Source organism: Trachypithecus francoisi, unplaced genomic scaffold (genome assembly GCF_009764315.1).
Source record: "Trachypithecus francoisi isolate TF-2019V2 unplaced genomic scaffold, Tfra_2.0 Lachesis_group15, whole genome shotgun sequence".
NCBI classification, from domain to species: Eukaryota; Metazoa; Chordata; class Mammalia; order Primates; family Cercopithecidae; genus Trachypithecus; species Trachypithecus francoisi.
The window spans coordinates 22,449,772-22,521,860 of NW_022681460.1; the positions used below are offsets into that span (position 1 = coordinate 22,449,772).

The window sequence follows — 72,089 nt, forward strand, 5'->3', positions numbered from 1 at the left end:
ATAAAGAAAATGTGGCATATATACACAATGAAATATTATTCAGCCACAAAAAAAGGAGCAAAGTTGTCATTTGCCACAACATGGATGGAGCTGGAGGATATTAAGCGAACTCAGCCATGCAGAGAAAGAGAAATATCACATGTTTTAACTTATATGTGGGAGCTAAAAAAATTAATCTCATGAAGGTAGTGAATAGAACGGTGGTTACAAGAGGCTGGGAAGTGTGGTCAGGAACATGGGATGAAGAGGGAATGGTTAATGGGTACAAAAACACCGTTAAGTGGAATTAATAAGTTCCAGCCTTTGATACCACAACAGGTTTACTATAGTTAACAATAGTTTATAGCATTTTTCAAAAGAGCTAGAAAAGAATATTTAGAATGTTCCCAACAAAAAGAAATGATGAATGAGGTGATAAATATCATAATTACCCAGATTCAATCATTACTCATGTATGCTTGCATCCAAATATCATATGTACCTCATAAATATGCACAACTATTATGTATCCATAAATGATTAATTAAAAAATAATCAATTGGCTTTTTCTAAAATTTCTATTACAGATATCTGTATGGCAACATGTATTCTTTTCTGCCTATTACAAGATTAATATGCAACCGAAAAAAACCTGCCTCAAAATTGTGGGGCTTTCATGTTTTTGATAAAGTTTAAAGGAATCAGAATTGCAGGAATATATGCTCTACGAATAAATATGTCACCATCTCATATTCTTTATCTAGAGAGTGGAAGAAATAAATGGGTATGCACAAATATTTCAGCACTCACTTGTGATCTGTAAAGGGCTAAGATAAAGATGTATAATACATGGTTCCTGCTCTCAACAATTTTATGTTCTTAGAATACAAAAAGGAAATGATACATTATATTTTAGAACAATACTTACACATTCTACCACTTTAAACGTGTTTTATTAGATGAAACATATAGCAATAATTTGTAACAAAACAACTCAGTTTGAGAATCTTTACTAGAGAAATAGTTTGCATAGATGAAACAGTCATCTGAATTTTAGCTGTAAACTGAAAATAAAATCTTAAGCACTCCCACATACGGAGCAGACACCCTTTTGGCCAATGGACCTCCTCCCCCCCCAAAAAACCTTAAAACCTGAATTCCTGGCCATAAAAGGAAGGGAAGTCAGATATACTTCTGACTTTTGGAATATAGACACAACTGACAGGGATTCATGTTAAAATAGAGATTATGAAACTGACAAAACAGACTCTTTGTGGCAATAAGACACCAAACTATAAACAAGATCTAAGATAATGCAAAGCAAGAATTAGGCCATTAATCTTGCTACATCGAATCCTTATGTTAATTTAAAACATTTCTTTATGTCCAGCCTGGGCAACATGGCAAGACCTTGACTCTACTAAAAATACAAAAAAATAGCCAGGCATGGTGGTACATATCTGTTGTCACAACTACTCAAGAGGGCTGAATGTGGGAGGATTGCTTGAGGCATGGAGGATGCAGTGAGCTGAGATCACGCCATTGTACTCCAGCCTGGGTGACAGAGCAAGACCCTGTCTCAATAAATAAATAAATAAATAAATAAATAAATAAATAAATAAAATAAACTTCTTTATGTGTACTCCAAGTTTTAGACAGAGCCTTACTCCTTTAACCAAGCGCAAATTAAAGAATCTCTGAACTCATCCATAACCTATAAGCCCCCAGCTTCAAGATATCCCAGCTTTTTGAGCTGAACCAATGTATGCCTTCCATGTATTGATTTATATTTTTGACTGCACTTCCTGGCTCCCTAAAATGTATAAAACCAAACTGTAATCTGACTGCCTTGGGACCACTTTCTCAAGGCTTCTCGAGTTTGTGTTTTCCCTGGGCCTCAGTTGCTCATATTGCTTCAGAGTAAACCTCTGTAAAATGTTTTACAGAGTTTGGTTTTTCTAGTAACAAAGCAAAAGAGATAGGCCTTGACATCAAGTTTGATTTTAGTGGTAAAGTATTAGAAATGATTCAGAGGTCTCTGGCTTGTACAGTTGGGTGCATGGTGGTATCAGTCACAAATAAAGTGAAAATTGGAAGAAAAGCAGTTGTGAAGGAAGACTACAGTTTTTATTAAACAAGCACCCTTGAGGCAACAAAGAAGACGCATGTAGGCGCCAGTTAGGGTAGGAGGCCTTCCGAGCCTTATCTGTTGGATCTAGTGTGGATTGGGTAGAAATGTGCTGAGCTGCAGTTTAATTGGCAGGGGAGAGAGAAGGGCAGGGAATACCAAGTCGGATTCTCCTGCTCTGTCCCCAGGAGAGGCAGGTAAACTGCTTTCATTGCTGGTCCGCACTAATAAGGCAGGAAGGAATCTCTTTGGGTGAAGGGGAGTTTCAGAGACTTCCTTTAAATACTCTGCTTAGAACCCTCAAGGCATTTGCCATTCTTGGGGAACCCTGAGTCAGGGCAAATTGAAACAAAGTTCTTCTGATTCCTACTGCTCCTCCAGTTCCTGCCCTTCCCCATCACTAACTGCCAACAACTGTACAATGTACACAGATTGTATTTATGTAGATGTGGCCTCAGGAAATCAAAAGGTCCTAGAATGCAGGTAATTTAAAGTCTTACCAAATAATCTTCTGTCCAGTTTTTCCACATGGATTCTATAATCTATTCAAGGAGGTGGGGGAAGAGCATTCTTTTCTTTATTTTTGTACCTCATTAGTAAGTCCTAACCATACTCTTCTTTGGATCCCTTTTCCAACTCAGTCTTGTTCTCACATTTTTAGAAAGGACAACGGGATCTTTAAATTCTCTCGGTTTGTGTTGGGAAAGGACCCAAATTAGTGTGCTTCCTCATTGACAGTCAGAGTAGCCTTCAAGCAGTATATCTAGGGAAGGCATTTACACCTCCTCCCCTTCCTCTTTTTCAGTTTGGCATACTCTAGCCTGCATTTTGCTCTCCCTGTAACGATGAGAGAAAATAACACGCACTATTCACTCTCCTTTGTCTGCAAAGTCTGGCATTTCAGTGGTTTTCTTTAAGGGGGTCCTCATTTGTGACCAGCTTTGCCATTAACGGAAATCAATCTGAATGCCCCATTGTGCATCTTCTTTCTTTCCTTGCAGTCTGAGATTGCCTTTGCCAAGTTTTTTCTCACTGAACTTGAAAGACCTTCTCTCATTTTCCCGTTCCCTGCCTCCAGCCCCATTGAATCCCTGCAGAGCTTTCTCAGGCATAAGGGCTGTAGTGTGACGATTGGGAGGAACTCGACCTACTCTGCTAACCCAGTGGCCTGAGCCAATCACAAAGAGGATTGGAGCTTCACTCGAGCGCTCCTTCCCTTCTCCTCCCTCTGTGACAGCCTCTTGGAAAGAGGGACACTGGAGGGGTGTGTTTGCAATTTAAATCATTGGATTTTTGCCCACTTTCTTTGCAAATAAGAAGGCAGGAGCTGCTTGCTGATGTGTAAAGGGTCTTCTGAGCGGCAGTGGCAATTAGACCAGAAGATCCTCGCTCCTGTCTTTAAAGAGGGGAACGGGCAAGGATGGTGGAGGCTTTCTGTGCTACCTGGAAGCTGACCGACAGTCAGAACTTTGATGAGTACATGAAGGCTCTAGGTAGGTAACAATAAGAATGGCTGTTCTCTTCTTATCATGCTGCTTTAGATACTTGCAGATTCCATTTTTCACTCATCAGGTCAGCAAGAGGCAAAGACAGATCACATTGTCCTGATCAGATGCTAGGCTATGCATTTTCCACTGAATGGATTTTTAATGTGGCACTTGTTTGCCTTCTTACCCAGGGCCAAAAACACAGAGCATCTGCTATTCTGTGGAGAAAGTGAAGCTTCTCTGACTTTTTTGGTTTTCTTCTGCATCCACTTATGATCACAGTACTGTTTTACATGATTAATGGCTAATCATGTTCTAATGAAACTCACACTTTAGAACCTGGATTCCAAAATCAGAAAGCAGATTCTTGCTTTGTGAGTTATTTTGGAAGTTGCTGCAGACTGTACTGTTCCCTTTGCTATTTTAGGTGTGGGCTTTGCCACTAGGCAGGTGGGAAATGTGACCAAACCAACAGTAATTATCAGTCAGGAAGGAGATAAAGTGGTCATCAGGACTCTCAGCACATTCAAGAACACGGAGATTAGTTTCTACCTGGGAGAAGAGTTTGATGAAACCACTGCAGATGATAGAAACTGTAAGGTGAGAAACTGCTTCTTCTCCAGAGTGGGGATGGGGAGGGGGGAATAAAGATAAAGATTCCCAATGCATTTTTTTTTTTTTTAAGATGTTGGAAAGTGTAGAATATTTTCAATATTTCAATCCAAGGAGAAATACACCAAAGTTAGTTTAGTGTGCATATGTTATATTTTGAACAATGGGTACTTGCTATAGCATAAATCTCAATTGTATTTGTCTCTTACCATATACCGTCCACATTTTATATCAAGCTTGTATTTCAGAAAACATTTGATACAGTTTGTTTGAAAGAGAGAGTGCATTTTGTTTAATTCCCCAGGTTGCCTCAGATTGACTAGATTGACTAAATGGGCAGTTTGCCTCATTCTAAGGCTTTCTTTAGAAGAACGACTAGCCGCAAAGCACTAGTTTAGGATTTTTGTTTTTAAAATATTAAATTTTTGTATTTAGATGTATATTTTTAATCAAATTATGAATTATTCAAATTTACATAATAATCTAGAAGTAATAGAGATAACAATAGGATAATTAATTGATCATTTATTCAATTATACAATTTTTTCAAAAATCACATCATTTGTCTTCCGTATCAGAAATCTGAATTGTATTTATTGCTATGTTTTGCATTACATTGTTGGTCTCAGTCTGTTGTTAGCCTGGATGGAGACAAACTTGTTCATGTACAGAAATGGGATGGCAAAGAAACAAATTTTGTAAGAGAAATTAAGGATGGCAAAATGGTTATGGTAAGTAATGACAGTTCTCCATTCTTCCTTGTTTTTTACTCCTCTCCCCACACCTCTCACCTCCTTTCCTCTTCCTTCCTCCCTCTTCCATTCTTCCTCCTTCCTTCCCTCTTTAATAATACATCACTGGCAAGGTTCTTTAACTATATATAAAACAGGTGAAACAAAAAGAGCCTAGTTAATTGTCTTCTTCAGCTCAACAATTTTGATTGCAGAAAAAGAGAACATTTCATGTGTAGTTAAAAAAATAAAAGTTGCCATTGATTTGCCTAAAACTGTGTCAAAAGATTTTTTTGTAGGATAACTATGGATGTCTCTCAAATAAAATTGAAATATAAAGCCCATAATCACTGAAATATATAAAGATAATTGCTATTATAAGAGAATCTCAGACAGATGACTTTATAGCTCCTGTAATAAGAGATCTTTAGTTTATATTTTAATTTATAAAGTTACAAAAGTTCAGTGTAGATAATTTAGAATATAACAGAAAAGTATAACATAAAAAAGTTAAAATCTCCTCTAATTTCTCATCAGAGATAACCTTTTTTTTTTTTTTTTTTTTTGAGATGAAGTCTTGCTCTGTCACCCAGACTGCAGTGTAGGGGTGCAATCTCGGCTCACTGCAACCTCCACTTCATGGGTTCAAGCGATTCAACAACCTCAGTCTCCCGAGTAGCTGGGACTACAGGTGCAAGCCACCAATGCCAGGCTATTTTTTTATATTTTTGTAGAGACGGGGTTTTGCCATGTTGCCCAAGCTGGTCTACAACTCTTGAGCTCAAAGTGATGCTCCTGCCTCCTGTCTCGGCCTCCCAAAGTGCTGGAATTACAGGCCTGCGCCAAGGCTCCTGACTCCCGTAGAGAACCATTTTGTTGTTACTTCTTTCCAGTTTTTTCTTGAATGCATAATATGCCTTTTAAACATATATATTTAATACTAGGTAGCCATTAAAAATATTTTTTTCAATCACCCTCTTCTTACTTACTAGGAATTATCTGGAAAAGAGGATGTATTAGTGTCCTAAGGCTGCCACAACAAAGTACCACAAACTTGGTGGCTTAAAACAACAAAAGTGAATTTTCTCAGTTCTGAAGTCTAGATCCCTGAAATCAAGGTGACCCTAGTGCCACTGTCCTTCTGTGGGCCCCCTCCCTTGCTTCTTCCTACTTCCTGGGTGGCTCCTGGCAATCCTTGAGGTTGTTGGGCTTACAGTTGTATCACTCTGATCCATTTCTGACTCCATCTTTGCAAGACTTTTTCCCTGTCTGTTTTTGTCCTAAATTGATCAAACATAAAATAATTAACAAATAATTTCTGTAACGATGGAGTAGTATCACAAACGAGAAGAAATATTATGCCTTGACCAAGCCCTCCTCAGACACTTTTTGTGTGACCTGCAATGGTATATTGATGATACTGACATAGGTGGGTAGGCTCATTCAATTTTGGAGGAGGGTATGAGAATGCTTTACACAGTCCTTGTAAGATGACAGCAGAGAAAGTTTTGTTGTTTAAGAATGGGGACTCATGTTTCCTTCTCCATTTGACTACTGCAATGAGCACTGTTCTACACTGAGATATTCACGTTTCTGTGGAGATGGAGGTGGGGAGCAGAGGGACAGTTTTCCTTTCATGTTAAAGGATATTTGCTCACATTTTTTGGCAACAATCGACAAAAGAAAGGACTCACTTCTAAAAGATTCGCTCTGAAGTTCTCCTTTATGCTTTTACCTCCATTTTTTTTTTTTTTTCTTTTCTTGAACACAGAAAAGTAGATAGCTCAACCGTGGCATGCATGACTATGATCAGGCAAGATTGAGTTCAAAAAGGAAGATTAAAGCAATAATTACAAGGATACACTATACTCCTGAACATCCCATCAATACATGAAAACAATGAGCACTAAAACCCCCTAAGTTCTGTAGAGTGGTTTTATAGCAACTCTTCAAGTTAGATTTGACATTAGAGTAATGGAGCTGATGTTCCACATCCTATCCAGCTACCTACCTGAGTTCACATAGGCTAAGCCATGACAACCAAAGCAAGAAGAACATTTGTACCTTTACATTTTCCTCTTGATTTTGGAACAAGTCATTCCAAATACCATCAGCTCAAATGATTGGATTTTCTAATGACTGTTCAAAATTTATCTAGGTTATGAATTGAAAACTGTTATGTAAACCTATTATACAACTCATTCACTTTTAAAGCAGATAACTGAGAAAAGAATACAGACACTCCATTTCTCACACTTAATCTGCTCAATTACCCTGATAATTTAAGGCTAAAGAAATTCTTTTGACCTGAATCTAAATTGCTAATCTCAGTTTTTGCTTCATTCTCATTTCAGAGACATAAACTATATATCAACAGAGTCTCTTTCAAAGATGTAAAATGCTTATGCAGCTTTTAATGTTTGTAAATGTCATTCTTTCGCATAATACTTAGATTACATATATGATGATCTTTAATATTCAGTGACTGATGTTCCTGTATAAAAAGATTTCATTATCTTTTGAACCTTGCAGACCCTTACTTTTGGTGATGTGGTTGCTGTTCGCCACTATGAGAAGGCATAAAAAAGTTCCTGGTCTGGGCTTGGAAGAGCTCTTCAGTTTTTCTCTTTCCTCAAGTCTCAGTGCTATCCTATTACAGCACGGCTAATCATTAATTAGAAGGTTATCCTTGGTGTGGAAGTGGAAAATCGTGATTTAAAAGCTTGTTACTCCAAGCAACTAGCCCAATTTTAATCTGAATTTTTATCATGTTTTATAATTTGAATTAAAGTTTTGTCCCTCCCCCTTTTTTATAAACAACTGAATATATTTTATAATTTCTTTTGGAATGTAAATCAAATTTGAATAAAAATCTTACACGTGAAATTTTGTTGTTGTTTTTAATATCATTAATCTGGCTAAGAACTCTATATTAAGACAATTTTAAGTAAAATAGTCACTCTTACAGCATAAAGTAAGGCTGAAAAAGGTAGCACTTTGTTTAAAATATTAATTTAAAAAATAAACAAAAGCCTTAGAAAATACAGAAATGCCACAGTTTTGGTTGAGCCTTCCATGAAGAATCTGTGATAGTTAAATTCATTTGGCCAGGACCCAGAGATGCCTTGTACAGTGGGTTGGGCTATGGAAGTGGTGTCTTTTTTCTTTTTTTTTGAGATGAAGTTTCACTCTTGTCGCCCAGGCTGGAGTGCAGTGGCATCATCTCGGCTCACTGCAACCTTTGCCTCCTGGGTTCAAGCAATTCTCCTGCCTCAGCCTCCTGAGTAGCTGGGATTACAGGTGCCCACCAGCACATACGACCAATTTTTGTACATTTAGTAGAGACGGGGTTTCACCATGTTGACCGGGCTGCTCTTGAACTTCTGACCTCAGGTGACCCACCCGCCTTGGCCTCCCCAAGTGCTGGGATTACAGGCATGAGCCACTGCACCCGGTGGACGTGGTGTCTTTAGAAGAAACAGTTTGAAGAAACAAAATGATGTATATCAAAATGTCTTATTAAAAGGTAAATATAATAAAAATATTATCTAATCAAAATTTCTTATTGAAAGGCAATAGAGAAAGGGAGTGAATTTTATCCTGGATTATAAAAAATGTTTCTCCAGACAACTAAACTGAGTTGGATAAAGTCAGTGAGAGTGCAAATGGAGTGTTGTGCATAAAGACACTGAAAATTTCAGGGTCGGGGGAGCAGGGCAGGATGAAGAAAGGGAAGGTGATTGAGTTGACCAAACCAAATTAAATACCTGTTTGTATCTGGCTAGGGTCTGAATTTGTGAAATACAAACAAACAAATATCATTACATATTTCATCACTTACGAAATACCTTTTATACATTTTCTCAACTGTACAATGTTTAGCAAGAAGGCAGGTATTATTTATTTTTACTTTACCAATAAGGAAATTGAAGGTTAGATTTGCATGTCCAAGTTCTCATGACTAGTAAATAATATTGAGAGCTGCAAATCTTGCAATATTTCCCTCTTTTTCCTCTCCAAAATTAATATTTCAGCTAACTTTTCTTCTGAAACAAAAACACAAGATTTTATTCTCCCTGATCATTCCTTTTCTTTGTTAGCCTCTTGGGAGGCTAAAGAGGTAAATTTATTTCAGCATTTATATGTAATACTGTATTTATTTTTAACCAGCCCAGTGTTTTCAGCAAGTTTTTATAAATTAATTCAAAGTTCAATTAACTGGCCCGGCATGGTGGCTCACACCTGTAATCCTAGCACCAGCACTTTGGAAGGCCGAGGCAGGTGGACCACGTGAGGCCAGGAGTTGAAGACCAGCCTGGCCAACATGGCGAAACCCTGTCTCTACTAAAAATACAAAAATTAGCCAGGTGTGATGGTGCATTTCTGTAATCTCAGCTACTCACGAGGCTGAGTTACAAGAATTGTTTGAGCTGGGTGGTGGAGGTTGCAGTGAGCCAAGACTGTGTCACTGCACTATGGCCTGGGTGACAGAGAAAGACTCTGTCTCAAAAGAAAAAAAAAAAAAGTTCAATTAGCTTATAGCTATAAATTTTAAAAATTTTTCATTTTTTTTTCCTAAGAGATGGGGTCTTGCTTAGTTGCCCAATCTAGTCTCAAACTCCTGGGCTCAAGCAATCCTCCTACTTCAGCCTCCTGAATAGCTAGGACTACTGGCACACACCACTGCACTCAGTTTACCTGTCTTTAAAAGCATGAAACAGAACATGAACAGGGTCTTGGCTTCAACTGTTCCGACAGCCACCAACTCTGCTTCTAGTGGAGGGCTGCTTAACTTGGGATTTCAGCCTACGCTCTACCAGAAGCTCAGATTCTGGCCTCTCTCTTATTAAAGATACAAAGCCAAAGACAGAGATTTATCTTTAGTTCATTATAATGAAGCCAAAAAACACTGGCACCAGTTTCCATAACAGCTGTCTCACAGAGTGAGGAATGAAAAGGTTTTTGGGTGGCCTAAATGCGAAACAAAGATGCAATGGTCTGAAAGATCAAGGGTTGCAGTGGTAGAACAAATGCATTTTAAGGGGGAAGATAATTAACATGTTTGCTTCCTAAATTTTTCTGGGTAGTCGCAAATCATTTTTCTTCAAACCAAATTCTATTTCACGCTGTCTATCTGTCAATGCACTAACTTTTCTGATTTGCTGTCTTTGTTTTGTTCCTTAACATAGTTAAGAAACATAATCAAAGGAAAGGAAAAACGACCAAGACCAAAGACAATTTGACCAACAGGCCCTGGAAGAACATTTCTGAAATGATAAAAAGGTCTCAAGGATACAAACTAAACTAAGCTAAGGTTGTTTTGTGAAGCTTCTGCCCTTCTTTCATGTGATTTCCCTTACCCAGATACACACACTCAATATGATATATATGTACACCTGGAACACGGAGACCTACAAATATATGCCCATGGTTGAGATATACCTGTAGAGATGTTGGGGCACTGTAGTTTTTTGCTTCTTAGTGAGTATTAAGAAAAAAAAAAAAAAGAAAGTGGAGTGAGTAGAAAGAAGGATGGTGTTTCTACCCACTAATTTTAATATACTGTACTTTTTAGGATTGTAAATATTTTTTAAGTTTCAAAATGTGTATGCCTTGTTTTATGCTTACTGAAAAACTATTTTGCAACCAGTTACTTCCAGTAAAGAATATTGAAATTGGAAAAAAAAAAAAAAAAAAGGAGTGAAAAGAGCTATTTTTATAATTTATCCTTTTCCTAGCTTTCAAATGTTTGGACTAAAAACTCCTCTAAGTCGTTTTGTTAATCCTTACAGTTGTTTTCTCTCACCAGCTCACCATTTTTTTCTGGCTCCATTTTCTCCCATACTCTAGAGGTTGTGAACTGAGAAACTCCAAGGACTCTATTGTCCACCACTGGAATGCACTCCGGTTCCTGCAAACTTTGGAATCATCCAAAAGCTGAAGCAGGACTTGGGCTGCCCTGGCAGGACTTGAAACAGTAAACCGAAAGTACCTGAGACAGGTCTCAATCAATTTAGAAAGTTTACTTTGCCAAGGTTAAGGATGGGCCAGTGACACAGACTCAGGAGGTCCTGATATGTGCCCAAGGTGGTCAGGGTACAGCTTGCTTTCATACATTTTAGGGAGACATAATACAGCAATCAGTATGTGTACGATTTTACATTGGTTAGATCTAGAAGGGCAGGACAACTTGAAGCTGGGTGGGGGGTGGGTGTTTCCAGATCATAGGTAGATTTAAACATGTCCTGATTGTCAATTGGTTGATTGAAAAAGTTATTATCAATAGAAAGGCTGTCTGGGTTATAAGACGTTGTGAGACCTAGATTTTATCACACAGATGAAGCCGTCAGGTAACAGGCTTCAGAGAAACAGACCTTAAATGTGCCTTGTCAGACTTAAGGTTTGTGTTGATGTTAATTAGGCATGTCCAACCCCCCCACCAGCCCCCTTTTTATGGCCTGAACCAGTCTTTCACGTTAAACTTTAGGGTGCCCTGGCTGGGGAGAGAGTCCATTCAGATGGTCGCCCCTTCAGATGGTTGTGAGGGGCCTTCAAATTTTATTTTTGGTTTGCAAAACAGAAAATGGAAGCACCTTGCTTCCCACTTCAAAACCCCTTTCATGAGACACGCTCCCATTAAATTACATGGGATACAAAACAAAGCGTTCTATGATGAGAAAGAAATACCTTCTACAACATCTTTTTTGAGGTTAGTAATTATGGAAAGCATTTTCTTCTGCAAAGGAATTCCACGCCCGATAAATTTAAATTATTAGCTTGTCATCTCCAAGCGATCAGCGTCCTCATAAATGGTGAGAAGGAACATAGTACACAGAATCCAGCAGTTTCAGGATTATTCATCATCTTTGCTTACTCCGTTGTACACATCTTTGCCAGAAGTATATTCAAAAACGTTCCTTGGAAGCATCAGATCAGCCACCTCTACTTATGATTTCCATTCATCTCTGGAATGCATAAAGTATGATTTTCAGACATGTTCTAATTCTAAGACCCTTCTCTTCCCGGCAGTTTTTTTAAAAAAAACAAAAACAAAAAACAAAACGTGGTATCTTTGAGCATTGGTTTTCAAACATCACAATCACTTTAACATGACTTGAACTGCTTGTGAAAACACAAACTGCTGGGCTCCAGCAGGTTTCTGACTCAACAGGTCTAGGGTGGTGCTTGGGAATCTGCATTTCTAACTAGAGTTCCCAGGTGGTGCTGATGTTCCCAGTCCAGAGATAACAATTCGAGATCCACTGCGGTATCCAGAACTTTTGCTGATTCCCTGCAAATCATGATACTTCAGGGCTCTCTCTGCATCACCTCTACTGAGGAGCCCTCCCCATTAAAGCTGGGGTAGGTTGGCCCAAGAAGGGAATCAGGATCGTTGAGATTCCAGCACCCCAGCATTTTTTTTAGTGACTGAAATAATGAAAATTCTGATCAGGCTCCTGCTTGTTTGCACATTTTAACCAGTAGCTTTTTGCCCAATATTCTCCCTGTTTCCATAATATAATTATAAACTGCTGATATACTGCTTCCTCGTCAAGAACAAAGAGGTAACTTCAGGATCACAAAAATGTTTGTAGAAGGGATGAATACCTCGAAGGGCTTTGCAATCAGCTGCGGATGCCTGGACGTCTAATTGCTCAAGGTATTATCTGAGACTGAAGAAACAGACTTCCCCTGGATTATTTGAAACTCTCCCTCTCTTATTCTCTAGCAGTATAAAAACTCTCCGCTTTTTCCTTTTTACAGACGGATTTGAGAGATCTTGCTCTCCCTCCTTCTGGCTTTCACCAAATTGAATGTCTTTCTCTATCCCCAAGCACCAGTATGTCAGTGTTTGACATCAACTGCACCACTGATACACGAGCCTGAATTTGAGCTTCTACAAGAACATTCCTTCCTAGGCCAAACACCGACGCTAAGAAATACGAGAACAGATCATCGCTAAACAGCAGCTGAAGGCCAGGCGAACTGACTCGCTGCGGAATCTGTCTTTGCACGTGATCAGCCGGGCGTCTATACCCGCAGCCGTCTTCTGACTCCTCCTCACCCTCAGGCCTGACGGTCAGAGTGGAGCTGCGAGACAGCCCGAGCCTCCGGGTCAGCCCCGCGGTCCTCCATGGCGCTGCTGCACGCGCTTGTCTGCTGCCTGCTGACTGCTTGGCACTGCCGCTCCGGCCTCGGGCTGCCCGTGGCGCCCGCAGGCGGCAGGAATCCTCCTCCAGCTGTAGGTGAGTTGTCCGCTACCCTTCTCTTCCCAGCCAGGGCCGAGAGCGGGGAGCGACGGCGCCTGCGCGAAGCCGGAGAACGTGCGGGAGGGCAGCTGCCCCCGGCGGAGGATCGGGCTAGCAGGGGCCCCGACGCATCCGGCGTTCACTACGGCTCCTGGGCGCGGGGAGGGCGACCAAGGGACTAGAGCGTTAGGGCGTCCAGCCGGAAGACTGGGGCTGGGCGGGGGGAAATGCCAGCGCCGGTGGGGGCGCTCCAAGGGCGCGTCGGCCGGATTTCAACAGCCTGGCTTTTGTTTACATCCTGCATCTCAGTTGGTTTGCTCCTTGGGGAAGGAAGGAAAAGCTGCGGGACTCAAGGGAAGAGGAAGCTGAGAGTCCGATGTCCAGCACTACAAGCGGCCCCGAATCAGGCCTGAATGGAGGGGGACTGTAGTTTCCCCCTCAGCTCAGGGATGTAAATTTCAGCGTGACTCGGACTATCTTCTGTCTGGCTCGACCGAGATCGGTGGCTTTTTCTGCCACTCACCCAGCTAGAGCGCGAAAGCACCCTCGATGTAGACTCGCCCCTTAGTCAACCGTGGAACTCACGGGGACTTCATTTCACCTGGGTGTCCACTAGGCTCCCTGCGGGCAGGACCCATTTTATTCACTCCCAACACTTAACACAGTGCCTGTTACAGTAGTGATTCTCTAAGTGTGGCCCTGGACCGGTGGCAGCCCCCGCGGCACCTGAGCTTGTTAGCATTGCAAATTTCTAGCCCATCCCAGACCTACTGAATCTGAACCGCCAACAATGGGGTTCCACAGTATGCTGTTTAACCCACCCTCCGCATGATTCCTTCCGTTCGGCTAAGTTTGAGACTCACTGGTCCAGAATAGATACATTTTAATGGGAGATTGTACAATGCCATCTGAGCCTCCAGTTTCAAAAATCAAGGTGCTCACACCTCCTCAACTCCCTTTAAAACTGATTGCACTGTTAGAGGAAAAACAAAATTAGAGAAGTGGAATTCTCTTTTCTTTGGGGGAAGAGTTGTCCCTGAGACTCGGTAGCAGCACCTAGTGCTGAAACCTCTGTCTTTGCTCCTTCTGTGCTTTCTCAGGACTTGGGAGCGCTGTACGGCAAATATCTTCTCTTTGAAGGCCAAGTCCTCATGACTCAGCTGTCAGGAGGTCTGAAGCAAAAATTGTAAATCTGGTTTCCCAACTGTGGCAAATGTCAGTCATTACAAGAAATTTCCCCAAAATGTTTATGTATACTGGTTTCTGCTTTTATTACAGCTTAGCTTATGTTACTTTAATTATGTGACCGGTTAGGGTTTTGAAATAAAATGTCTCCAGTTGCTTGAGGCCACACAATGGCAAATTGACTGTGTTTTAAGGAGACTTCAATGAGTGCTTTCTGGGGACTATGTGAGTCTTCACACCTCCGTTTTGGATGGGAAGCTGCAAGGTTGAATGCCCTCATACTGAAGGGGAAGGAAGAGGGATTACTGGAGTTCAGAGGTCTGAAGTGTTACTGGAATCACTGGAGTTCAAAGGTCTGAAGTATTCACTCAGCAGTTTCACAATTCTCCTTGTTTGTAGTATTTTGCATATTTTCCACTTGATGTGACAACTCCTCTGCCTCCTCCTCTCAGCCCCAAATGCTTGGACTTCCTTTCAACACCCTGTCTGGCTACGGCTTGCTTGTTATGTTTTTGCTTTTAAATTTCCAGTCTTAGCTTTCTGCCCTGTCAAGTCCTGGTGGTCGGAGGACAAAAGTCCTAGGAAGCTTCACATGTGTGTTTTTAGCTACAGCTCTTTAGATTTAGTAGGCTAGGACTGGCTTGATTAGTACTGTTAAATCAAACTAAATACGGCCTGAGAAGGACTCCTTACTTCTATATTTGAATCCTTGTGAATGAACTGTAACCTAGCTTAATAGTCAGATGAGACTGAAAACCTAACTTAAGAGTATTCACTGGTAACAATAGCTAAGTTTGGCCAATCCCAGCAGCCATACTTCAACCATTCATATACTGCTGAGTGTTCAAACTGTTCAAATAAGGAATAAGGCGAGCTGAATTGTGTCTGAACTATGGTTCATTGGGTTCTTGAGGAGAAGTTATAACATTTTCTTTAGATTAAAAGATTTTCTGGTATAATTTTGAGAGTTTTTCTAGATATGTTGAACACACATATTTTTGGAAATCTTTTTAAAGATGGTCTGCAGAACAGGAAAACGTGGTGTAGTAAAAAGAACTTTGGACTTTGAACTAGGAAACATGGTTTGGAGTGTGAGCTCTACCACAGGCCAGACGTTGGAAACACACATGCACACCCATTTTTTTATACAGTTTCGTTAGGGGAGGGAGATGAGACTTCCAGATGTTCATTATTCATGAGTCCCAGGTTAAGAACCTGTCAGATCTCTGTTCGTGGCTTCTATTTAAAGACATCTTTCAGTGAATTTAAATGACTATCCCCTAATTTATCTGTCTGGCAATGCCATGCAGCAGAAAATCACTAGACCGGAAGTCTGGAGAGACTGGTTCCAGTTAAGCTTTCATTACTGAGTCATCATATGATCTTGAGATATCATGAAATTTGCCTTTGCCTAAATGTCATCATATATAAATTAAAGAATGTTTGTTGAAGGGCTACTGTAAGTCATTGCATATTCTAGGTGCTGGAAATATAAATCTAGGTACTAAATTATATCAGAGGGGTGTCCTCTTAATGCATTTCAGGTTTGGGTTTACTGAAACAGATACTGAATATTTTTATAGTCTTTTTTCCCCTAATCGTCACAGTATCTGGTGTGTAGATATTGTCATTATTGGTTTTCTTTCTTCTTCTTCTTCTTCCTTTTTTCTCTTTTTTTAGAGACAGGGTCTCTGTCACCCAGGTTGGAGTGCTGTGGCCCAATCTTGGCTCACTGCAGCCTCAATCTCCCTGGTTCAAGAGATCCTTCCTACTTTTTGTACTTTTTGTAGGCATGGGGTTTCACCATGTTGTCCAGGCTGGTCTCAAAATCCTGAACTCAAGCGATCCTCCTGCCTCAGCCTTCCAAAGTGCTGAGATTACAGGCATGAGTGCCCAGCATCATTATCTGTTTTCATGTGAGGCAGGTGAGACTGGAGATATTTGAATATGAAAACACAGAGAGGAATCGTATGTGGATAAGGGCAATGTGGACTCTGGAGTCAGATTTTCTGAATTCATAGTTTAGCTCTTTTGAAGATGATGCATGTAATTTAATCTCTATGTGCTTCAGTTTCTTATCTGTAAAATGAAGTATACATAATAATGAGTTCATACATGTGAAGCATAAAAAATAGTACTAAACATGTAATAAGTACTTGAATTTTAAGTATTACTTGGAAATGGGGTTTGAAGTTAAAAACAAAAAACAAAACAGTAAAACTAACATTGAGCTTACTTGGTGCCATACACCTTCTAAGGGCTTTACTTCTGCTAAGTCACTTAACCCTCACAGTAGGCACTATTATCATTCCCATTTCATCAATGAAATAGGCCAAGATCACACAGCTAGATTAGTGGGTGGTGGAGCTTGGGTTGGAAGTCAAATAGTCTGACTCTGGTCTCCACTCTTAACCACAACACTGTATTGTTTCATGTTCATTTACTATACCCTTACATTCTCGAAATAATACAAATACATGTTCACATTAAAACGATTCTCTGGGAACACTCTGAGCTATTTTCTATCTTTACTTTTTGTGCTAGATAAAGTATATATAAGATGGAAATAAAGATTGGAGTATTTTATGCATTATGGAATAAAATAAAATTGCTTTTGGAAGATATTTTCAAATAGTGACTAAGTACCAAGTAATTGACCATACTACTACTTTCTTCTGGATCTTTTGTCTACCATTTCTTAGTTGTGAACATAAATGTGTTATAAAATTATAATGACAATTATGTTGAGAAGAAACAACAACCAAAAGATAACTCACCCCTTTCACCTTAACATATCAACTGTTTCACCTTATTATCCCAGCTTTGGATTTTATTCAGTTGTATCATATTGTTATAGTTTAAAGTTTGCATCCTACCTGTTTGCTCTGTGCTTCTGGTGCAGTATATGCTACTTTGTCACTTCTGATATGTTTCTAGTTATAATCAGAGTAAACTTGAAAACTCAAAAGTGTGGAAAAAATCTCTTTATTAAAACAATTTAAACATGGTCTATAAGGATCGTTGAGTATATATGTAAACGATGTATAAACAAACTTGGAGGCCCTTCAGTATGGGAGTTCAGATTTATTTGCTGTGTATACTTTAACAAATTTTCCACTTGACCCAGCATGATTTTTCAATTCTAAAATAAGAACCATAATTCCCAGTTCAGAGAGTAGTTTTGAGAATCAAATGGCATAGTATATTTAAATTGCTTATCACAGTGCCTGGCACATAGCAAATACTTAATAAAGAGAGATACCACTGTGATTGTTTGTTCTAGTATTACCTTCGATAAAGGAAACTTTCTTGGCCGGAAGCGGTGACTCACACCTGTAATCCCAGCACTTTGGGAATCCAAGGCAGGCAGATCACGAGGTCAGGAAATCGAGACCATCCTGGCTAACACGGTGAAACCCCATGTCTACTAAAAATACAAAAAATTAGCCGGGTGTGGTGGCACACACCTGTAATCCCAGCTACTCAGAAGGCTGAGGCGGAAGAATCGCTTGAACCCGGGAGGTGGAGGTGGCAGTGAACCAAGACTGTGCCATTGCACTCCAGCCCAGGAGACAGTAGGAGACTCCATCTCAAAAAAAAAAAAAAAAAAAAAAAAACTTTCTTAAGATGATTTCCAAGTAAGGATGCTATTAAATGGGTGTGGCTGCTTCCTAAAAAACCCAATGGAACCATCCTTTTTAACAGTTGCTTCCTTTAATATTATTAACATTTTATACGAGTGTATAATAGAAGATGTACCTCTATTAAATAGCTTTTAAGAACCTTTGGGAATTGCTATTTTTGGAGATTTATGTTCTTTGAATTAATGTTCAGAGGCAAGGTTTCCAAGAAAGTAAGAGTGATAGATAGTTCCTGGTTCTGCAGTCTGCTTACTCACTGTGTAACCCTAACAAACAACAATATATTTATATGTCAATTTTTCTATAAGAAGAATGTAAATAATTTGTGAAATCTTAAATTCTTAAAGGAGACACACTATTAAGACACAAGATGATGTCATCATTGGCCTCTCCAAAGGATACTTTCATACATTTTATTATGGAAACATAGCTTTGCTAAATACTCTTTGTTCGGTTATCATGCTGATACTAATACTGAGCTCATCCATTCTTTTTTTTTTGAAACGGAGTCTTGCTCTGTCACCCAGGCTGGAGTGCAGTGGCACGATCTCAGCCCACCGCAACTTCTGCCTCCCGGGTTTAAGCGATTCTCCTGCCTCAGCCTCCTGAGTCGCTGGGATTACAGGTGTGTATCACCACACTCGGCTAATTTTTTTATATTTTTGGTAGAGATAGGGTTTCCCCATGTTGGCCAGGCTGGTCTCGAACTCCTGACCTCAAGTGATCTGCCTACTTCAGCCTCCCAAAGTGCTGGGATTACAGGCATGAGAAACCTCGCCTGGCCTGAGCTCATCAGTTCTGACACACTTAAGTAGTAAATTATTCCTATAGTTCCTTGAAGCTCACCTTCTCACAGAGAAGGATTGTATTTAACTTCAAGGCGTATGATCATTTAAATTATCAAGACTTTCCTCCATCACAGTGAAGAACAACCGTCTCTAGTCTTAGTATCAATATTTATATGAGAATTCCAAAAGAGAACAAGTAGATTTATCTGCATTTTTTGTCTAATCAACAGGTCAGTTTTGGCATGTGACTGACTTACACTTAGACCCTACTTACCACATCACAGATGACCACACAAAAGTGTGTGCTTCATCTAAAGGTGCAAATGCTTCCAATCCTGGCCCTTTTGGAGATGTTCTGTGTGATTCTCCATATCAACTTATTTTGTCAGCATTTGATTTTATTAAAAATTCTGGACAAGAAGCATCTTTCATGATATGGACAGGGTAAGTGATTATATAAGTACCATTAATTACTCAATATTTATTTACAGTGTCCTAAGCTTCATAAGAGTGCTGAATTCCATAAGATGATTAGTTATATTTTAAGAATTATTTGAGTTAAAAAAACTCTAGGTCAAACGAATCAACATTATTAGAGGTAAGAACAATTTTAGAAGTTTTTTTTTTTTTTTGGAATGCAGATTTCAGAAATATGTCAGTGTTAACTAAGAGATGAATCCATAAACAGCACACTTGCATCAATATCTTGAGATGCTGATACTAGGTCTTCATGAAATTATCAAAGACGAAAGACAATAATAGAAGTTTACCTGTCATGACAATTTTGTAAAGCATCATCTTCTGGCAGTATAACTAACTGCTTCCCTTCATCATTATAGAGTGAAGAGGCCCATATTTCTTTACCTGGAATAATGACCACGGCTAATATTTGTAGAGTATTTACTTCGGGCTTGGCGCTGTTTTAATTAACTTATACGTTGTAACTTATTTAATTTTTACAATGGGTATTATTATTCCCATTTTACAGATGAGGAAATGAAGGCACTGAACATCTAAGTAACCTACCCGAGTATACGCAGCTGGTAATTGGCAAAACTGGGATTTGAAATAGGCATTTGGGCTCTGGTTCAATTGGCATCTGCTTTCAATTATTGCAGTTTTTAGCCTCTTGTAAACTTCAGTCAGGTAGTGAAATAGACTGGGATTCCCAGCTTATTTTTTGTATTGTATTTTGTTAATTTTCTTTTATAGGATTCTCTGTAGGGAAGAGGTAGGTGAAGAGTAGTCTATCAACTCTTTAGCTGTAATCTGCTGTTTTAAAATGGAAGTGTGCAATAATAGGTATAGCAAGGCATCATGCATAAGTCTAATAACTCTTTATGAAATTAATTTTGTTCTTTACAATATGTCTCTTTTTCAGGGATAGCCCACCTCATGTTCCTGTACCTGAACTCTCAACAGACACTGTTATAAATGTGATCGCTAATATGACAACCACCATCCAGAGTCTCTTTCCAAATCTCCAGGTTTTCCCTGCACTGGGTAATCATGACTATTGGCCACAGGTAAATTTAATAAACTTTCAGAAGTGCTTAAATAATTGTTCCTATTAGTAGTGTCAAAATTGTGACAATAACTAGCTAGTGATAGGGCATGGGAATGGGTCTTATAGAGGAAGAATATGGTCTTAATCCTAACCATCAAGAAAGGCAAAGACAGGTACTTTGTGGACTGTAAAAGGATTCTTTTAATATTTCATGAGAAGTTATATCAATACTGAGTTTTCAGAAGCAAATTATCCAGTTCATGGATTATTAATTTATGTTTTCCTGCATAATCTTCTTCAATTTCTCTTTTCTTTTGAATAATGTTCATTTGCATGTCCATGGCAAGGTTAGCAAATAGGTTAATATTGATAAATATTTACTTTTTCCAGAATTCTTATTAGGCCTACGAAGATGTGCATACCCTGATCTAAGCTAGACTATAAATAAAAACAAAAACATTACAAATTTCCATAACAAGCAAAGAGGAAGGAGGTCTATGTTCAAATCTAGTTTATCTAATTAAGACATGATTCAAGGCAGAGACTGTGTTCAGAGCATTTAATGCCTAGATACCCCTGGCTCCAACAGGTTTTTATTTGAGAACCAACCTGTGCATAACAGCCAGATAGCAGTCCTGTTTACAGCATCCTGTTGTAGTAGTGTTAAATTTTAGATTTGTACCCAGCGATTTTTGTTTAGTCCAGGGCTTGGAAATTGTCCCCTGTGGTACATATTCAGCCCATTGCTTGTTTTTGTAAATAAAGTTTTATTGGAACACAGCTATGTTTCCATTCATTCTACATTGCCTTTGATTGTTTCATGTTTCAGAATAGAGCAGTTGAAATGGATAGAAAAAGTTTGCTGACCCCTGATCTAGACCTACCCTTCATTTTGTAGGTGAGAAAATGAAGGCTCAGAAATGTGAATTACTTGTTCAAGTGCTCAAAATCCATTGCGAGCAGAGCCCAAACTCTAGATCTTTTTACCTCAGATCTGTGTTCACTTAAACCAACATCCTTTTGCACATCTCTTGCTCTTGCCTGACTAACATACTCAATGTTTCCAAATATATCTACTTTCACGCCTCTCTGTGTCCACATTTTTCTCTTTGCTTAGAATATCTTCCATCTCATGTCAAATGAATGCTGAATGGGGGTTTTCATTATTTTTAGTTAATCGGACCTGAATACAGTAATTTTGACGAGTTGTATTCTAGAACAAGCTGAAGTTTCAAGTGACTTCTTGGCCCTGGCCTACTATCTTGAGATGAGTAATATGTGAGTCTTTTTGAGTCAGCCTGTCAACGAGCTTTTGTTCCTGTTGAGATATTAGACCACACAGTGCAGAGGCTTGGGAACAAATGAGTTCCAGCAGCCCAAGGTCACACACATTGTGTTTATATGTCTTAGGTGGCAGGAAGACTGGAATATTGGAAAACACAGGGGTTAGAGTCATAGTCACTAGAATGTAAATCTTTAACCAGCCCTACCTTCCACGCCCTCCCTCCCACCGCCACACCTCCCTCCCAGCCTTGATTTTAATAGCTTGGCCAACTTGGGTGATTCACTTAACATCGCTGATGCAGAGATCACTCATTTGTAAATAGAAGACATAGTACCTACCTTGTAAAGTTTTTGTGAGCATTGGTGATATGAAAATGGCATAGCTTACTACCTGCCACAGCATAAGCCCTCAGTAAGTGGACTTGTGGTGATTGTCACATTAAGTGGTGACAGGGGATACATGTTTGTAACTCCTTTGAGTATTTATTTCATTTTATTTTTATGTCTGTCCTCTTTTTGTCAAGTCAAATCTTACAATTCAAAGACAGAAATGCTACATAACTTCTATAACATATCCTATTATATTAATATATACAGCTAGGGTAAATTGGGCAGCCTACATACCTTTAACAGTTAATTTTTTTTTTCTCTTTCTAGCTTATGATCTTATATCTAAAAATATTCTTTCTGTTATTCCACTACCATCTTTCCACCTCACAGTTTTGGAAATGTCAAATGTAACATGAAAGCTCCACAACAAGTTTTCCTAGAGGCTGATGTCTGAGATCTAACTCTGGAGAATGTTAGAAACAAATACATTTCATAAGTGCTATTTTCCCACTGAAATCCCATCTTCATGCAGCATAGCTACATAATATACATATACAGATGCATGTCCCCACCCATGACATCAGAAGTAGGTATCAGTGTGGACAGCCTGGAGGATTCTTCCTGTTGCCACCCAAGGAAGAGTCCCCATTTACTCCTACACTGGCAAGACTGGTGCCACTGAATTTGTGGGTGGGTCACTTTCCATTAGGCTTCATTTCTCAGCAGTGGTTATGTCACAGCCAAAAAGGATTGGGAAGGAAACATGGTGCAGTAGACAACTGGCTGTGAGCGTGATCGTGGGATTTAGACCCGCCCTGAGACTGACCACCTACACCTGGACCAGCCGCCTAACTTCTCTGGTGCTTGTATTTCTCATTTTTAAAATACAGAAGAAAGTCTAAAGTGATTTTTCCATAATTCTAAGCTTTTCCATCACCATACCATACTTGGCATCCATCCCAAAATAAATAAGACTTTATGGCCAAGACTTTATGGCTTTTTATTATATGATGATAATGATGCATACCAATTTTTAATCAGAATCTAGATTGGCCTAAGCTGTTGTGTAATTCTCAGACAGGCGACCCTGATCTTGGACACAAACTGAAAATACATATTTAGTCCAATTAAAACAAGTCTTTTGGTTATTACTTGCCCTCGATGTATCTATACATTCATCATGTATTAGATGCATGCATCAAGAACTACTATGACTTGGGCATCTTCTTGAAAAATAACTTTTGATAAACTCCTCTCAGAAATAGGTCTATTTTACCAATGTACAGATGTAAATGAAGAGAGTGAAGAAGGGGCTTCAGTCATTTAACATACTTTTTTTTAAAACAAAATTAAAAACAGTTATCCAATTCACAAATGATTTCTGGGTTTTTATTCAGTATTTACCTTTTTTTTTTTTTTTTTTTTGAGACAGGGTCTTTTTCTGTCACTCAGGCTGGAGTGCAGTTCAGTGGCATAAGCATAGATAAATGCAGCCTCGACCTCTGGGGCTCAAGCTATCCTCCTGCCTCAGCCTCTCAAAGTGCTGGGAATACAGGCATGAATCACCATTCCCTGCTTCAGTATTTACTTTTTTAAAGTTTTGTTTGTTTTCCCCCAGGCGAGGGTCCCCATTTACTTCTACACTAGAGCTTATGTCATCCTGAAGACACTTTATGATAATAAAAATGTTTTATACTTAAAATGTATTATTTTAAAAATCAAAATATTTTGATATAATTTATGCTGCCATAAAGAGACTTATCCACATCAAAAGCATGTGGTTGTAAATCTTTCTTCAAAAAGTTAAGAAGCTTATAATAGTTTGAACAGTTCAGAAGACTTTGTTAAATTCTAAAACATGGTGTTTTCCTGTTCCCTCAGCATGCTGCATCAGGCTGTGCACGTACAGGCTCAAACCTGCCTTTGGCGTCTCTTTAATGAGCACACTCCCACATCTTTCCTATATCCTAGCTATGCTAAAGCATGAGCTTTTCTCTGTACATGGTACACACCTATGGGACTCCGTGCCTGTGCCTGTGCCTATGCCTGTGTTTGTATCTGGGCCATTGCATTTGCTTTGAAGCCCTTTTGTTAAGTTGATAAAATCCTTATTTAAGGCCTGGCTTAAATGGTCTCTTCACTCTCTACTCTAATTCCCTGGGCTACACCTTTGTTTTTTTGTTTGTTTGTTTGTTTGTTTTTTGAGCCAGAGCCTCAGTCAGTTGCCCAAGCTGAAGTGCAGTGGTGCGATCTTGGCTCACTGCAACCTTCGCCTCGTGAGTTCCAGTGATTTTCCTGCCTCAGCCTCCCGAGTAGCTGTGATTATGGATGCTCACCACCACACCTGGCTAATTTTTGTATTTGTAGTAGAGATGGGATTTCACCATATTGGCCAGGCACTTCTTGAACTTCTGACCTCAAGTGATCTGCCTGCCTCGGCCTCCCAAAGTGCTGGGATTATAGGCATGAGCCACTGCACCTGGCCCTTGGCTACACTTGATTGTTCTTGCTTCTAGGCTCCCAGGACCTCTGGGTAGTGCCCAGCACATTGTCTTATAGTTAAGTGGTTACATTTTGTCCCCCAGTCTCCAACTAAGTTATAATTCCTTAAAGATGAAATCTATCTAATAATCATCCTTGCATCTCTGGATGCCTAACATAGTAGTCAGTGCTCAAGTAGTGTTTACATTAATTCAGCTGTGTATCTTTAAATTTCAATGGTGGATTATATTGTTTTTGGCCAGGATCAACTGCCTGTAGTCACCAGTAAAGTGTACAATGCAGTAGCAAACCTCTGGGAACCATGGCTAAATGAAGAAGCTATTAGTACTTTAAGGAAAGGTAAGTGAAAGACTTACTTATTCCTATTTTGCCTCAATTTTTATTCATATTATTTAGACTTAAATTGTTAATGTTTGCTTGAGTGTGCCAATTCTGGAGCACAGCCCCCAGTTTTTGTGGAGGACAGTGAGTAGTAATGCTGCCTGTGACACAGGTCACGAATCTGTTTATTTTGCAGGGAGCTCTTCCTGTTCTTCTTCTACTCCTTTTTCTTCTTCTACTTTTAATTAGGTAGGTACGTTCCCCGTGGAGCAAAAGCTGAACCTGGGATTTCAATGTAAATAAAAGTATATGTTTCTAATTGGAAAATTGATTGAGAAGAAAGAATGGACACTAACTTCTAACAAAGCAGCACTGTCATATAAAACAAACAGCTGGTAAAGTGAGGATAATTAAGCTTTTAACATGGACTTTGAGGTGCTTGGGAAAGCAATGCATAATTAGTGCATAGTAAGGCCTTCCCTGGGTCATGTCTAAAGGCCCTCTGCTTCAGTGGCTCTTGACCCATCGTTATGTAAATCCCTGACATTTTGTGAGCTTAACTGAGGTGCCCAGCTGTTAAACTAAGACATTGGTGTTTTTAGAATGTTGAGACAATGTTAAGTTAATGGCTAGACTTCTCTCAGTTAAAACACTTCTTTCAGTATTTTTGTTAACCCTTTGGCTTTTGCCACTATTTTGTTATTGTTTTGGCTAGTATGCAGCAAATCATAGTATTTATGAATTTGAGGCATGATAGATTAGAATTAGACTATGGTTCTGATTAATCTAGGGAACTATATCTAGTCTTTTTTTTTTTTTTTTTTTTTTTTTTAGATGGAGTTTCACTCGTTGCCCAGGCTAGAGTGCAATGGTGCGATCTTGGCTCACTGCAACCTCTGCCTCCTGAGTTCAAGTGATTCTCCTGCCGCAGCCTCCTGAGTAGCTGGGATTACAGGCACCAGCCACCACACCTGGCTAATTTTTGTATTTTTAGTAGAGATAGGGTTTCACTATGTTGGTCAGGCTGGTCTCAAACTTCTGACCTCAGGAGATCCACCTGCCTTTGCCTCCCAAAGTGCTGGGATTATAGGCGTGAGCCACCATGCCCGGCCTATGTCTACTCTTATACTTCACATCCTATAAGACACCTGGAGAGCTTGTGCAGGTTGAAGGGAGAGCCATAAAGAATGATCAAGATTCCTAAAGAAATGCTCTGCCTTCTAAGAAGACTCAGCATAAAGCAGGGGAGGCAGAAAAAAGCTGAGAAGTGGAATGCAGGCCCTAAGAAAAAACCATATGAGTTTCATAATAATATCCATTCCAATGATAGCCCTCAAAGCTCCAGTTAAACACTGGAGTGTAATATTAAGTTAAAAGTCATAGAAGGCATCCTGAGAAAGTCTTAAAGGCAAAAGTGATTTGGAGCAGAGATGCCCTGCATGAGGGGCCTCAAACTTTGTCATCCCCAAGGCCCTAGTGAGACCTGTTGTCATTTTCTCCTCCTAGGACATGAAAGGCAGCTTCTCAAAAATAACTTCTGACAAATTCAAACCCAACTGCCCTGCTAGTACCATAGTAAAAATAATAAGGTGTTATGACTACAAGAAAGAATAGAGAAAATTAAAGGGGCAGTGACCAATCATGATTGAAAGCTAGGGAAAGCCGTGCGTAGTGAGTAGGCTCAGGGCAAAGAAAGCTGAGCCAGATCTTAGTGCCTAGCTCTGAAAGTGCCATTGCAGCAGACCCTTGGGTGTTCCGTCACCAGTGGTTCAGAGGCATGGGTGGAGTGATGCCTTTAAACCTCTTCTCCCCTGAGATTGTAGCAGCTGTGATTTGTCTGACTTTTTTTTCCAAGTAGTCTCTAGCAAGATCCATATGTGTTACCATTTTTTGGATTTTATATTTCACAATGTCTCTCATCTTAAATCCCTAATCACAAAAGTAGAAGTTGATGTGTAAATCTTTCTTTCATAAAATTCAATCGCATTGCTTACTGCCCAAATACTTATTTATCTTTTCATGTGAATATTGGATACAACTGTTGTTATCTCAAAATGTTAGAAGTGGCAGCACGGGGCCTGGCACCATGGCAGGTTTTCAGTAAATGCTTGTTAAATCTGATTGTTATCTAATGACAGCCTATCTATGTGCAAACTAAACAATGAGAAATAAGCACCAACCTCCTGACTGGATTGTAAACCTCAGGAATTTGCTTTCACAATGTTTGTGTGTATGTGTATGTCTTCCTAAATGTGTTTTAAAATTGTTTTTATAGGCGGTTTTTATTCACAGAAAGTTACAACTAATCCAAACCTTAGGATCATCAGTCTAAACACAAACTTGTACTACGGCCCAAATATAATGACACTGAACAAGACCGACCCAGCCAACCAGTTTGAATGGCTAGAAAGTACACTGAACAGCTCTCAGTGGAATAAGGAGAAGGTAGATCCCATAGACCAAAACCATCTGGGAATAAACGGAAGGCAAAATTTGTATGTTTATTAAACTTGGGGTGGACTCCAGTATCAATAAAAGTATTAGAATTCGAAGTTTTTTTTTGCATAAACACTTTATAACTCATGGATTTTCTTTCTTATTTTTTTTTTTTTTTTTAATTTTGAGACGGAATCTCACTCTGTCGCCCAGGCTGGAGTATAATGGCGTGGTGTTGGCTCACCGCAACCTCTGCCTCCCAGGTGCAAGTGATTCTCCTGCCTCAGCCTTTCCAGTAGCTGGGATTACAGGCACCCACCACCACGTCTGGCTATTTTTTGTATTTTTAGTAGAGACGGGGTTTTACCATGTTGGCCAGGTTGGTCTCAAACTACTGACCTAGGTGATCCACCCATCTCGGCCTTCCAAAGTGCTGGGATTACAGGTATGAGCCACTATGCCTGGCCAACTCATTGTAGTTTTAATTTTTTTTTTTTTTTTTTAAGAGACAGGGATCTCACTCTGTTGCCCAGGCTAGAGTGAAGTGGTGCGATCATGGCTCACTGCAGCTTCAGCCTCCTGGTCTCCAGTGTTTCTCCCACCTCAGCATCCTGAGTAGGTGGGACTACAGGTGCACGCCACCACACCAAGCTAATTTTTTTTTTTTTCTGTTATTTTTTGTAGAGACAAGATTTCACCATATTGCTCAGGCTGGTCTCAAACTCTGGGCGGCTCGAACTCTGCTTTGGCATCCCAAAGTGCTGGGATTACAGGCCTGAGTCATCTTGCATTGCAAGTTTTATTTTGTCTTGCTTTTACTGCTTTTAGGATTAGTGGACATCTACTGGTATAAAAAGGGGCCAGTTCAAAAAATTGTGACTGAAGTCACAGTTACCTTATATCATCAACAGTGTGCAGATATAGTGACCTTAATAGTTTTATAATTTTGTCTCTATAATTTATAAATAGAAGAGACGACATATTTGCTTTCTAAATTTTAATTAATATACTTTCAATCTTGAGTATCCAAATGTCATTTGGTTGTGACCAATGTGCAGAAAGATTCTCATGAGGTCTCCTTGTGTTTCTTTTTCCAGGTGTACATCATAGCACATGTTCCAGTGGGGTATCTGCCGTATTCACAGAACATCACAGCAATCAGAGAATACTATAATGAGAAATTGATAGATATTTTTCGAAAATACAGTGATGTCATTGCAGGACAATTTTATGGACACACTCACCGAGACAGCATTATGGTTCTTTCAGATAAAAAAGGTAATGTAATGCTGTGTTTGCATCTCCCTAGTCTAAGAGTCTAGAGCAAAGCGGTGAATATCCAGTCAATTTCCTGATTTAGTAAATTAAACATTTTATTTAAAAATCTGCCAGCACTAGCCTTTTCTGAATTATCCTCAATGGTTGTATGATGAGTGTCCAAATCGTAACATTAGGCCTGCAGCTGGATTTCTTCAACATAAGCTCCTGTTAGCTCCACAGGGCCAGCGTTATTTATTTGCTGTCAACACAAAAGCCACAGAAACCCTCGGCTCACTCAAATTTTCTTTTGAATCTTCGAGTTTAAAGAAATATCACTCTATTTTAACTGCTACACTCAAGTTTCTTTTGATGTTACTTGTTTAATTTCTCAGAATTTAGAAAGCAAAGCACAATTTACACAACAGCTTAAAATAAAATACATTAAGCTCTTACTCATAAGTTCTTATTGATACATATATAAGCAGAGAGAATGATACAAACAAACCCCCATGTACTCATCACTCATATTCAATATCTATCAAGATTTTTCACTTTTTTTTTTTTTTTTTGAGACGGAGTCTCGCTCTGTTGCCAGGCTGGAATGCACCCTGCGATCTCGGCTCATTGCAACCTCCGCCTCCCTGGTTCAAGCGATTATCCTGCCTCAACCTCCTGAGTAGCTGGGACTACATGTGTGTCACCATGCCTAGCTAATTTCATCATGTTGGCTAGGAAGATCTCGATCCCTTGACCTAGTGATCTGCCCACCTCAGCCTCCCAAAGTGCTGGGATTACAGGCCTGAGCCACCGCATTTGGCCTTATATTCTTTTAATTTTTTTGCTGGAGTATTTGAAAGTGAATCTCAAACACTGGATCTATTTCAGCACTACATATTCTATATTCATTGCTAAAATATATGGATAATTTACATAACCACAAATTTACTTAACAAAATCAACAATAATTATCCAGTATCAATAACAAAAATGCCCCTATTTTCTCAAAATTGTCTCTTTATAGTTGTTTCAAGTCACTATCCATCAATGATCACATATCACTTGGCTATGTCTGTTGATCTCTTAATCTGGAACCTGTTTATATTTTTAATATAGTTAAACTCTATTATTTAAAAATGTTTGTTTATGTGCATATGTTTTGTTCAGGAAGTCCAGTAAATTCTTTGTTTGTGGCTCCTGCTGTTACACCAGTGAAGAGTGTTTTAGAAAAACAGACCAACAATCCTGGTATCAGACTATTTCAGTATGATCCTCATGATTATAAATTATTGGTAAGTTGGCAGATTTCAGAGCTGACCCCATATTTATTCATATCTTTGTAGTTTTCATTAGTTTAGTTGAATTTTTCTCAGGACAGTCATGTGAGATGTATTTTATGTTGAAATCTCCTGGCATCCTTCTTCTTTTTTATACTTGCAGTGTTACCAGGACTTACTAAGTGTGAGCTGACGAAGTTAGTCTTTGGAAGGCTGTTTCTATTCTTCTAAATACTTCACATTTATTTAGATGCTTTCATTGGTTAGTGCCATGTTTGTGGACTTGTATACATACTGTTTCACTAAACCATGTTCATTCTTCTTCTCCCGAATATAAGTATCAAGAAGAGTGTAGGCTCTGTTACCATTCCCTCTCATGAACCATTATTTCTAAACTTCTCTGTGTCCCAGTGTATTTATCCATGAAATGGGAATTAAAATATTATTTAATTCACTGAGTTGCTATGAGGATTGCATGAACAAATCTATGTAAAGCACTTAGAAAAATGCTTGGCTCATACTAAATGCTTAATAAATGTTAAACAAGATTTTATTTTCTTATTCTTGTTTTGTAACCCAGGTTTGGCTCATACTAAATGCTTAATAAATGTTAAACAAGATTTTATTTTCTTATTCTTGTTTTGTAACCCAGGTTTGGCTCATACTAAATGCTTAATAAATGTTAACAAACAAGATTTTATTTTCAAGTTCTTGTTCTGTTACCCAGGTTGAAGTGTAGTAGTGTGATCATCGCTTACAGCAGCCTCAAATTCCTGGGCTCAAGTGATCCTGCCAGCTCAGCTTCCCACGTAGGCAGGACTGCAGGCATGCACCACCATGTCCAGCTAATTTTTATACTCCTATTGTAGATATGGGGGTCTCCCTGTGTTGCCCAGGCTGGTCTCGAACTCTTGGGCTCAAGTGATCTTCCCACACTGGCCTTCCAAATTGCTGGTATTACAGATGTGACCCACTGGGCCCACCCAAAAAATTATTTTAAAGGAAAAAAAATTGAATTGGATATTTAGGACAAAAGCTCTTTGGAGCAGCTTCATGGCTCCCTGCTTTAGAACAATTTAGCACAAAAGACTGGCCATTTAGCTTATGGGTATTTCAGTTTGGATAACTTCCCCTTTCTAGAAACATAATTTCAAAATAATTCACATCAATTAAAGCCATTATTGGTATAACTGCTTTTTTTTTTCTAGATGAATTTAAGTAGGAGATGGTTCTGTTATTCCCCAGAATAATGGAGGGAGGAGGTACAGTGGCAGAAATCTGGTCTGGGGAAGTGAAACAATTGTGTGATAAATTAGTCCAAAAGAATTTTTTCTACAAATTTCAGTTGCCTAATTTTGGATTTGAACCTCAGATCCAAAACACACACACATGTATATATCTATCTATATATGTGTTTATGTATCTAATACACAGCATCTGAGGTTCAGACCCCGATGTATATATACATGTGTACATATGTACCGATGTGGGAAGATTCTCCTGATATAGCACTAAATAATTTCTAAAAATATAAAAATAATTTCTTGTATAATTTCTAAATAATTTCTTAAAATACAACAATATATGTAGTAAGACTCCATTTTTTTGAAAAAGCCAAAAATGTAAGTATGCACATTCCAAATATTTATCTTTGTTTAGATATAAAGCCTAGATTACCACACATACACTGGAGTACTGACAAGTGTTTAACAACTAGTTCACTGAGGGGAAAAGTGCCTTAATTTGTAGTGTTTGCCAATATCCATGACAGAAATACTCACATCATGGACAATTTCAAGCTACCAAAGTGCCACAGATTTCCTTTCCTTTTTCCTTTCCTTTCCTTTCCTTTCTTCGAAGTCTTGTTCTGTCACCCAGGCTGGAGTGCAGTGGCGCAATCTCACAATCTCGGTTTACCGCCACCTCTTCCTCCCGGATTCCAGCAATTCTTCTGCCCCAGCCTCCTGAGTAATTGGGATTACAGGCACCCACCACCATGCCCGGCTAATTTGTGTGTGTGTGTGTGTGTGTGTGTGGTGTGTGTGTGTGTGTGTTTTTGGTAGAGATGGGGTTTCACCATGTTGGTCAGGCTGGCCTCAAACTCCTGACCTCAGGTAACCCACCCGCCGCAGCCCCTCAAAGTGCTGGAATTATAGGCATGAGCCACAGCGCCCAGCCTAAAATGTCACAGAAATTTAAACATGAACGCTTTTTGTTGTACAGTGCCTTATGTGCCAAAAAGTGAACCAGGTTTCGTTACTGTTCTTAACTGCAGGATATGTTGCAGTATTACCTGAATCTGACAGAGGCGAATCTAAAGGGAGAGTCCATCTGGAAGCTGGAGTATATCCTGACCCAGACCTATGACATTGAAGATTTGCAGCCGGAAAGTTTATATGGATTAGCTAAACAATTTGCAATCATAGACAGTAAGCAGTTTATAAAATACTACAATTACTTCTTTGTGAGTTATGACAGCAGCGTAATATGTGATAAGACATGTAAGACCTTTCAGATTTGTGCAATTATGAATCTTGATAATATTTCCTATGTAGATTGCCTCAAACAGCTTTATATAAAGCACAGTTACTAGTATTTCACAGTTTTTGTTAATAGAAAATGCTGCTGTGATTCTGAGATCAATTTGTGGGAATTTTACATAAATCTTTGTTAATTACTGAGTGGGCAAGTAGACTTCCTGTCTTTGCTTTCTTTCTTTCTTTCTTTTCTTTTCTTTTTTTTTTTTTGATGCCTAAATGTAGATATCTTTATCATTCTGAATTGTATTATATATTAAAACTGCTCATTAATAGAACAATGGATGTAAATTGGATGTAAATATTCAGTTTATATAATTATACCTAATTTTTACCCTTGTTGAAATTGTCATTTATACAATAAAGCAAATTCTTTATCTCTAAATATGATGAAGTTTTCTTAACATGATAATTTTAGTTAAAATCTGTGTGTTAACTGAGGTCCAAGTTGTTTACCTCTCATATGTAAACAGAGGTTTCCACTGTTTACATGCATTATCTACTCTTGGGAAAATACCATGATCATTAGGACCATGCTGAAACATCACAGGGCATGTATTGCCTAGCTTTCTTCATTCTGTGAGTCTTTGGCATTGCTAACTTTTAAGGATGAGAATGTCACACATACTTACAGCAACTGTAGTACTAACATAAGGCCTGGGTCCTAGTCTAGTGCCTGGTACCTAGTAAATAATTGTTGAAATGAATTGAAAGCTATGAATATTTTTCAAAGAAACATCCTAGATTGCAGTGGTGGCATTTTCTTTGTCACAGTATTCCAAGATAGGACCAAAATGAGCCTTTTATTTAATGGGATTGTTTTTAGGACTCTCCAATGGCTCAAGCTGTTTTCTGCTTTCAGGTTAAGAAGGAGAATTAAAGTAGAAATGGAGGGGAGAGTGGGAGAGACTGGGGGATTTAAAGGAAGAGAAGATTGTATATCCCAAGTTTTTGGCATACTGGAGAAGACTGTTAAAGAAAAAAGAACTCATCATGACACTTGTTAAAGATGTTAAGGCAAACGTTATCCAAGGTAGACCCCAGTGACAGGTATAGGGACCACTGCAATGGAATCCCACAGTGAGGGAGAGACAGTAGACTCAGTTCTGACTTCAACAAGGCTGAGTGGGGATTTATAACCAAGGAGCAGGGCGGGGATCAGCAAATGGAAAATTACCAGGAGGAAAAAACATCAAAGGTAAGAGCTTTCTGGCTATACCAACTTGATGGGATTATTGCTGAAGGCAGGCCAGTGTGATAGGATATCAAGGGTGGTCAGATACCAAGGGTGGGACATTCTCCCTAAGCCAACTTAACAGGATTCTTGCTCAAACTGGATCCTGCAAGAACAAAGAAGGAAGCCCAGTGTTGGCCTAGTCAAGCAGAGGAATTGGAGAAGCCTGACTAAAGTTTTGGTCAAAAGAGAGAGTCTTTGTCAAGACATAAAATGAGCAACCTTAGATTGAGGACAATGGAACTCATCATCCTTATGACTAGCTTGATTTTGTATATTAAAATGTCTTTTAGATGTAACATTGCATAATAATGAAACCAAATTATCCTAATTTCCAGAGAGCTAATAAAATAAGTATTATAAAACAAAGATATCATATCTAAGAAACAATCATGATTCATTAGGTAAACTTTCTTTTAAAATTTTTACTTTTTAGGTTTCAACACATAAATTAGTATGTTTTAAAAGTGAGAATGCTGAAACAAAGCAAAAATGTATTATAAAATAGTCACATCATTTAGAAAACTTCATGCCTGCAATTATATTTAAAGTTGGTATATTCAAATGACTAGATTGTGTATTCATACTTTTTTTAATTTTTAATTTTTGTGAGTACATAGTAGGTGTATATATCTTTGGGGTACATGAGATATTTTGATACAGGCATGCAATGAGTAATAATCACATCATAGAAAATGGGGTATCTATACCCTCAAGCATTTATCCTTTGTGTTACAAACAATCCAATTATACTATGTTAGTTATTTAGAAATATACGATATTCACGTATTCTCATACTTATGGACAGAGGTTCTAAGAAAACAAGTTTGCAACATGCAGGAAAATTTAGAAACAGTGAAAAGCAAATATGGTTTTAGCTGACTTGGAAAATGAGTCCCAGCACCGGAAATGTTTGCAGGGTTATTGTGGAGAAAATTTCTGCATCTGTTGAGGGTTTGGTGCAGTGAATACTTAGGGTCTATCCTACTTTATTCTAGAGTTTTTACATTTTTAATTACACATTTTTGTATTCAGTTTACTTTCCTCTTGAAATAGAAATAAGTGATTTTAAAATCTGAGTGACATTTAGGGACATTATCAACAGTTAAATTGATCTTTCCATTGTAAAACCAGAACATGTTACAATTATTTATTGTGGTTTATTTCAGATTATGTTCAGATAAATTATGAATTGTATTATGTCCACAGTAAAACTTACCTTAATTTGCCTCTGTTTATTGGTGGTGCTTTGGCAAATTCATAAACTATATCCTATTTAGATATAGACACTGCTACTTTGAAAATGGTTTTGAATTAACATTAACCATATATTGGTAGGAAAAAAGGGGACCGGGAGCGATGCCTCACGCCCAGCGCAGTGGCTCACACCTGTAATCCCAACGCTTTGGGAGGCCGAGGCGGGTGGATCACCTGAGGTCAGGAGTTTGAGACTAGCCTCGACTACATGGTGAAATCCCGTCTCTACTAAAAATACAAGAATTAGCTGGGCATGGTGGCGGGTGCCTGTAATTCCAGCTATTCAGGAGGCTGAAGCAGGAGAATCGCTTGAACCCAGAAGGCGGAGGCTACAGTGAGCCAAGATTGCGCCACTCCACTCCAGCCTGGGCAACAAGAGAGAGACTACCTCTCAAAAAAGAAAAAAAAAAAAAAATTGTTGCAGATAAACATGACTTACTTCTAGAAGTGTATTATCTGCCCTGTCCCTTCTGGTACTGCCTAAACCACGCTAGACAAATGTTGAAGAGATAAAGGAAAGGACAGATAAGATGCTTTGTGTTTTTAAAATTTGTTTTAATTTTAATTATTATGGATACCTAATAGTTATAGAGTGCATGTGATATTGTAATACAATCAGACAGTGTGTAATGATCAAATCAGGGTAATTGGGATACCCATCACCTTAAGCAGGTATTATTTCTTTGTGTTAGGAAATTCCAATTCTACTCTTTTAGTTATTTGGAAATACACAGTAAACTATTATCAGCTATAGTTGTCCTATTTTGCTACCAAACACTAAATCTCATTTCTTCTATGCAACTGTATTTTTGTACCCATTAACTATCCCCTCTTCATTCTGTCCCACCCCGCCGACTACACTTCCCACCCTCTGGTAACCATCATTCTACTCTCCATCTCTATGAATTCAGATTTGTTTACTTCCCACATATGAGTGGGAACATGCTGTATTTGTCTTTCTCTGCCTGACTTATTTCACTGCACATAATGTCTTCCACATTCTTCTATGTTGTTGCAAATCACAAGATTTCATATTTTTATAGTTGAATAATATTCCATTGTTTATATGTATCACATTTTCCTTATCCATTCTTCCATGAGAAACAGTGTGATTTCCTATCTTGGCTACCATGAATGGTGCTGTAATAAACATGGGAGTACAGATATCTCTTTAATGCATCAATTTTCTTTCTTTTGGATATATACCTAGCAGTGGGATTGCTGGATCATATGGTAGTTCTATTTGTAGGATTTTTTTTGGTTTTTATTTAGAAACCTCCATACTGTTCTCCATAGTGGCTGTACTAATTTACATTCCCATCAACAGTGTACAAGGGTTTTTCATATATGAATAAAAACCTCTTTCTATGTGTGTGTGTATATATGTGTATATATATATGCAAAGGACCTGAAATTATACCTAAAATATGTATTATATATTTATTATAAATTTAAATAGAATATACATATTAATTATATATGTATATATAGTTATATTGAATATGTATATTAAATATATAATCATATATTTATATATAGAAGGCCTCTCTGTAGATTTGTGTATACTATATTTATATATAAATATTTATATATGTATATACTATATAGAGGCTTTCTATATAAATATATGTGTATATATAGAGAGAAGTTTTATATATATAAAATATATATAGTGAGAGGTTTTATATATATAAACATATTTTATAGCTATAATTCCCCTCTCTCTATATATGTGTGTGTATATATATAAAACCTCTCTTTCTCTCTACACATGTATAATATATATTATATATTGATATATTTCTGTATTACAAAGATATACATATTTATATATTTTTCTATAGATAAAATATATATTATATTTATATATGGGTAGTTCTATATATATATAATATAATATATAGAGAGGGGTTTTATATATAACTTATAATATGTATTATATTAATAATATATAACTATGTGTTAAATTTTATGTATATATAGAAAGAGATGGTGTTCTCTTGAACCCCTGGACTCCAGTGATCCTCCCGCCTCAGCCTGCTGAGTAGCTGGGACTACAGGTGCATGCCACTACACCTTGCTAGAAATAGTTGTAATTAAATTATTGATGAGCTATCTATTTTTTTTGGTGGAGAATGAGTTCCCTTCCAATTTAGAATCCCCTACTTGGATTAGTTCTCCTTGGAGCAATTATATGGATTAGCATAATGTGGGTAATCACTCCATGGAACACTGGACAAAATAATGAAAAGATAAGGATCATGTCTATTCTATGACTTCAATTTTCGAAGACATACCTAAAGTTCCTATTATACAAAATTATCCTTATTAAACATCAGCATGATTCAGCATCCTTACTCATTAATAGAATGAATTTCTTTCTATAATATGTATTTGTTCTTTAATTTAAAAAATTTAAAGCAGTATAAACCTTATATCTTTTATTATAAAACTCCAGATCCTTTGCATTCTGTTCTATACATAATGCATTTCCGTTGGAAAGTTTGGTGTCCTCAAACTTTTAAGAACTAATGATTTAGAAAGATGGCTGAGAATATCCCCTGACCATTGCCTTGTAGGCCTGGAGGACTCCTTTTCATACAAGACCAGGGATTGATATGGCTCTATTGGTTTCGTAGCTTTATTTTTCATTCTCAATGCAAACTCCTACATCTCCCATCACCAGCCATATTCTAATTAATTAAAACAGATTGTCAGTTTCTAAACACAAATGCAATATCCATATCTTTACCTTTTCTCATATTATTCCTTTTCCAGTCTAAACTACCCTATTTCTTCCTCTCCAAAACTATTATTTTTTCTAGAAGACCCAACATAAAATTTACCTCTGTTGTTAAGACTTATCTAATGTTTTTAGGTATGATTAATCTTTTCTTCTTGAGGCCATCGCAGCACTTTACTTACAATCAGGAGTGCCACTGATCACACCTCCTTTTCTCTATTTTCCTCATCGCCATTACTTCTGAGCAAATAAGGGCTCTGCTTTACTCTACTTTGTATCCCTACTGTCTAACACAGCGCTTGACAAATAGGTAAGGAAGTGCATTAGTCTGCCTGGCACCACAATAAAATCCATGGACTGGGTGTTTTAAACAAGACAAATTTCTCACAGTTCTGGACACGCCAAGATCAAGGCTCCAACAGGGTCAGTTTCTGGTGGGGCCTCTCTTCTTGGCCTGCAGACAGCTGCCTTCTCTTGGTGTCCCCACATGGCCTTTCCTCTGTGTGCTCTCAGAGAGACAGCACGTAAGCCCAGAAGTGAGTGAGCGCTGATCTTTTTCTCTTCTTATAAGGACACTAGTCCAATCAAATTAGGACCCCAGTGTTATAGCCTCATTTAACCTTAATTACTTCCTTGAAGACCCTGTCTGTAAATGGAGTCACATTATGGGTTAGGGCCTCAGCATATGAATTTTCAAGGGGGCAAATTTCACTGCATAACAGTAAACTTTGTAATAAAAAGTATTGAATGAATGACATTATTCTTATTTTCAGAAATGTTTTTCTCAATTACTTGCAGATGTCTGAATTCCTTTAGAAATAGATAAACTTTGAGCAGCAGAGATGGATGGTTTAAGATAGAAATGTTTGGGTGAGGCAATTTATTGAAAATCATTTACTCTAAAGTGTAACGAGTTGATGAGTCACCATTCTACATGACTGAGTGCACCTTGTTCCAGTTCAGACAGAGAAGATGGATTCTGGCATTGGAGGGTTGGGGAAAGTGAACTGGAACTGAGAAAGATGGGGATATTGAGTTATTAGAAAAGAAAAGACAAAATATTCTCTCGTGTTCTGATAGTGATGAAGACTGAGTGACTAGGAGGTAATTTGGAGGTGATATAATAAAGCCATGATGGCCAGAACTTCTAGTTAGAGGCATATGAGACTGATCCCAGCTCCTCCAATTTTTTCAATTGCAGCCAAGTTATTTACCTATCTGTAATTCAATCTGCCTCATCAAATAAATGAAGGTTATAATATCACCTAATTTACAACTTTGTGGAGGTGGTTAAATTAAAACGTATAGTGCACATTCCAGTTTCTGGACATAGTTAGCATTATAAGAAATTAGAAATATTGATACTATTTTTAATATTATTAGATGCTCAAATGAGGTGTTAGTGATACAGCACTGAGCATAATAGACAAAGATTCCTGCTCAGGTAGAGCTTGCTCTAGTACAACATCTGTGCATCTGTGTGTGTCTGTGTGTCTGCTTGTGTACAGTTTCGGAGTAACACTGATTGTCTTTGAACACTCACACATAACAAAATTGATTTAATAATTAATGTCTTCTTACAGGGTCACTTTCAGTGTAATGGACTTCATTCCCAGAGCACTAATTTATAGAGGCTGTGATTGTCAAGGCACAAAATAAAAATGTTGGAAATACTGTCAACTATATTACAAAGATGTCCACTTGAGTTTTAAATATTTGGGAAGCACGACGAAAAGTTACTAAAATAACTACTTTGTCTAAAATCATGTAATTATATAAACATGGAAATGATTATCAACATATAGAAGAAAAATCTATTTTCTGATTACTTTCATTGGCAGATTTTATTATTTCGCTAATCAGTGTTGAGGTATCTTTCTGATACTCACAAAATCCCTTTTTATGGATGTTCCTTCAAAGCATTTATTCTCAAATCACTCAGACTGCAAATGAAATTGTGTTTGGAACAATGACTAGTGTTATGTGGAGCATTTTCCTACAGTGTTCATTTGTCTTCTTTCCTGTTAAGCCCTTAAATTGCTGCCAAGTCCTGTCAAAGAACCATAGCAACAACAGGAGGTAGCTTCTATTCACCTGAAAATTCATTAATCACAATTTCCCTTCGAATCTAGATAGAATCTTTAGCTGAAGTGTATGTAGTTTTTTATAATCTTTTGTTAGGGAAGGGTTGGTAGTAACTATTTTAGAATATATAAATATTAAATCCCTTGAATATAAAAAAAGACTTTAAAAATTCAAAATGCCATTTACTAATTATTTGTATTTTAACCAATATGTTTGTTTCACCAGAAAGAACCAAAATCTTTCATGTGAAATTTTTGTGCTTTGGAAGCAAAACAATATTACTTCAATAAGTACACATTTAAGATTCTATTTATCTTCTTCAATGGGTGTCTGTAAGCCACAGATAATTAAATTTGGGGTTTCTTTGTTTAGAGGCTACAAATGTGTTTATTTAAGTCACTCCTATGTTCAACAACTATTTTCGTAAAAGGGAGGAGTGGGCTCATACATTTACTCATCAAGCATTTTCTTGGAACCTGTTATGTACAGGGCCTGAGCTAGGTATGGAGTACAAAGATAATTAAAATATGAAACAAAAGGGAAGATAAATAGTTAAGTAGGGAAATAAAAAGAATATGTAGTAGAGAAATTTTGTTGATTGAGCTGGTATATTTTGCCCAGTTCTTTGTAGTTTTGAGTTGTGGTTTTTTGTAGTTTTGATTTATAGTTTTCTGCAACTATAAATTGCAGGCCTCAATTGAGGCTTTTAATACGTTTCCTTAATTTATTTTTGGTTGTCACGATGAATTATTTTAGAAATATAATACTCCCGTGAGTCTTAAGGGTAGTGTTTTCTTTCCTTTTGTTGTTAGTTTTCTACAATATTCATGGTGGACCTTTTCTGTCAGTCAGCTTCAAATGATGTACACTTATTTCTGTATTTTACCACAAGAAAGAAAAGAGTGTTTTTCATTTGTGAAGTAGAAATAGTAATAGTACTTCACATAGAGTGGTGTTGTGACAATTAGAGTTAATTGTTTAAAAGCATAACAATGTCTGGCACATAGTAAGTGCTGCAAAATGTAGTAAAATAAAATAAATAAAATAAAATACACCTTATTCTCCATTCCAGTCATTGTCTACTTGCTTGTTGTGGTTGACTTAAGTCAACTTACTCTTTCTTTTTGGTAGAAATGGTAGCAATCCCGAAATTCTTGAGTTTCAAGTAAAAGTGAAAGCAAACTTCAGCCAAATTATACCACTTAAACAGACATTTATTAACTAAATATTGGTTAGTAAGAGAACATATAAAACAAAAATTAAAACAAATATTTTGTACAACTCATTTCATAGTTTCTGGATAGCTCCAATTCTCCAGCCATGAAGTGCTTTGATCTCTACCCTGAATGAAAGTTTTGCTAGAACCAAATGCCGAAATTCTAGAGACAAGACATTTCAGCTTTGTAGACTCTCAGATGCTCAGAATCAGGATAGTGAGGCACTTATCACAGGTGCGAAATTTAAGGAGGTGCCAAAAACTCAGCAATCAGGAGTAGTAATATTTTTAAAAATAATTCTTTTAAAAAAAAGAATTTATTTATTTAGAGACTGGGTTATGAGACTGGCTAAGTTTCGTAGTTTTGGTAGAGACACGGCTTCACTATATTGCCAAAACTCGTTTCAAACTCCTGGCCTCAAGTGATCCACCTGCTTCAGCCTCCTAAAGTTCTGGGATTACAGGCATGAGCCACTGCACCCCACCAGGAGGGTGTTTTAAGGCACGACTGAAAAAAAAAAATTTTAAAAAATCATAAAGAAAATATCAAAATGTTACATAATGGGAGACTGTTTGCTTTACGTCTCTGGGTTACTGTGCAACAAGAGAAGTTATATCCAAGTAACCAATGGTTCTGGGGCTGCCAAATGGCTTTATAGGGGTTGACAATGGCATGAATTGACAATGGCATCCCCTTGGCATCACAGCAGATAACATGGAGCTTTATATATAGCCACGTTCTTTTACTGTAGAGATATTATTAACTTGTTTCACTTAGTTCCAAATGTGGGAGAATATTTTTGTAAATGTATATAGGGGTACACTTCTTTTCTTTGCTGACCTCAGATTCCAGTATGCCTTGATGGGGCACTGCTCAGATCCCTCACTAGTTCACCTCTGGAGGTAGGAGGAGGTAGACATTTAGTCCAAGGGATTATCTCTAAAGGCAAGACTTTTGGCCTTTCAGGGTTCTTCTACTTTGTCATGCATATTAGGAGGAGTCAGTGTCTCTGTAAAACAAACAACCCAAAAAACCCAAAACTACATACTTCAAGTATTTTAAATTTCATCATTGAGAGTTTCATCATACTACATGCTAATCTACTGGCCATTATATTCACCTGTAAAAACCCATTTCTGAGATCCAATATGCTAATTAGCAAAGAATAACAGTTCCTGATTAGAGCTCTCACTGACTGCCTGTGGGCCCTGCATTCTTGATGGTAAATTACGTGACCACTCCCAAATGTGAAATTTGGATTACGGTGAAACCGCCACTAGATTTGAGTTGGTATCTTCTTTTGTCTCTACTCGTTTGTTTTCTGAGAAGCTAAAACATCAGAATTATGGGAAAATCCCTAATTTCCCACAGGCAGTAGTATTTGGCTCCATACACACATATAATTTTATTTAAGGAGACTACATCTCCCAGAGTTCAACAAACATTTCTCCTCCATAATTCTTGCCCAGTTATTTTCTAGGGATTTTAGTCACTAATTTTACATAGAAAGAGATAGATTTACTGAGGCTTCAGGGAGACCAACACATAGGTTTCTGCACTCTGTCTGGTAAGAGGTATATTCCTTGATTTCTAGCTTGTATCATAAATGCGTTGTACTTCTGTGCCAGTAGCAGATAGAGGGGTAAAGACAAAGCATTTTCTTTTTCTTTCAAGGCAGCAAATTTTCATTGCTTGAGCATATATTGTGCAGGGGTCAGTAATTGTCTTCCCACCCAACTGTCAGTTGTAATTCTTTTCGGATTCTGGCAACAATATGACCCTTAGTCCTGGTTAGTTAACTTACTCTTTCATCAAATGTTTATGGAATTTTTCCTACATATGAGGTGCTATTTTAGGCACTGGGAACACAGATAAAATATGCCTGCCTTTATAAAGCTTAAATTCTTGTTTTGCCTTTTCATCTTATTCTGTGAATTCATGGAGTAGCAGTAAGAAGAGCTGCTAGATAGATGTCATTTGACACTGAAGCCCAACCTAAAACACTTCGGCATAACTAGTGAATTTTAAATATTAGGGTAATCACTTTGATCTTTTCTCATATCCATAAATTACTCATTAAGGAAATTTAAATTGTTAAATAAAGCTGCACAGCATTTTATATATCTTCTACATGGACTTTTAACACAATTCGTTTAGTATTTTAATGTTTCGGAAGCTTTTCAGTCCATCCACCACATTATTTATGGGCAGAGTTGGCTCAGAAAGATGAAGTAAACTGCTTAAGAGATATTCCTAATTAAGTAAAGAAGTTGAAACGCAAACCCAAGTCTTTTGACTTCAAGTTCAGTGATAATTCCATTATACTAGTCAAATATGCAGTTTCCAGCACTTTCCATGTTGATGAATAATTCATTAAATTCATAGGGCAACAGATAATAAACTCTTCTACTAAAACAATTTCAGTTGTTTTTTGTCACAATTGAATTAGGCCATGGATTTTTTCCCAGATTGCCTGTCAGTAGTTCCAAATGCTGTGTGTATTCAGTAAGCCTCTTGCTTCTTTGACCTGTTTGAGTCTGCTTATTCTGAGTGCTCAGTATCAAAAACTCTTCTGATGCTACAGGCCTCCTTATAAGGACATACTCATTTCGTTGTTATCAGTGAGTTGAAAACACAACCGATACTAAGGCCACATGATATTTCTTGATCAGCTTCTACTGCGTTAAAGCTCCCATTTTATATTTTGGTTTCTTTTTCCTTCTGACCAAGATATAATTTAGGAAGCATGCAAGAAAGAGCCCATCCTTTTTCCAATACCTCAGAGAAGGTAAAATCTATTTTTTCAAGTTTTAGATTTTTTTCAATCTTGATTTTCATATATTAAATGCATAATGACTCTCAAATATGTTGCTAGAAAGCTTTCTTTTATCCTCTAACAGCCCGTTACATATTTAATGAGGCTCAGTCAGTTACACATTTAACATGGTCTAGTAAGCATCCATTTTAAGGAAGGCACATAGTTAGTTCCTACAAGCTCGACTGCTCCAGTCTATGGAATGGTTTTCAAGTTTCTGTATTGGTACTGTATTATCAAAGTCCCCAGAGCATCTGATATTAAAAGAGACTTTGGACACCCATCCACCAATCCCTTCATTAAGAAAAGAAAAAAAAAAAAAAACCCTATTTTTGCATGTCAAGAACAATAATTATATTAGGAAAAACACATTGATATATGGTTTATATCATGCCCCAGAACTTTCTCTGAATAGAAGAAACATGAATAATAACTGCTGCACACACACACACACATACTTACACACACATTAAGGTACTCTTACAAGAGGAAAGACTTTTCACTCACAGATATGTGACTGGGAAAGAAATATTTCTATATTTCTCAAAAAGTCAATTAAATTTTATGTTTGATCAAATTGCCCAAGTATCTCTCAATACATATCTAAAGGCATAAAAGTGAGAAATGACACAACCCAAAACTCTTATCTTAGTTTCTACTAACATAGTTTTTTCAAAAGATATTAAAATGATTTTTCAACCTACAGAGTAATAATTATTTCAAGCAAGTATCATCAATGTTTGCTAAAACTGTAGAGTGAAAATCTGAATAGGAACAGTATATTGTATTATCTCAAAGTCTCTTTCTACAGCTCACAAACCAATTACAAAAATTGAAACAGTAACTTTCCAGTAAAGAAACCTGGCAGATGCCACCTTAACCAACTATTCGTAGTTAATTCACTAATAATGGGACAAATAGCTGATCCTCCCGTTGCGATGCACGAATGATATACCATTCCTGCCTAAAATACATAAAATGAACATACAGTTAAAGAAACATCAGACAAAGTCACATTGAGGGACATTCTACAAAACAACCGGCCCGTAATCTTCATAAGGGTCAATGTCATGAAAGAAAAAGAAAAAAAGACATAAGAATCATTTCGGGTCAAGAGAGACTAAAGAGACCTGACAAGTAAATGCAAAGCATGATCTTGGATTGACACAAAAAATTTCATAAAGGATGTTATTGGGATAATTGGTGAAAATTGAAAATCAACTGTGTGTAGTATAATATTACATTAATGTTAAGTATCCTGAATTTGATAAAACTAGCTTATGAATATACAAATACATGTTTTCATATACATGTACATACACATATACAAATATATATGCATTAAAATAAAAAAATTGAAATATAAAATATGAAAAAGTTAATCCAAGAAAAACATTGTACTTAAAAAATAAAACAAAGCAAAGCAAAAGGGAACAAAAATTATTAAAACTACAATGGTTGTCATTCCTCCTGTCTGTGTCTTGGAAATAATGAAATAATTCAACCAAGTTATAAAGATGAGGAACAAAATTTGTGAGACTTATTTTATTTACAATCCTTCTGCTATAGCGAGCTCTCTGAAATACCTTTTTGTTTTTGGTTTAGTGTCATAAACTACTTCTTGTTTTAGGTAGCTTACAAAATTTCATATAGAATGCAACTTAATTATGTTTTCTTGAAGATTTTTCTCTCTCTTGCTATATTCACCATTTAAGCAAACTCTTATTGCTATAAAACAAGGAACCATTAGATTTTATACAGCCCTATCCCTGGTGCCTTTATGTAATCTACATTCACACTCTGCATATTTAGCATCACTTGTAATGAGGCCTCCTGAACCATGGTAACCCTTGTAACTCAGTAAATAATGGAAATTAGATGGATCATTCTTTCCAGTGGCATGTTGTGAGGTAATCGGCTTTCATTACAGGCTTTCTTGCAGAGGTGATTGGGATTAGATGCTGTAAACACAGAGCAGAATATATTCGTTTTCCCAAAAGCCAAGTTCAAGATTTGTATAAATCATAGTTGTTACTTTCCCACAGCCATTTTCAGCTTCTTCCTGAGCCTGTAAATGGACAACCTTGCTTAACATGTCTGCTTTCCATTTTCAACATCTCTTTAAGGGATTCTGGTCCGTCTGTAGAAATCGTCCAGAAGAAAATATTTCTTTCTTTCATATATTAATTTTGCAATGAGTAGTCTATATAATGGTAAGCTACATTTTCCTTGCAGAAAAGGGACTGCTTCTCTTAGCTTACCTTGGAAGCTTAGAAGAGAAAACTATAAAGCTCTATTTTGTGTATGTGGTTGTGATGACCTACTGTCTTATGCAAAATCAATTAAATATATTAATTTATACTTTCAAAATTTTCAAAGTTACAAAATGGCAGGTTTTAATGAAAGAGCTTACTCAGCACTTGTACAGAGCACAGCTGCCCCTTTGTGTCTGTGAACAATATGGGTTTGAACTTTATGGGTTTGTTTATTTATTTATTTATTTATTTATTTATTTTGAGATGGAGTTTCACTCTTGTTGCCCAGGCTGGAGGGCAGTGGCGCGATCTCAGCTCACTGCAACCCCCGCCTCCCAGGTTCAAGCGATTCTCCTGCCTCAGCCTTCTGGGTAGCTGAGACTACAGGCACCCACCACCACACTCGGTTAATTTTTTTTGTATTTTTAGTATAGATGGGGTTTCACCATGTTGACCAGGCTGGGCTTGAACTGCTGATCTCAGGTGATCCACCCGCCTTGGCTTCCCAAATTGCTGGGATTACAGGTGTGAGCTACCACGTCTGGACATATGGGTCCATTTATACAGAAGTGTTCTTCTGCCTCTGCCACTCCTAAGACAGCAAGACCATCCTTCCTCAGGTTACTCAGCATGAAGGTGATGAGGATGAAGATCTTACGACGATCCATTTGCACTTAGTGAATAGTAAATACGTTTTCTCTTCCTTACAATTTTCTTAATAACATTTTATTTTCTCTAACTTAACTTTATTGTAAAAATAGAACATACACTACATATAACCTACAAAATTTGTGTTAATCAACTGTTTATGTTATCAGTAAGGCTTCCAGTCAACAATAAGCTATTAGTACATAAGTTTTGGGGGAGTCAAAACTTATACATAGATTTTCAACTGCGCAGGGATTGGTGATGTCTGTGTTGTTTGAGTCAACTGGATTTTCATACTATCAGTGACCTGGGATTGTCATCATTTTCTGGTGCTTCTTCCTGCTATTAAGTCGTCATTAAATGAAACATGCCTTTTAGGCATTTTGTTGTAAGGCAGATTTTATTGTAAGGCAGACTTTGTCTTACTATGTCTCTTTTACTATCAAAGTTACTACAAGCTCGTTTCTCTTTGGTTGTATTTCTCTTTGAAGTATTTTGAATTGATAATTAAATAATGTAGTCTTCCCTTATCCATGGGATAAGTTCCAAGACTCTTAAGTGGATACCTGAAACCACAGATACCGAACCCTATATATATTATGTTTTTCCTATGTGTGCAGACCTATAATAAAGTTTAATTTATAAATTAGAAACAGTAAGAGATTAACAACTTCTCTTTGGCATATGTTTGGGTTTCTTTTGGTATATGCAAGTTGTCAGCATCAGTACTCTTGCACTTTATTAATTAAAATAAGGGTTACTTGAACATAGCACTGCCATAGCAAGACAATCAATCTGATAACCAAGATGGCTATTGAGTGACTAATGGATGAATAGTGCATATCGTGTGGATCTGCTGGACAGAGGGATAATCCATCTCCCAGGCAGCACAGCATGAGATTTCTTCACTTTACTCAGAATGGTGCATAATTTAAAACTTATGAATTACTTATTTTTGGAATTTTGCATTTAATATTTTTGAACTGCTCTTGGGTAAGTGAAATCACAGAAAGCAAAACTGCAGATAAGTGGGGGCTACTATAGTGGTTTGCACTATTATATTTGGAAGAGGAAAGGTTTAAACATTTGGCTTTTGTTGTAAATGAAGAAATTTGTTTTGGGTGGGAGTAATCACCTAAAAACCTTAATAAGTTGTGACCTTGCTCGAAAATCCAAGAAGTGTTTCTTTTTTTGTTTTTGTTTTGTTTTGCATATGTAGTATTATTTGTGTTTGTTTGCCTGATTATAGATGAAAGTTCTTGATGAAATTCCTAATATTTATTCTATCTTTAGGATTATGTGAACATAACAATTAAAGCTTATAAACAGTAGAGTTTCATGCCCAGATAATTATGGCAAGAATTTTTCAGGTGCACACTTTCTAAAATTTATATGCCTAAGGAAGCACTTATGATTGAAAGCATAAGGATGATTCTTTTTCTCTGTCCCATTCATAAGCATTTTTTCCTCCAATTTTACATAGAAAGCCTTTCTGCTCATCGATTTAGTATCTTTATATGACTGATGATCCCACCATGTAAAAATTTCTCAGATACAAAATAAAGGGACACTAGAAATATTACAGTGTTGAGAAGGTGAATACTCTAATGACTGGTAAGCAAATCCTTTTGAAAGCCAGGTGACTTCTAATTCTTTGCTATCAATATATACAGATAGATTATTTAAAATAATTTTGATGATTGATCACTATAGGAGTTTGCAATTAACTTGGAAACAATTGAAATAATGGATTGGCCGCATGCTCATGCCTATATCCCAACATTTTGGAGAGGCTGAGGTAGGCAGATTGCTTGAGCCCAGGAGTTTAAGACCAGCCGGGGCAATATGAGAAGACCTCATTTGGATAATTTAAAAATTAGGCAGATGTGATGGCAGATGGGAGGATTACCTGAGTTAGGGTGACAGAGCAGGATGCTGTCTCAAAAAACAAGAAAAACAAAGAATAGATTGATATTTCAATACTAATATTATATTTACCCCAACTATTATTTATGTAAATTTTTTCAACATGTATATCCACAAAAAAAAATTAAGGGAGAAAATAAATTCTCACATCTGTCTTATTCTAGAAATATGACGTATCTACAATATGTAAGCTCATTGGAAAGAAAAAAAATCCTACAGTACCGTCAATATCCTTAACAGATGCCATGGTAAACTATGTTATTGGCCTTGATTCTTTATGTTTTCCATTCTTTGCCTTGAAACTTTGCAGTTTTCTTCACAAAAGTAACAGATTATGTTTCTGAGTAGGAAAATCTCCTTTTATTATACTCTCACAATGCTCTCAATACATCATTTCTGACACCAGATGTGTTGCTTTTTTTCTACACAGACCAATTCTTTGATACCAGCAGAGTTTTCTTTAATTTAATTAAATGCTGACAGTGTCTACTTGGAGACAGCGTTAGATCCACAGTTTAGGTCCCATAAGAAAGGCCCCTCTTCTGACGTCAATCATAAGTCCATGTTGTCACTTCTGAGTGATCCACTATAAAGAGGTTCCCATTGTCCCTTCCTCGGGTCAGGTCATTTGCTAGAAGAGCTCCCAGAACTCAAGAAAACAGTTTACTTGGTAGATTAGAATTTATTGTTAAAGGATGTGACTCTAGAATAGCCAGCTGGAAGAGATGGATAGGGCAAAGTCTATGGGAAGAGGCACAGCTTCCATACCGTCTCCAGGTCTCCAGGCTTGCCACTCTGTTAGCATCTCAATGTGTCCACCAGCCTGAAAGCTCCCTAAACCGCATTCGTTTACGTTTTTATGGAGGCTTCATTACATAGGCATAATTGATTAAACCATCAGCCATTGATGATTAAGTGAATCTCTAGTCCTTTCTCCCTCTCTGAAGGAAGGAGTAGGAGGGTGGGGCTGAAATTTCTAGCCCTCTAATCACTTGGACGGTTCCTCTAGCAACCAGTCTCCATGCTTAGGGGCTTTCCAAAAGTCACTTCATTAACATAAACTCAGGTGTGGTTGAAGAGGCTCGCTATGAATAACAAAAAATGGTCATTTCACCTTTATCACTTGGAAAATTCCAAGGGTTTTAGAAGCCTTTGCCAGGAACTGGGAGGAAGACTAAGTATATGCCTCTTATTATAAATTACCATATCACAATTTCCCAATTCCTCACTTCTGGGTTTGACTTTGCGACTTGCTTTAGCTAATAGAATTGGCTGGAAGAGACAGTGTGTCAGTTCTGGGTATAGTGCTCAACAGACGTCACATGTTTCTGATTTCTTCCTCATGCATCTGCCAGAGCTGTGGTAAAGAAGTGACCAGGCTAAGCAGCGTGTGGAAACAGAGGATGAGAGACAGGTAAAGTAGAGTTATCCCAGATGATCTGCCCCAGTCGAAAACAGCCAGAGGAGAGCTAACTCCCCTCTGCCCCACAGACACATAAATTAGAATAATAACTAGTAAACTGAATCTATTGAGTTTTGGGTAGCAGCAATTGCTGACCCACATAGATATTTAATAGTTAGCAACGTATTATTCTTGTAATTTTGATCACTTGCTTACTATTAGTAACAAAAATAAGAATAAAATCCATAAGACATATTTTATTACATGTCTTACAGCATTATGGCCACAGACAATTAATAAATTATTTTAAGTACCTATTTTTGTTGAAGAGAAATATTAATAGGTGGTCACATTTGGGTAAAATAAAAAATGTAATTCATTTGAATTAAAATGTAATAAGCATGTGAATACAAGAAATGGAAAAGTATTAAGAAAAAAATAGATGATGTATTTATTTTTATTTTTATTTTTGAGACACAGTCTTGCTTTGTTGCCCAGGCTTGAGTGCAGTGACATGATCTCGGCTCACTGCAATTTCTGTCTCCTGTGTTTTTTAAGTGATTTTCCTGGCTCAGCCTCCTGAGTAGCTTGGATTACAGGCACTCACCACCATACCCGGCTAATTTTTTTATTTTTAGTAACTAAGAGACGGGGTTTCATCATGCTGGCCAGGCCAGTCTTGAACTGCTGTCCTCAAGTGCTCTGCCCGCCTTGACCTCCCAAAGTGCTGGGATTAAAGGCGTAAACCAACACATTCCGTCTAGATGGTGTATTTTTAAGATCTGTAATGGTGGGCATCATTTTGCTATGGTGCTTAGGTTTCAATTAGAGATGCAAAACCATTAGGGGGGTATCTATCTATCTATCTATCTATCTAATTGATTAATTGGTTAATCAATGTATCTATTTTTGTAAAAGAAAGGATTTGTTACAAAGATTTGATTTTATGCAATTTTGGGATCTGGTTAAACAATCTCTGTAAGGTAGTAACTTCTGCATCTGATGCTGAAGCTTCAAGTCCACAAGTCGGACAGTCTGGAAGGGGAACGGAATGTAAAGCCAGAGAGAATTAGAACAAGTTGAATCCCTTAAGCATGAGCTTAATCAAGAACAGACTGGGATCCACATTGGTTCTTACTGCCCCCAACTGTAATGACGTGGAGATGCTGCAGGAGAGGCTGGTGCTCTTCATCAAAGAGCTATACACACAGCGGGAGTTAGAGAATCTGAAGGAAGATCCAGGGACAGGTAGAGCAGTTGAAGATCAGGCAGCTGATCCATGCCAACAAGGTGAGCAGGCAGATAAGCAACAAAATGTATGAGCTACAAAGTGGCCACCACTTCTATCCTGCAACTTCCCACAAGGTTTTCTTGTGTGGCCACCCTTACCAGAAACATACAGTAAGGAGAATTCTAGAAAAAATAGTTTGGCCTAATCTCATGGACACAGTAGAGTGATCATTCTTTTAAAGAGTTTTTCACAGATTTATTTTAAAATGCTGATGGGGTTCACAACATGTTACCCCCAAAATATGGCACCTTGGCATTTGAGAAAATGGTGGAAGCCGGAAGGTCACTCTCACCTTCCTCTTGCCCTTCTCTGAAGCAAGTCATAAAACCTAGAAAGGTCAATCTCTGACCTTCCTCCACCTTTCTACCCTGAAGCAGGTCATAGGACCTTCATTCCAGAAGGATCCTGCCCATGCCCAGAAGAAAGAACTTCCTTATCTCTGAAGGCACAGGGACACAGAGAAGAATCTGAACAAACAAGTCTCACTAGGTTTCCCCCAGTTGTTAACCATTAGATGATACCTACTTTGTCTGATCATACTTCTCAACTATCCATTTCATCATAGCTAGCATAAGAAACACACAGTTTTACCTGTTTCATTGAGCCTTCACTTCAGAAGGCCCTAGATCATAGAAAAGGATTAAATAAATGTATATCTAATCTATCTTTGTTATAGGAGACTTTTAATTAAAAAAATAATAATGACCCTCAGGAGTTAAAACATCTTGAAAGGGACTGATAGAAAATCTTAAATATACTTTAATACAAAATGGCATAATACATTGTCTGACACAGAGTTTAAGAACTCAACTTCTAGATCTAGACAGCTACAGTTTAAATCTCATCTTTACTACTAGTTACCCGTAGGAATTTGGCAGTTTTCTTGGCTTCAGTTTCCTTATCCATAAAATTGTTATCTGACAAAAAGTGAGTACTACCTAACTGTAAATTACATTATTAAATAAGTGAAGTGAACTCTGCGCAAATGTAAACTAATCTCTTACCTTTTTGAATTCTAAGTGTCATTCTAAAACCTGTATATCTCACATTCAAATTATAATAGGCTTAATGTTTTATTATTATATTATTATTATTATTATTTGAGATGGGTCTTGCTCTGTTGCCCAGGCTGGAGTGCAGTGGCGTGATCTCGGCTCACTGCAACCTCCACCTCCCGGATTCAAGTGATTCTCCTGCCTCAGCCTCCCAAGTAGCTGGGATTACAGGCTCATGCCCCACGTCCTGCTATTTTTTTTGTATTTTTAGTAGAGACGGGGTTTCACCGTGTTAGCCAGGATAGTCTCCATCTCCTGACCTCATGATCTGTCCGCCCCAGCCTCCCAAAGTGCTGGGATTATAGGCATGAGCCACTGTGCCTGGCAATGTTTTCATTATTTCGTTTACTCAGTTAGAAGGAAATTGGTATTTGTATGCTATCAACTTGGAGTTCAGCAGCTTCCATATATGGATCTACCAAAAGTGTCCTTTTGAAGGAGTATCCTAAAAGGATGTGACTTGGTATTGTTGAAATCTTTTAAGAAGAGGGAGGTGATGACAAAGAGGTAAATACAGTGAAGAAGTTAGTGAGCTCCTTGGTGAGTGCTGAATGGGTAGAAGGATGCATAGGTAGGGATGGGGAGCAAGTGCAGAGATGAGGTTAACAGATAAGTAAAGAGAAAAGGCTCAGATCTCAGGGCCACATTAACAAGAACCAGTATATTTCTTCTGGTACAATCCATTTGTGAGATCACCAATGATGTTATTGTAATTAATTTATAAAGGATTAACTAATCATCTGCCCAGGGAGAACAGATGTATTATAGTTAATCTGTATTTTAGATATCATTTGATCATCTTTCGTCAGTGTTATAGTTTTTTTTTTTTTTTTTTTTTTGAGACGGAGTCTCACTCTGTCGCCCGGGCTGGAGTGCAGTGGCCGGATCTCAGCTCACTGCAACCTCCGCCTCCCGGGTTCACGCCATTCTCCTGCCTCAGCCTCCCGAGTAGCTGGGACCACAGGCGCCCGCCACCTCGCCCGGCTAATTTTTTGTATTTTTTAGTGGAGACGGGGTTTCACCGTGTTAGCCAGGATGGTCTCGATCTCCTGACTTCGTGATCCGCCCGTCTCGGCCTCCCAAAGTGCTGGGATTGCAGGCTTGAGCCACCGTGCCCGGCCAGTGTTATAGTTTTTAAAGTGTTTCCAAACAAAAGTCATTTGTACTTTCAAGAAATGACACTTCCTACTGCTTACATTAAAAAATAAATGACATGCAAACTATGTGTAAATTATAAAGTTTACACAAAATATAAAGTTTACACAAAATATAAAGTTTACACAAAAATACTGCTTGGAAATAATTTACAGTTCACCAGAAGCTTAAAATGCAACAGACATCACCAGTGCCTGGCGTTACGACACTGACACTGCATTTCTTTCTTATTTTTATATCTCTGTCTTTTTATTTGTTTATTTTGCATCTTGACACTTTCCTCCCACTCCTGATGTTAAACATGCAGCTTCACCCAAGTGTGAACTTCAGAGAGTATTCCATCAGTTACTCTCCCTCTGTGGTCTGCACAATGCCCTAATAGACTGGTATGAATTTTGAAAGCCTTCTCCCGGCAGCAGCCTCAGGGGTTCCTTTTCTTTCCTGCTTTAGGGATGCTTTGTCAGCCTGTGAATGCTACCTCTTTGGTTGGCTTTGTGGAGACAGCTTGTGCTCAGATGTGATTTAGTTGTAAGCTGATTGCTGCTCCATACGTGAAGGGAAAGAGAGAGTGACCAGTTCCGCGGCAGCCAGTCAGTGTGCCCCAGTCTATTACGTCAGCATCGTATGATGGGGAACCGGGCAGTGCCAAACAGTCTCTTCTTGGTGCCCTTTCTTTCTTTTTTTTTTTTTTGGTCTTTTAAGGAAACATAAGAAAGCCTGGGAAAAGAGCAAGAGATGCAAGATACGCCTGCCTTTCCTTGAGAATGACTAAATGCTATTTATTATAAAATACGTTTTCTTTTAAATTGAGGTTCTGTAATGGAGGAGAGGAATAAAGAAGGATAGAATCTTGGGGAAGAAATAATTTATAGCATATTGAAACTCAGGTGTGGTATATCAGTTTTATCTGTTTTGGTATTTTATTGATTTCCCCCTGCCCCCAACTTGCTCCTAGGTTTTTGTAATGGTTACATTAATTTTTATCTAGAAATATGTACATTAGCAGAGCAGAGGCAGAAAATAATACTTCTTTCAGTTGGGAGGAAGGTTAATCAACATAATGAGAATGTTTCTTCTGTTATCTTTCTGTTCTGGTTATTCTCCCTCAGACTTCATTGCTTAAAACAGACTGTATGCTTCAAAAATATAGTAGGCTAGTCCCCATATGTCTCATCAATATCACATGTTGTTCAGGGGAGGCTTATCTGAAAGTAATGGGACACATTGGTTTACCAGTGTTGTTATCCGAGGACTGTACCATGGACATTCCATATGCTTTGTGGAAGCAATTTTAGTTGGTGTTGATAACCCATTTTCACAATAGGTTTCATGGCAATCAACAATGTTTTGACCCTCAGTTTGAACATCTCATCAAGGAGGTTTTTAAAATAAGAGCCTGGTTCTACTGAGGTCCACTAACTTCTCCATATGAACACGTGAACCAAACCCTAAAAGCATTTCTTGCTGCTTATCAACAATAGAATTGCAAATTATTTGTTTGATCACATGGGGCTAACAATGGTACCCCTCCTGATACTAATTATTTTCACAAATTAAAGGAAAGAGGAATTTGTGTTAAAAATAAAGGAAGGAGGAATTTGTGTTAAAAATAATAAAGTATGTTTTCTTATTCTTCTGGGAAGAGAGATAACTTTCTGAGAAAATTTATTCCAGTTATGAAGCAGAGGCACCGAATCACACACTTCAAATCTTTCTGTCACTTTTAACAAAGCTGATTGATTATGTGAGTTTATACCTGCCACCTTTCCTTTCGCAAAGGAAGCCTTAGCTTTGTCTTTAATGTCTGAAATGTTAAGAATATCTTTATGTATTATTTAATAAATTTTTTATTTGATAAGTGAAGTAGCATTGTCACTGTAAAAAAAATTAGAAAATGCAGAAAACATAATGGAGAAAAATCATTCCATTATTCTGTTACATAAAGAGAACCTCTCTTATTATTAAATGATTGATTGGCTGACAGGTTATTTGCTAAAAGGAAAGCATCCAACTATCCAAGTTGATTTTGGTACTTTTCTTTTTCAGTACTTGTTACAGCTGAAATGATCTAATTCAGGGGCATTCAATCTTTGGCTTCTCTGGGCCACCTTGGAAAAAGAACTGTCTTGGGTCACATGTAAAATACACTAACACTAATGATAGTTGAGAAGCTTAAAAAATGCAAAAGAGATCTCATAATGTTTTAACAAAGTTTATGAATTTGTGTTCAGCCACATTCAAAGATATCCTGGGCTGCACGCAGCCCATGGGCCATGGGTTGCACAAGCTTGATCTAGTCCTTTGTGAAATTTTTATTTTTATTTTTGGCTATCTCTCCCCACTAACATATAAGCTCCATGAGGACAGGTGTTTTTTTTCTATTTTGTTCACTGTTGTGTCCCCAGTACTATTAAGAACAATGTCTGACACTAGAAGCCATTCAGTATTTGTTAAATGGTGCATTAATGAACAAGCTTTACCTTTCAAGAGTCCTTGCCCAGTTGAACTTATCCTGTCTAAGCAATTTTTTCTCTTGATACTCAAATTAGCTTTACAGAAAGAATCTTTCCCTAAGCTTTACATCATGTTGCAAAATCAGAAGCTAAGACTATTGAACACCATGGGTTTGGATGGTTAGGGCAGGTTCCTTTGTGTTTGTTATTAAATGATTGTTCTATTACTGGATTTCTTGGGTTGTTCTTTTCAAGCTACTTTTCTTTGGTTTTCATTGAAAGGAATGGCATGGAGGGATGGCCATGCTTTCCTTCAACAATTCCTTCTGGCCTAGTCACTGGCCTTTTGAATCTGCCAAACTCTTGTGCAGGACTTTCGCATGAGCTGTTCCCGTGCCTGGAAGTCTCTTCTGTGCTCTTCAGGGGACAGTTCTTTCAACTCTGTGCTTGGCTATCAGTTACCCAGAGCGAGACTCCGTCACCAAAACAAAAACAAAAACAAAAAACAAACAAAAACAAAAACAAAAACCCAAGTCAAAAGGTCAAACCCTGTACTTGTCCTTCCAGTCGCTTGCTTGGTCCTCTTCCAAGTGTACATTTTTTCCTTTTGTTCCTGCTCTGAAGCTTTTTTTTTTCCTTTCCTTTTCTTTCTTTCTTTTTTCTTTTTCTTCTTTTTCTTTTTTTAAGACAGGGTCTCACTGTCACTCAGCCTGGAGTTTAATAGCGTGATCTTGGCTCACTGCACCATCCACCTCCCAGGCTCAAGCAATCCTCCCACCTCAGCCTCCTGAATAATTTTTTTTTTTGTAGAGATGAGGTTTCACTATGTTGCCCAGGCTGGTCTCAAACTCCTGACCCCAGTTGATCCACCTGCCTCAGCCTCCCAATGTGCTGAGATTACAGGCATAAGCCACTGATCCAGACCCCTGCTCTAAAGTTTTTAAATCAACTTTCACTCGTGCTCTAAAACTTGCCTCAATCTCTTCTTCTGCCTTACGCCCCTCAGTTGAATTTTTTCTTCTGAGAAGACAAGAATTGAGGTGGCTGCAGACCCTTATGGATTCGCTGCTTGTAACTCGGATACTCACCACTGCTAACGGTTTCATTCCAGATATCCTATCTGATATTGCTTAGAACATTAGACAGAAAGACAGATGAGTTTATGTAGTGCTCTTCAGATGCACGGTGTGGATGCTTTCTTTCTCCATCTCTCTAGCAGCCCTGTACATTTCCAACCAGAGACACCCACACACGTCTATAGAGTTAGGACAAAGACACAAAGCTCCTAGGTTGATTTTTACCTTAAGTAAAATTCTGTGAAACAGGGATGTGAATTAGACATTCTGAAATAAGTCAAATATTTGGATTAAGAAAAATAATTGCCCTAAAATAGAAATCATTAACCCCATACAAGACACGGATTTAATTAAAGTCATTTAAATACCTGATCCTGAAAAAATCACTATGATTTTCTGTGGTTGCAGGCTTCATATGCAATGGTAAAATGCAATTTGAGGAGTATTTATTTTGAGATGCCATGTTAAGTCAATGCCCAAACTAATCTCCACAAACCCTTTGATGACACTTTAATTCGAGCCAACAAAATGGTGAGTGAATTTTATTAGGGGCAATACAACATAAAAATAAATTAGTTTAAATTATAATTTTTCTCTGTCGTACAAATACTTTATTGACCAGACAGCAACTCTTTACTGCCCTCCCCTGATCTGTTGTGGAAATACTGCTTCTGTTGGAGAAAATGATAGTACAAAGAAAAGAAAATTTAGCCTTTTCATCCCATGGATAAAGTCAAATGCCTTCTTTCTAGGATGCAATATCACCTGTGTTTCATATTGCTATACATTAGCTTCTCCCCAAAAGTAATAAGAAGAAACTATAGCATTTAGTTGATGCTATCTTAGAGCCCTGGGATCTCCTGAGTGGTGCTAACTTTTCTTCTCTTTCTGGAAATATTACTTATTCTCATTAAAAAAGTAGATATGGGAATAACTAAATTGAGTCAAACTCACTCCCTGATATAGTTTCACTTCACACAAAAGGGCCTTTCTATTGAACTTGTGGGTATTTAACTGAATTCCAGTAGCTCAAATACAACTTTATGGGAAATTCCTTGCCCCTTTCTTCCAGCCTGAATGTGAAATTAAAATAGGTAGGAGAAGTTGAGAGGGTGTCCTGTTTAAGTGGGGCAGTTAGACCATTTACATTCAAGTTTAATATTGATACATGAGATTTCGATTCTATCACGACATCGTTAGCTGTTTGCTTTGTAGTTTCTGCTGTGTTTTTGCTTTCTGGGGTCTGAGGGCTTTGTACTTCAGTGTGATTTCTGTTTGTTTTAGAATCATGGGATGGTAGAACCAGAAGTAAATGAGAGTTAACAAACCAAGTGCTAGCCCTTTGTGATGGTTAATACTGAGTGTCAACTTGATTGGGCTGAAGAATACAAAATATTGCTTCCAGGTGTGTCTGCGAGGGTGTTGCCAAAGGAGATTCACATTTGAGTCAGTGGGTTGGGAAAGGCAGATCCACCCTTCAACTGCGTGGGCTCACTCTCATCAGCTGCCAGCATGGCTAGAATATAAGCAGGCAGAAAAATGTGAAAAGAGAGCCTGGCCTAGCCTCCCAGCGTACATCTTTCTCCCTTGCTGGATGCTTCCTGCCCTCGAACATTGGACTCCAAATTCATCAGTTTTGGAACTCCGACCGGCTTTCCTTTCTCCTCAGCCTGCAGACAGCCTATTGTGGGACATTGTGATCATGTGAGTTAATATTTAATAAACTCCCCTTTATATATATATTCCATTAGTTCTGTCCCTGTAGAGAACCTTGACTAATACTCCCTTGAATTAAAATATGCTGAAACCAAGGTCCAGAGAGTGAAGTCACATAGCAAAACAGAGGTTGATTCTGCTACCCCTGATTTCCTCTTCCATGTAGGCTCTTCTTCATTGTCTGAGTTTGGAAAACCCATCTCTGTGTGCACCTGGGTTGTAATAGCTTCCCCAGCTTTCATCAAACCCTTAATGCTGTTGTGCTGCCCCCTGGTGACAAGGATTATCCACTACAGCTACAGAATTTGGCCTAAGCATGCTCCTCCCTCTGTATTCATTCAGCTGACAAATATTTATTTAGATCTACACTATGCCAGCTCCCTTCTAGACACTGGAGTTTCAGTAGTAGAAAAGCAACGCAATATCTCTGTCAAACACATTAAATAACACATAAGGCTATGGAGATGATAAATCAGAGAAGGGACAGGCATATGTGGCTGGAGAACTGAAACTTTAAATCATGTGTTCCTAGTTTGGCCTCTCTGGAACTAAGACGTTTGAGAAAAGACCTAAAGGAAGTGAGGGCATAAGCCGTGTTGGTGCCAGGGGAAGCAAGGCCTGGGCAGCGGAAATGTGAAGATGCCAAGGATCAAGAGGGCATCTGCTGGTTCTGAGGAATGGTAAAGAGGTCCTTGTGCTCTGAGCTTAGTGAGATGCGGAGAATAGAGACAAGCACAGAGCCGTGCAAAGGCAGTGAGGGGAAGGACCAGTGGGGCCTGTAAGCTGGAGCAAGAGTTTGGTTTTTCTCTGGATATGGGGACCACTGGCCTTTTGTGAGTAGAGGTATGACACTAACCTTCGGAAGCCTTTAGAGTCCTCTGACTGCTGCATTGCGAATACACTGGAGTGGGGACCACGGTGGAAGTAGAGAGGCCTAGCATGAGGCCATTGCAATAACTGAGACAAAACAATGGCAATGAGGACTGAGGAGACAGGTGTGAGGCGAGACCCTGCGCACATCTTGAGGTTAGAGCCTTTGCTGATGATGTGAGGTAGGAGGTGTGAGAAAGACACACATCAATGTTCACCCCAAATATTCTACCTGAACATGAACGAATGGAGTGGCCATTAAATGTGATAAGAAAAGGCTCAGTGAGAAGCAGATTCTCAGAAGAAGACGAGGAGCTCAGTTTAGAACGCGTTAATGTTTCTATTTATTTATGTATTGATTACTTATAGTGCTGTTCCTTCCCTCTTGTAGATCTAAATTAGCATCTGGTATAATTTTCCTTCTATCAGAAGAACTTCCTTTAACATTTCTTTTAGTCCACATCTGCTGGTGACTAATCCCCTCAGCATTTTCTGAAAACATCTTCATTTCACTTTCAATTTTGAAGGATATTTTCACTGAATATGGAATTCTGGGTCAGCAGTTCCTGCCTCCCCGAACCTCCTACCCCTACCCCAATCCATAAGTTTGGCTGCTTCAGTGTCTACTGACTTTTATAATTTCTGACAATAATTCTGTTGTCATATTGATCTTTGTCCTCTGAATTTAATATGCTTTTATTTTCTGGTCAAACTTAGACTTTTCGCTTCGTCGTGTTTTCAGCAATTTGATTATGGTGTGCCTTGGTATGGCGCCCTGTATGTAAGTCCTAATAGACTCATCTAGTTGTCAAGCTGGACTTGTCTGAGTCATTCTCTGGTCTGTCAGCACCTTCCTAGCTTATGGGGGAGAATGTTATAGTCCTAAGTTTTTCTCATAGCAGTAGTTTCACTTCATATGCTAGAGGGTATTGCCAATAGGCAAAGGAAGTGTTTTTTCTCTCCTTTCCATTTTACAGGGCTTATCACTGGAACCCAGTATTTTCTTTCTTTTAAAATTATGTACACACACACACATAAATTATGCACATATATATGTGTGCATATATACATGTAGTCTGTGACAAAGCTTAAGGGGGTCCTGAGAACATGTGCCCCTGGTGTGGTTTTCTTTGTTTCTGTTTGTTCTTTCTTCTGTTTGGGGTTCTTAGAGGTTCTGGGATATGTGGGTATATGTTTTCATCAAATTAAGAACATTTTTTATCATTATTTTTTAAAGGTTTCTTTTTTTTTTTCTTCTGTCAATTCCCTTTACTGAGTCTTCAACTACATACTGTTAGATTGCTTGATAGTGTCAAATAATACCATTGACAAGGTCATGATGCTTCGTTCATTTTCTAAAAAGTCTTTTTTTTTTCTCTGTGCTTTATTTTGGACATTTTCTATTGCTTTAAGTTTAATATTTTTAAGTTCAATTTTGTAGGGTTTAATCTGTTGTTAATCTTTTCCATTATATTTTTAATTTCTGATATTATATTTTATCTCTGCAAACTATGTGTAATTCTTTTTATAATATATCTACCACTTCTTCCCTCATAATGTTATTATTTTCTCTCACTTTCCTGAGTGTATGGAGTATAATTATAATAGAATTTGAAATTTTCTGTCTGCTAATTTCCTCATCTCTGTAAATCTGGTTCTGCTGCTGTTGAGTGACTTTCCTTTTGGTTATAGGTCATATATCCTCCTTCTTTGATGTCTGTTATTATTATTGTTTTTAAAATTATTGTCATTATTTTTGAGACAGAGTCTCACTCTCTTACCCAGGCTGGAGTGCAATGGCATGATCTCCACTCACTGCAACCTCTGCCTTCTGGGTTCAAACCATTCTCCTGTCTCAGCCTCCCAAGTAGCTGGGACTACAGGCATGTACTACCACACCCACACCTGGCTAATTTTTGTATTTTTAGTAGAGATGCGTTTTCACCATGTTGACTCCTGACCCCAAGAGATACGAGCGCCTTGGCCTCCCAAAGTGCTGGGATTACAGGCATGAGCCACTGCATCTGGCTTGATGTCTGTTATTTTTAATTTGAAGACAGATATTATACATTTTGTGTTGTCAGGGGCTATATTTTGTTGTATTCTTTTAAATAGTGCTGAACGTTGTTCTGGCATGCAGTTAGTTAAGTTGCTTGGATTCAGTTTGATCCTTCTGAGGCCTGCCTTAAGCTTTCTTAAGGTTAATCTAGGGCACTTTTTGGTTCAAATTTGACTTATCCCCAAAACTAAGTGGACACTCCTCTGAGAATTTTACCCAATGCTCCACCTATTTCAAGGTCTTTCTCCTTTGGCAGGTGGAAACACTGAGTATTTTCCACCCTGTGTGTTTAGAATTTTTCTGCCTGCTGATTTTTAAAGGGGTTTTCTCCAGTTTCAGATAGTTTTCTGTCACGTATGCTCACATCAGTACTCAGACAATGACTTGAGGTGCTCCTCCGCAGTTCTTGAATCCTTTCTGTGTAGCTCCCTCCTCTCTGCCTCACAGATTTCTAGCTGCTTTGGCCTTTCTCAACTCGGATCTCTTATTCTCTACTCAGTGAGATAACTTGGCTCTGGGTTTCTTCTCTCTCCTCTACAGTCTGGAAACTGTCCAAGCAGTAAGCTGATAGTAAGGATAGGGTTCATCTTACTCATTTTTTTTTTTTTCTTCTCTTGGGGAATCACTGTGCATACTACCCATGTCCAATGGCTGAAAATTATTGTTTCATATATGTTGTCTGATTCAGTAGGATGCTACAGGTGGTGGTTAAATCCAATTTCTGTTATTCCAAATTGGTAGAAAGCAGAAACTCTTAGGGCATTTTAATTTGGGGATGTATCTGTTGAATATGCAAGTACTGATGTCATGTAGGCATTTAGATATATGTGTTTGAAGATCAGGAAAGAGATCCAGATCAGAGATACATGTTTGTTGTATACATTTAATCACATATTGCCTTGGAAAATTTCTTCCCAATGGCCCTATCCCTCTTATCAGAACTAAATTGTTACACATTCTATCTTATCAGGTGTCACTAAGGAGACAGACTAAATAAAATGAGGTAATAGTGTCACTGAGTCACTCTTTCCAGGTATGTATTTATTTGTTAATAAGGCCTACCCAACTCAATATTCTTGCCAACCAAACATAAATAGATTTTACCTGAATTGTCAATTCTTTTCCATTAATAGTGGCTTCCTGAAGTGCTATATATAGAAGAAATCTGAGGCCATGCCCAGGGAAAGAGTGCTATGACTGATTATTTCTGTTGCGGAAGCAGGAAGGAGAAAAGAGATAACTGTACCATGTGTTATGCTGCCTGTTTTGGCGTAAAACAATAAATGGATATATTTGGGGCAAGTGATATACAAACAACACAATATAGACTATCAACCATTTTGCTTTTATTGAGAAAGGTATTAGCTAGTTATTTCTGTAGAATAGCTCATAAACATATATTCCCAGCCCCAAACTAGTTAAGAACACAAATTCATGTTGAATTTTTTTCTAGTACAATGTGGTTAGAAAATATAACGTCTCCTTATGCAAATCATAGCTGGTTGTAGCGTGACAGGTCCCCCACCAGGCTACCTAAGGGCATACGTCTGCCACCTGAACCCTGAAGGCTGAGCAGTGAGCCAAGGTCATGGCACCCAAACCAGGTGTCCCTGAGAAACCTAACAACCTGGAGAATATCTGAAAACATACCAAGAAAAACACTCTTATTGCTCAAACACAGCCAGCAAAGAGCCAAAAAAACTAGCTTAAAAGCATGCCGCCATTCAGGAGTGCCCTGTATGTAAGTCAAAATAAACTCATCTTCTCTTCAATCTGGACTTGTGTGAGCCATTCTTTGGTCTCTTGGCACCTTCCCAGTTTGAAAGGGGGGCACGTTACAGCCCCAAGTTTTTTCTCTTAACAGTGGCTTCATTTGATATATTGGAGGGTGTTGGCCACAGGCAAAGGAAATCTCTTCTCTCTCTTTTTCATGTTATAGGGCTTATCAGCTGTCTTTCCTATATAAGGGAAAATCTAGAAGAAAAAAAATCATACTTTTTTAAGCTGGAAGTCAAGAAAAGCTCTACCTGGAACATCAGAGCTAAACCTTCTTTAGATTATGTTGAACTGTATTTTCAAGTTTACTCAAATGATATTTGGAATATAGTAGGCTTCAATAAACAATTTGTGAATGCATTAAGTGAGTGACTTTTCTATTTTCAACCTTGAATGGATACTGTAGTAGTCCATTCTTACACTGCTATAAAGAAATACCTGAGACTGGGTAATTTATAAAGAAAAGAGGTTTAATTGACTCACACTTCCACAGGCTGTACAGGAAGCATGACCAGGGTGAGGAGGCGGGAAACATGCAATCATGGCAGAAGATGAAGAGAAAGGAGGAACATTTTACATGGCCAGAGAAGGAGAAAGAGAGCAAACCAGGAGGTGCTACACAGTTTTAAACAACAAGATCTCTTGAGAACTCATTCATTATCATGAGAAAAGCAAGGGGGTAATTTGCCCCCATGATCCAGTTGCCTCCCACCAGTTTCCTTCTCCAACACTGGAGTTACAATTTGACATGAGATTTGGGCGAGGACACAAATCCAAACCATATCAAATGCCTAAGTTTATTGCTAAGACCTTTCCTTATAGCCAAATGTTGACACTCTGGGATCACAAAACACCTCAGGCAAGTCTTGAAAGACCTCAGCCACAGAAAAGATACTAATTGTGGCTGAGCAATATCTTCAAAAGCATGAATTTAATCCAGATAACAGGGTCATGATAGTTAATTTTATATGTCAACCTGACTGGGTTAAGGAATGCCCAGGTAGCTGGTAAAACATTGTTTTTAGGTTTTTATGGGGGTGTTTGTGGGGGAGTTTCTGGAAGACATTAGTACTTGAATCAGTGAATTGAGTAAAGAAGATCCTGTGGGCAGGCATCGTTCAATCCATTGAATGCCAAGATAGAATACAAAAGTGGGGGAAGGGCAAATCCTCTCTCTCTTTCCCATTGAATTAGGACACCCATCTTCTCCTGTTCTTGGACGACAGAGTTCTTGGACTCTGGGACTTATACCACCACCCTCATCTCTGCTTCCCTGGTTTTCAGACTGGGAGTTCTGCCACTCAATTTCCTGGTGTTATTAGCCAGGCTTCTCCTAAGGGACAGAATCAATAGGATACATATATATATATAAGGAAGTTTATTATGGAGATTTGGCTCACACGTTTACATGGTGAAGTCCCATGTTAGGCTGTCTGCAAGCTGGGGAAACAGAGAAGCTGGTAGAGGCTCAATCTAAGTCTAAAGCCTCAAAACCAAGGAAACTGACAATGCAGCCTTCAGTCTGTGGCCAAAGGCTCAAAAGTCCCCAGGAAGCTGCTGGTGCAAGTCTTAGAGTTCAAAGACTAAAGAACCTGGAGCCTGATCTCAAAGGACAGGGGGAGTGAAAGCAAGCATCTGGCATTAGGAAGAACAAAGACAGTCAGGAGACTTGGTAGGCAAACTTACCCCACCTTCTTCCACCTGCTTTGTTCTAGCAGTGCTGGCAGCCAATTGGATGGTGCCCACCCACACTGAGAACAGGTCTTCCTTTCCCAGTCCACTGACTCAAATGTCAGTCTCCTCTGACAACACCCTCACAGACACACCCAGGAACAATACTTTATCAGCCATCTAGGCATCCCTCAATCCAGTCAAGGTGGCACCTAATATTAACCGTCATGCCGGGGTCTCTAGTTGCAGATGTCAGATTGTGGGACTTCTGGACCTTCATAATTGCTGAGTCAATTCCTATAATGTATCTCCTCTAACATAGAATTTATATCCATCCTATTGGTTCTGTTTTCTGGAGATCCCTGACTAATACAAGGGCCCAATGTGAGGTGGAGTTTCCATCTTTCCACACATTACCCATCATGATTCCTCTTCAGCTGACTCAAGCAGAATTAGTTGCACCTGGGAACTTTGCTTGCGCTTCTCATTTAATTCAGTTTGACAAGCATTTAGCAAGACCTTACTCTGCAGCAAGGTTTCTCAATCTTGGCATTCTTGACATTTTGCCTTGACATTTTGTTGTCTAATTCTATGCTGTGCTGTGCTGTGCTATCCTGCACATTGTAGGATGTTTAACAATATTCCTGGCTTTCACTCACTAAATGCCAGGGGTACGCTCAACCACCCTCAGTCTTGATAATGTTTCCAGACATCAACAAATGTCCCAAGAGTAAAATCACTGTTCCTTGAGAAGTACTACCCTCCACTCTCATCTTTGTAAATAAACCTTCCTTGAATTATCATATTTTAAGTATGACATCTGTATCCTGTTGGAATTAGTGACTGATACACAGTGTGTGCAAAGATAAATGAATTTGAATTTCACTTTGAGGTGCACAAGGAGGAATAACATGTTTGGTCTTAGACTATTTGGTTATCTTTTACAGTAATTAAAAAAATAACTTGGCTGGTAGAAAGAGTGAAGTGCTAGATCTAGAATCAGTAGAATGCCTAGACAGGTGATGATGAGGGCCTAAGTCAAGGATTCCCTACTGAATGAATGCAGAATAGCTATACAGGAATATGGACCCCTCACACCTCGGGATGGTTGAAGGCGTTCGAGTCTTGTTTCCAATAACTTATACAATCAGATCTTTTTGGCCAGGCTCAGTGGCTCACACGTGTAACCCCAGCACTTTGGGGGACTGAGGCAGGTGGATCACCTGAGGTCAGAAGTTCAAGAGCAGCCTGACCAACATGGCAAAACCTCATCTCTACTAAATACAAAAAATAGCCAGATGTGGTGGCAGGTGCCTGTAATCCCAGCTACTCGGGAGGCTGAGGCGGAAAATAGCTTGAACCCAGGAGGCAGAGGTTGCAGTGAGCCGAGATCATGTCACTGCACCCCAGCCTGGGCAACACAGCGAGACTCTGTCTAGAAAAAAAAAAAAAAAGATCTTTTACCACCATAGCCTATACTTACAGAATATAATCATTTTCTAAAATGAAAATAATTTCCCTTTTATGTGGAAAGTGTGAAAACCCTGGCCTGAACTAATTCATGGGCAATGAGGACAGTAAAGAGGAATTATATTTCCAAGATGCTGATAAGGCAAACTTGATTAGACTTGGTGGTTGATTAATATGGGGGTGACAGATAGTGAGGAGTCAAGGACGACTCAGGTATTTGCTTAGGTGCCTAGATAGATAGTGGTGGTTTTGCCAACTAAGATTGGGAACACAGAAGGAAGAGAAGAGCGTGTTTTGGAGCAGTGGTTCTCAAAGTGTGGTTCCTGGACTAGGATAATCGGCATCACCTGGGGACTTGTTGGACATGCAATTCTCAGACTGCACCCTCATCTACTCTGGGGGTGGGATCCAGTGATCTAAGAACCTCTCCAGGTTCTCCATGATCTATGTCAGAATTTGAGAGCTTCTATTTGGATGTAAGGTAATACTTTCCACCCGAGGCTTGTTGAATGTTCCAGCAGGACATTCAGCGAAGTTCGAGTGGCCATCTACCATTGGCTTCCGTGTGCATAGTCTTAGGGGCTTTTGTTGTTGCTATTGTTTTGTTTGCTTGTTTTTTTTTTTTTTTTTAGTGAAGGAAGAGCTGTCAAGCTCCTTTTTACCCCGTTGTTCCTTGAGGACAAACAGAATCACAGAGAACATTTCTTTTAGAAAAATGATACACACAAAACTTGGATAAACGATGGTTATGGTGTTAATATTTCAGTGTGAAGTCTACTTTTTTTTCAGAGCTCTGGAATTGTATGAACTGACGGGAGGATTTAGGTTCATCTCTTTCTATTTTCCCTTCTGTGCCTTCTTCTTAATTAGTAAATGACTTGGGTACTCTGTGCACAATTCTCAAGTAGAAGCAGAGAAGTGCCTGTACGTTGGGAGGTACTTCGATAACATCTGTGCTCATCACTAGGTGTCAGGACCAATGAAAGTGAAAAGGTGAGGAAGGAGAAGTAGTGAGCAAGCCTGCTGCCTGTTCTTCCTCCCACCCATTTGTTTTCTATATCAGGGATCAGCAATGGCCCACGGGCCAAATCTGGTCTCTCATTCGTTTTTGTAAACAAAATTTTATTGGAACATCACCATGCCCATTTGTTAACATATTATCTATGACTGCTTTTGCACTACTCAGCAGAGTTTGGTTGTGACAGAGATTATATGAAGTGCAACATCTAAAACTTTGTCTCCTCTGGCCTTTTAGAGAAAAAGCCTACTGACCTCTCTTTGAGACCAGTGGTTCTCAAAGTTCAGCATTCATCAGAAACCCTGGGGTGGGGAGAGGGGTTTGAAACATAGGTCACCAGGCCTCTGCTTCAGTGTTTCTAATTCAGTAGGTCTTGAATGTAGCCTGGGAATTTACATTTCTAACAAGTTCCCAGGTGATGCTGATGTTGCTGGGTCTGGGGGCAACACTTTGAGAATGTATTAGTCCACTCTTGCATCTCTCTAAAGAAATACCTGAAACTGGGTAATTTATAATGGAAAGAGGTTTAATTGGCTCATGGTTCTGCAGGCTGGACAGGAAACATAATGCTGGCATCTGTTTGACCTCTGGGGATGCTTCAGGAAACTTACAATCATGGTGGAAGGTGAGGGGGGAGCAGGCACTTCACGTGGCCACAGCAGGAGCAAGGTGGTGGGGGTAGTGCCACACACTTTTAAACAAACAGATCTTGTGAGAACTCACTCACTGTCATGAGGACAGTACCAAGGGAATGGTTCTAAACCACTCAAGAAATCCACTCGCATTATCCAGTCACCTCCCACCAGACCCCACCTCCAACATTGGGGATTACAGTTTAACATAAGGTTTTGGTGGGGACACAAATCCAAACTATATCAGAAAACTACTGCTTTCAGCAGTGTCTTTGTACCCTCAGAACTCATGCTTGCCTAGATCAAAGAAAAAGCTGCCTATACAAGCTCAATCGGGCTCTGCTGCTACCTCAGCATGGACTGTCACTCTTATGGAACTCCATTTTCATCCTACTGGTTCTCTTTATGTGTGAGTCCTCTCTGTACAAGTCTTTAAGATAAGCTATTTGCTTACATAAAAAAAGCCTGCCTTTCTCCTTATTTTCCTGAGGTATGATGTGTTAGAATGTTGACATCTAGATCTTTTTAAGAATTAGCAACTATTCTCATTGATTATAGCTTATAATCATCTTTTTTTCTGTTTATTCATATCTATTTACCTTGTTCCTATACCAAATCAAATAAATTATTTGAAGCCACAATTTTTGTTTTCCTTATTTGAGTGAAAGCTTTTAAAGAGAGGGAAACTATTTTTCACAAGTTGGAGAAATTTGTGAATGTCTCCAATAAACACAGTATCAGCCTGAAGTAGGATTTAGGAAGAAGTTGAGATAGAATCAAACAGAGGTGTTGACTACTTTCTCCATTTTAATGAGCTTGGCTTTTACAAGGTTGTTTCATTACTTTGTTAGAAGTGCTGTGGCTTAATCACCACAGCACCAGACAGGGCCATATGTGAATATAGGTGAGAGTACATTCAATAATAAAAGCTTTTGTAATATTCAGCACTTTTCATATGGTTGCTTTCTTCCCTTCCTACAGAAAATATAAAGGTGACTGTCTCTGGGTTTACCATGTAATATAAAATTGGTATAATGTAATTTTGAACTATAAGTTCATAGGAAGTAGGACTATATTTGCTTTATTAGTTGACCAGCTATGAGTAAAGTACTATATCTACCCAATAGCTTAATAAATTCATGCAATAATATTTCTCCTCTCCTTCTTCTCATACTGTGTTTATCAGAGTCTATGGTTGAGGAAAAAAAACTACCAAGAAGTAGTGAAGGTTTATATAAGTCAGTTTGTTTCTCCCCAATTCTGCCCTGAAAAAAAAAATTGGTAGTAGGAAAATAAAAGTCTGATAAACTTATCATCCAACTTTTAAAAAACATAAAAATTGATGAACTGTGGGGATGAAGAGCCAGGAAAACAGCTACCCAATCTATAAATTGCTCAGCCAGAATGACGTATTAGCAGCCACTCTTTAAATATGAAATGTACTAGCACTGGTTCTATCCATTTATCATAGATTTTATGCCTCAGATATATTCATAATGCATTACAGTGCTGAAGTTCATTTCTCACACATTTATATATTTAATATTTTCCCCCCAGAAGATTTGAATGTGGTTAAAGGCAAAGTTGTATTTCTTCTTGATAATAATAACATAATAAAGTGTTAACCATAAAAGAAGTTCAGTATGAATTTATGGCTGGAGCCAGGCTGTATTTTATGCTGCAGTAATAATGCTCTTACTCACCTGACAGTGGCTTCTTTCAACATCATTACTCTTCTGGTTTAGGACTTTGTGATAAAAAGTCATCTTCTTAAAACTGGCACTTTCTGTTCTTGATAATTCAAGATGATGGGCTTTCAGAAAGGTATTCCTGAAGAATACCTTAAGGAAACCAAGTGTTTCTAATTACTGTGTCTTTGATTTAATACCAGATGGTAATAATATGACTATTACAAAATGGCAGAGTTGTTTCTACTTAGGAATACATTAGTAAAACTATTCCGTGGCATTAGAAGGAAGAATGGTTATACCAGTTACGTCTGGAAGGGTCATTACTTACTGGAAAAGAGCATGAAGGGTCTTTTGAGGTGCTGGAATAGTGCATTCTGTTTCTCCATCTCAGTGCTCATTTCACAAGTGTGGTCATTTCGTGTAAACACATTGACTTAGGATTTGGGTCCTTGATATACGTTAAGCTTCAGTAAAAATGTCTATTAAATAAGAAAAAAGTACAATGTATTAGGGTGACTTGGAAAATCAGTCCTATCTTTTTCTGAAGTTGGAATTGTCATCTCGATATAAAGACCAATTATTTTTTACTTTGGAAAATCTGCTTAATTGTTTTTATTTTTGTACCGTAAAGCCAGCACAATGTATGGTGCTTAGGCATCCCCTTCTTCTATCGATTTTCTCTGGGATGCTCCCCCCTTGCTACTGACACTGCTCCTTTTGTGGCATATACGATTAGGGGAGGTCTCCATGACAACATGGCAAGAGGTTTTATTTTTTATTTTACATAATTTATTACAGTTGGAAGGTTCTCAGAATGACCCTGGAAAGATGCAGATGATATCTATTATTCCAGTTTACTTCTACAACTTGAAATAACACTTTAGGGGCAAAATATTTGCCCTATATACACACGTGTGTATTATATTTTCATTCCATAACAATGGATATGCATATATACAGGTTGAACATCCCTACTCCAAAAATTAAAAATCCCTAGTTCTCCAAAATCCAAAACTTTTTGGTTGCTGACATGATGCCACAAGTGGAAAATTCTACACTTGACCTCATGTGATGGCTCACAGTCAAAAGGCAGTCAAAACTTTGTTTCATGTAATTAAAACATAAAAAATTTTGGATTTAGAGAAAATCCAAAATCTGAAAAACTGCTCCCAAGCATTTTGGATAAGGGATAGTCCACCTGTAAGTAACTTCTGCAGTGAGCTTCCTTCAGCTGAATAGGAGCTGATAAACTCTTTTTCACACAGAAATGCCAATAGATAACACTTGTTATCCTTCCCAGACCTACATGCTTTATCGTGGAATGAAAACATTACACACACACACACAATATATATGTATATACTATATATTATATATATTATACTATCTGTATATATAACATTATATAAAAATGTATATAACATTATCTACATATATGTGTATTTTATAGATATAATATATATTATATATATAAAAATATAAAATACATTATATACACACACACATGCACATATATATAATGTAATACAGCAGGTTGAGAATCCCTTATCCAAAATGCTTGGAACCAGAAGTGCTTGAGATTTGGGGTTATTTTGGATTTTGGAATATTTACATACATGTAATGAGATATTTTAGGAATGAGACCCAAGTCTAAACATGAAATTCATTTATGTTTCATAAACACCTTATATACATAGCTTGAAGATAATTTTGTACAATATTTTAAAAAACAAAGTTTTGACTGCATTTTGGCTGCAACCTATCATGTGAAGTTAAGTGTAGAAGTGAATTTTCCAATTGTGGTATCATGTCAGTCCTCAACAGGTTTTAGATTTTGGAGCATTTTGGATTTTGGATTTTCAGATTAGGGATGCTCAACCTTGATATTATGTTGTTTGGACTGGAGATAGGAAAGCTTTGGGAGGAAAGAGGGCATTTAGTATTTGGGTGGGAGACGTGCTTTCCACTCTGACTGAGCACCACGGAACCACCCCCAAAACTGGTCATCTATGACCATATTTTGGCAAATCCCTTTGCAAGGGGTTTCCTTCAGACATGGGTAACATAAGTGGGTGTAGTGGTGAGGATGCACCACTGGATTTGGCTCTTGCAGGTGCTTTGTCAGGACTCAGGTATGAGTGGCATTAACAGACTTTCCACATGCACAATTGGCTACTCCAGATGCCCTGGCCTGCTGGATAGACAAACAATGAAATGCTTCAAGCCATCAAGTTAATAAAAGCATCTGATAGTAAATTACATCTACTCCTCTAGATTAGATTTCTACAGATGAATGTATATGTTTGCATTTAAGGCACTTATG

At 38.1% G+C, this 72,089-nt stretch overlaps 2 protein-coding genes across 4 annotated transcripts; both read left to right on the forward strand.

Annotated features, from left to right (window-relative positions):
• The first annotated feature begins 566 nt into the window (after positions 1-566).
• Positions 567-7,823, forward strand: FABP7 (fatty acid binding protein 7). 2 transcript variants are annotated; one of them, XM_033234443.1, is made up of 4 exons: positions 589-3,600; positions 4,022-4,194; positions 4,836-4,937; positions 7,470-7,823. In XM_033234443.1, exons 1-4 carry the CDS (start codon positions 3,528-3,530, stop codon positions 7,518-7,520), a joined length of 399 nt encoding a protein of 132 aa, XP_033090334.1. In that variant the 5' UTR covers positions 589-3,527; the 3' UTR covers positions 7,521-7,823. The 2 variants fall into 2 exon arrangements, with proteins under 2 accessions (XP_033090333.1, XP_033090334.1); XM_033234442.1 differs by lacking the exon at positions 7,470-7,823 and having other exon boundaries at positions 567-3,600; positions 4,836-6,639.
• A 3,519-nt stretch (positions 7,824-11,342) lies between these two features.
• SMPDL3A (sphingomyelin phosphodiesterase acid like 3A) lies at positions 11,343-32,636 on the forward strand. Of its 2 annotated transcripts, XM_033234444.1 has the most exons (8): positions 11,343-13,183; positions 19,031-19,244; positions 20,182-20,326; positions 24,666-24,762; positions 27,020-27,189; positions 28,278-28,458; positions 29,605-29,729; positions 31,990-32,636. In XM_033234444.1, exons 1-8 carry the CDS (start codon positions 13,072-13,074, stop codon positions 32,305-32,307), a joined length of 1,362 nt encoding a protein of 453 aa, XP_033090335.1. In that variant the 5' UTR covers positions 11,343-13,071; the 3' UTR covers positions 32,308-32,636. The 2 variants fall into 2 exon arrangements, with proteins under 2 accessions (XP_033090335.1, XP_033090336.1); XM_033234445.1 differs by lacking the exon at positions 19,031-19,244 and having other exon boundaries at positions 12,779-13,183.
• Positions 32,637-72,089: the final 39,453 nt, after the last annotated feature.

Bases quoted from the DNA above. Each gene is read 5' to 3' on its own strand.
- SMPDL3A (XM_033234444.1), top strand. From the start codon at position 13,072: ATGGCGCTGCTGCACGCGCTTGTCTGCTGCCTGCTGACTGCTTGGCAC. The intron at 13,184-19,030 runs GTGAGTTGTCCG...TCTAATCAACAG, and splicing joins GAATCCTCCTCCAGCTGTAG to GTCAGTTTTGGCATGTGACT. The intron at 29,730-31,989 runs GTAAGTTGGCAG...TCTTAACTGCAG, and splicing joins CTCATGATTATAAATTATTG to GATATGTTGCAGTATTACCT.
- FABP7 (XM_033234442.1), top strand. From the start codon at position 3,528: ATGGTGGAGGCTTTCTGTGCTACCTGGAAGCTGACCGACAGTCAGAAC. The intron at 3,601-4,021 runs GTAGGTAACAAT...TTGCTATTTTAG, and splicing joins TGAGTACATGAAGGCTCTAG to GTGTGGGCTTTGCCACTAGG. The intron at 4,195-4,835 runs GTGAGAAACTGC...TGTTGGTCTCAG, and splicing joins CAGATGATAGAAACTGTAAG to TCTGTTGTTAGCCTGGATGG.